At 42.1% G+C, this 72,089-nt stretch overlaps 1 protein-coding gene across 2 annotated transcripts; it reads right to left on the minus strand.

Moving 5' to 3' along the window:
* Positions 1-2,369: 2,369 nt before the first annotated feature.
* LOC308101285 (uncharacterized protein) lies at positions 2,370-41,961 on the minus strand. 2 transcript variants are annotated; one of them, XM_080450702.1, is made up of 9 exons: positions 41,885-41,961; positions 41,246-41,330; positions 31,400-31,513; positions 14,865-14,978; positions 14,642-14,752; positions 8,253-8,354; positions 6,587-6,641; positions 6,065-6,214; positions 2,370-5,657 (listed from the first exon to the last, which is right to left on the minus strand). In XM_080450702.1, exons 2-9 carry the CDS (start codon positions 41,314-41,316, stop codon positions 4,989-4,991), a joined length of 1,386 nt encoding a protein of 461 aa, XP_080306828.1. In that variant the 5' UTR covers positions 41,317-41,330; positions 41,885-41,961; the 3' UTR covers positions 2,370-4,988. The 2 variants fall into 2 exon arrangements, with proteins under 2 accessions (XP_080306828.1, XP_080306827.1); XM_080450701.1 differs by having other exon boundaries at positions 8,253-8,357.
* Between the last annotated feature and the right edge of the window lie 30,128 nt (positions 41,962-72,089).

Raw genomic sequence — 72,089 nt, forward strand, 5'->3', positions numbered from 1 at the left:
ATCGTGGTAAAATCCACAATTTCTACCCGATCGTTCTGAAAGGTATCGCTAGTCTGTTGGCTTGTGTCTAATGAGAATGTCAAAAAAAGATGTATAAACAATAATATTTAGGTAAAACTGTTGTGAAAAGGTATCTTAGTTAAGTCCTCCTGGTCACTGGAACCAGCCGGTTCCAGCAGGGGGCAGTGGCAAACACTTGGTCTCAGAGAGCATACATAACAAAGAGAGCCTAACCCTAAACCTGTTAACAAAGGATATGTAAATCCCGCTATGCATGATGGGATTGATAGCACTATACCTGCACCCAGTGATCTTGGTACATAGAAATTGATCTATTGAAGATTCTGACTTTCAAATGTACATATTTTTTGTTTCGATTGTTATTGCTGTATTGTTGTATTGTGCTTTCTGCTTTGGCAATGTAAACGTATGTTTTCTCATGCCAATAAAGCCCTTTGAATTGAATTGAATTGAATTGAATTGATAGCCCTGTTTACTATCTTTGAAAGAGATCCATTCAACTGGTCTTTTCTCTACTGAAGAGTTTTAACTTGACTTCAGTTCTATAAGCTGTAGTTTCAAAACTATTCAGTCAATCTTATTAACCAATACATCATTATTTTGCTATGATTCCCTGCTTTCATATGACATGAAAACATGACAATGAAAAAATGCTAGATGACTGTCTCCCAGTCAAATTTGGTCACAAATGTGAGTGCATGTATGTGTTAGGGGCAGATGAATAATTGTCATAAAACTGCAATATTCATTGGCTCATAAAAGCTTAATGTTTTCATTTATGGAAAATCCGCCACTAACGTTTTGTCGGCATAGGTCCAAAGTACATGTGTAGAAAGTTTTGTGCAGATTGCTCAAAAATCCCCGGTGTATATATTTTTTGCTGCTTTTCATATAATTCAAAATGGTGGGAGAGTGTGAAAGTTGTTAGGCATGAGGAGACGCATGTGCGTATCGAAGTTTCATGTCTGTTGGTCAAACAGGGCATTTTTCAATTGATTGCTACAGCGCCACCCTTTGGCCAATGGATTTGAGTTTCGGGCCTTGGCCGAGATGCATAGCCCTCTACCATATTGCCGAGTTTCGTAAAAAGTGACCACACGGATAGGCTGTGACAGAAAAAACGGCGGAAGAATAATGAAAGCCAACAGTTTCAAAGAGGTTTCAAGCCTTATAGGCCTCGAACCCTCAAAAACTCATTTTTTGAGGGTTCGAGGGTTTGAAAGACACTTAAACCAGTTTTTCTGCCCGGAGTTTTGAGCAATTTGTGTGACGTTCTACACACACTCTATGGACCATTATCTGAAAATCTCAGTTGAAGAGAAGTTTGTACGTACATTTTTTTTGTGAAATATCACTCTATCACTGACTATTCTGATGGTTTAGGCTGACCTAGGATCAGGTTAGTGCAGCGCCAAAAAAAATGAATGCGTACCATACTGCAAGGCAAGTCAGCTGCTATCATGGATTCCTCTGACACTGTTGTCCTCAACGAGGTAAAAGCAAAACTTTAATCATAAAATGGTCATTGGTCAATAGGTCTGTTATTATTTCATAAAGTCCACATTTATTTACAAAGAAAATATTTTGTCGCGCATATTCAATGAATACCTCTGGGCATATTTATTTATATACTTTTGCATTTGTTTCATATGCGCTTTTTTGAAGGGGTGCCTGGGTCGGGTCTGTAAAATCTCTGAACTAATCAGATCTCGGAACAAATTTCACAGGTCCAATTAGGGTCCGGGTCCATTAAAAAAACGGCTTGGAATCGGACCAAATTGTCACGGGTCCACCCGCGTTCGGTGCCGTTATTTGAAAAAAATCTCGGAACGGCTCAGAATCGGACCAAATATTTTGGACCCATGAAGAGCTCTACAAGGAAGAACCTCCAACTCACATTTTTCACATCGACCTCATGGTGGTCCTACAACAGCCCACTTAACGTTTTGGCCAATAACTCTTGAGCGGTAGCTCGCACAATACAAATCTTGGTAGCACTTTAAACGAACGTCCTATTAACAAACATTAATTAACAGTTAATAGACAACTTATTAAATACTTATTACCAGTTAATAAACTACTTATAACAAGATTCAATGGATGTGCGATAAAACCATGCAGTGGAGAACCATATGTTTTAGCAGTTGATGAGGAGTCTTTGGACCATCTGGAGACCATGAAGCGTCCATATGACCATCATATGGACAATGTTCACATGGACTGGTTAAACCACTGTCGTATCTGGCCATAACAACCGGCAGAACATAGGGCCGCTTCCGGGGTGGGGAATAACAAGTCGCAGTTCAGTCCGGAGTAGTTTTTCTCAAAAAATTACTTTATTGTCAGAGTCTTTAGCAATCAATACATTTGGGATCAGATCGGTATAGAGCAATAGTTCATAGGATGCGTTTTATTCCATACAAACGTGGCCAGTGGTGGCTTATCCAACGGGCTTGAGGTGCTGAAGCACAGGGCACCAACCGTGAGGGGGAACCATCCCCCCCCCCCCCCCCCCGTTGACGAAACGCTCCCGGGGGGCACCAAACCGGGCCCAAGCACCGGGCACCACAAAGGGTTAATCCGCCCCTGAACATGGCGTCTGTGTGTGGCCAGACTTGCAGAGCCCCGTTTCTCACTAAAGCACATCAATATATACTAGAACATTAAGTACAAATAGAAACAACTTCTTTCTCTTTCAGTCAATCACATGCAGGCTTTTTCAGAACAAAGACTTGGGCCAGCCCTGAACACACACAATGGAAACACCTATCTACCTTCTTACAGAAGATTAACACATGACATTATTATATGACGAATCGCTAGCTTCCAAATATATCCAAACATTTTACATATCCGCCGTTGTAGGAATGATCTAGACAATTAAGGTTATTAGGGGCGGGGGGTCGCACAACAGTTTATTACGTTTATTGAGAATTAACGAGCCATTCCGGGTGGAAAACGGAACGCTCGTCCCAAAACACAATGCACTTTTTTTCGCGGACCAAGGCCGCCGGTTTAGACGCGGGGCAGGGTGTTTCAGGACGACGCTTCTTCTTCTATTACATTTCTGAAATGGAGAGGTGCGCGTCCCTGCGCAATGGGGAACCGGTTTGACGGCGAAACTGGTTTCTAATGGCCACTCATTAACAATTCGGCCGAATGCAAATGAGCCCCATTTGAAAACAAAGGCGACTTAAAGGGTGAGGGGCTGCTAATGTTGTTATGTAGGGTTTACACAGACGGGGCCATGGCCTCGTTGGCCTCAATGACCGTACGCCTCTGTGCTCCTCCCTTTAGGAAGAAGTGTCACAACCAGTTTTATCAATGATGTTGCCATAGACCTCGGACTTTAAACACATAATTTTCATGTTATCCCACTAAAGGCTTTCTCCTTCAGCTATATTTTACTAATGCTCATTCCCATTTACCTATAACATAAGTTATTCCTAATACACAATAATAACAGTATAAATTCCAACTGAGTCTACATTGCTTTACCGGAGGTCTTTGGGGAGAGAGAGAGAGATAGAGAGAGAGAATTAGCATCTGCATAAACTACAACCAACCCCCCTGCCCAAAGTAAAATAGTTCTGTAGTGAAGCTTCTTGTGAACAAAGGTTCAGCTCTGGGAACTGTTTGAATTCACACCCAGACATGGACTCTCCCATAGGGCCCGGACGTCTAGTACAATACAATACAAAACATATTGTAATAAAGTTCAGTAGAATCATAAGGTATATTTACAGAGAAAGGAGGGGTGGTAAAAAAGGAACAATTTTGGACATACAAGGTTTCTAACCGACAGCAACGACTTACTGCATGCTTACGCACACACACACACACACACACACACACACACACACACACACACACACACACACACACACACACACACACACACACACACACACACACACACTTGCTTGCGGTTGTCCATCGTGTCAGATGATGACCATCTTCTCCTATTTAATCCTGGATCCACAGTTGCAGACCGGGTACAGAAGGGAACAGGGGGGGCTTTGCGGGCATGCCTCTTTGCACGCTTTGCTGCACGGTGTTGTGTGCGCTGACTTTCCATATACTCCACTCCCTGTGTGGAGTGAGAACGCCAGAGGTTGCGACAGGAAGCAAGTTCCTCCAGTTAAGAGGGGTTGATCCTTCAGTTGGTCTTTGAACCGCTTCTTCTGCCCACCAGCATTGCGTTGACAAAGGTGTAACTGGCCATAGAGGACTTTGTGCGGTCTATGGCTGGGCATACGAATGACATGCCCCAGCCACCTGAGTTGATGTTGAATGAACATCAACTCAGGATAGACTCTATACTGCAGCTGCCTGCCCGTTCCAGCACCTCTGTGTGTGGCACTCTGTCCTTCCAAGTGATGCCAAGGATCTTCTGGAGACATCTGACATGGAAGGACTCCAGGCTTCTGAGATGGTGGCTGTAGATGGTCCATGCCTCACATCCATACAGTAGCGTGGAGATGCATACTGCTTTGTACACAAGCACTTTGGTATGGACATTGATGTTGCTGTTCAGAAAAACCCTTCTCCGTAGACGACCAAATAATGTTGAAGCTTGTTTAAGGCGGTTTTGGATCTCGTCCTCCATTGTGCAGGTGTCAGATATTATGCTTCCCAGGTATTTGAAGGTGGGAACTGTGAGCAGCTGTTGCCCTCCTGCTGTGAAGGTTGTTGGGTGGCCAGCACTCAGCTGTCAGATTATCTCTGTTTTCTGGGTGTTGATCGTCAGACCCATTCTGCTGTATGCAGTTACAGCTGCCGAGAGAGTGCTTTGTAGGGCCTCTCACACACTGTTTTCCCAACACATGTGCATGTTGGGAAGCCAGTGTATGTTTATACAATATGTGTATGATGTTACTGATATGATCTGTGGTGTCATAAAAACTAAAATAATAAAAGAAAATAAACAATCATATAAAATATCATTAGCCCAAACAATTGTGATATCAAATTATGATCAGAGGAGCATAGTTTGTACCATCATTAAGCTCAGGACTGAATAATGGATAGAGTTTCTCAGTGAAGGTGCAGCCAGTGAAAGAGTAGAGATGAACTCTGGCCTCCACATCATAAAAGGAGACCAGACCCTCCTCATAATCCACAAACACTCCCACTTTCTGGACCTCCTCTCTTACAGGGAGGAGGACAGGAGGGTCAGCAGCAGCCCAGTACTCATTTCTATTCCTCAACATTATAGACCAGCAACCATTATTGGGGTTCAGATATATTTGTCCCTTCCTCTTGATGGACTCTCTGGCCACTCCTAGGTCCCACTCAGTCTTCCCTTTAACTTGAACCTCATAGTTAAACCTTCCTGAGAAGAAGCTTTGTTTTCCTAAGACACTGATACATGGAGAGAATCTCTCTTTGTTGTCTGGAAGATTCTTCTTTATGTCTCCATGTCTCACTTGTTTTCCATCCTCAGACAGGATGAGTTTGGGATGTGCTGTATCAGGGTCCAGAGTCACATCCACTGCATATTGCTGGATCCTCCTCAGATCAACATCACTCAGCTTCTTCTTCATCTCTTGACTGAGTGTCTTCTTCATCTCTTGACTGAGTGTCTTCTCCAGCTGAGCCACAGCTCTTTCTTCCTCCAGTTCATTAATACGAGCCTTTCAAATCAATGATATTATAGGTTAACGTGTGATAACCATTTACTCTTACTTATTACTCTTACTCAGTGATTCTCAACATTGTGCATTTCAAGGACCCCCAGTTGGATATACATTATACCATGGACCCCCATTTGATATGCTTTATTTAAATCTCTGCGACCACAATCTGTTAAGTCTTCAGTTTCATTTAACTCTGAGAGTGTAAAAATGGAACCAAGTGGACGCATAATGGTCCATTTGGTTCCATTTGTACACTCTGAGAGCAGAGCTGTAAGGGTTCATGTGTAACCCTGGTGGTCCCCAGTACCAATGTTAGGAACCAGTGAATTAGATAAACAGTAAAATTATAGTTTACTCTTACTTTTTATTAATGACTTTATATAAAGACTTTAATATAAAAATACCTGCAGCTCTTTGATCTTCTGGTCAGACTGCTGCTTGTCATTCTTTAGGTCCATGATGGATTCCTGGGATCGTTTCAGATCCCCCTCCAGCTTTCTGTTGACTCTCTCCAGGTCCATGTGGAGCTTCTTCTCTTCCTCCAGAGAACCCTCCTAATGCACGATAATACATTTGTATCATTAGTCAGTTCAAAACATCACATTCACTTCATTTTTACAATTAAAATGTAGGCATTTAGCAGACACTCATCCAGAGTGACTGTGTGTGTGTGTGTGTGTGTGTGTATATGTGTGTGTGTGTGTGTGTGTGTGTGTGTGTGTGTATGCGCGCGCGCGCGCGTGCGTGCGTGCGTGCGTGTTAGGAGGAAAGCTCAAGATGAAAATCAGTGTACCTTTACAATGGAAAATGATGGTGGAACAGGAGCATGGGCGGATTAAAGTGAAAATGGGCACTGTGCACAAAATCACCACGGGCCCCTCCAGCCCAACCGATATGTTTTGTATTAAGAAAATAAACTGACTCACCAGATATGTTTGATGATCCTGATCTGACTGAGCGAAATCCTTCATCTGGCGGTCTCTGTAGAGGAATCACACACACACACGCACGCACGCACGCACGCACGCACGCACGCGCACACACACACACACACACACACACACACACACACACACACGCATACACACACACGCACACACACACGCACACACACACGTCTTCTGTATATACGCGTGCCTTCTTTTTCACATTTGATTTGACATTGCTGCTATAGGATAAGATTTGTATCTGTCTAAGACAAGACCCTAACCCTAACTCTTATCTCTATTACAATCATTCATCCAGTATGTTTTATTTTATTATTATCATTATTATTATTATTATTATTATTATTAGTGTCTACTATTTTTGTCTCCGCCAGGCCGAAAGGCGAGAGAGTATGCTTTGCACCCTGTCTGTCCGTCCGTCCGTCCGTCCGTCCGTCCGTCTCTGTTGGCTTGATCGCAGCGAAACTGTGCACACACACTCCCTGGATGACAATTCATAGCCTCTGCCCCAGATTTTTCACATGGGCCTGTTATAGCGCCACCAGGAGGCCGCTTTTTGCAAAACACATTTTTTGACAGTACTTCTATAGATTTTGTCCAAACGTCACGCGAATCACAGTATCTCTATAGTCATTAAACAAAACAGTTTTTTCAGATTTTTCATATTCCATCCTGATTGGCTAAAAATGGCTTCCAAAGTTTGCAGGAGTGCTCCGTTTTGAACAAAATGCCTCAAATTATGAACACAGCATGCAATTTCCATGACATTTTGCACGCACATTTTCACTAGGCAGGGGAATAAATGCCACTTGACATTTTTTAAATCAGCCTCATGGTGGCGCTATAACAGGCTGATTCGTGTTTTTACCTATAACTGCACCGATCTGTATAAAACTCTGTATGCGCACTCCCTAGAGGCCAAGGAAAAACCTTTGCCCTGCATTTTTCAGATCTGCCTTTTATAGCGCCACCAGGAGGCCGACTTATATAAAACATCTATTTTGATATTACTCCTTCGGATTTTATCCAAATTTCACGCAAATTGGTACACATGATCTCTATAGTCATGTGATCAAGACAGATCTGTTCGATTTTTCATATTCTATCCTCATTGGCTAAGATTGACATCTAAAGTTTGCAAGAGTGGCCCGTTTTGAACAAAATGTTGCAAATCATGAGCGCAGCGTCCGATTGCGGTGAAACTTTGCACGCACATTCGCACTACGTTGAGGAACAAATGTCACCCTTTCAACATTGCCCTATTATAGCGCCGATTATTATATATTTTTTAATATGACTCCAACAAATGTTGTCCAAACATCACGCAAATCAGTACAAAAGATCTCTTTAGTTAAGTGATCAAGAAGACGGATCCGTCTGATCCGCCTGATTTTTCACATTCCGGCCTGATTGGCAAATTCCGAACATTGCTGGACCACACTAACCTACCTGACCTGGCGGAGGAGACCTGTGCTCCGAGGAACACTTTTTCTAGTTATTATTCTTATTCTTATTAATATTAATATTAGTATTACTTTTTAAAATTGTGTTATAATGTTAGCACATATATTACTGTGCTAACACAATAATACTAACATAGTTAGTGAAAAATAAAACCCTTCTTCATTCTGTTTTACAGTCTGACCTCTGGTCAGTAGAGTGGTGTCCATCTTTGAAGTCATGAAGATGATCCATGGACCAGTCACTCTTCATGGAGTTACAGCTGGGTACAGGAGACTCATGAACCCTGCTAGAAAGAGATGATGAAGGTTATTTCGTTTATTAGGATTACGGTTACCATTTATAATTCATATTGTACCTCATGACCTCTGCTCAATAGAGTTTGATAACAGTGATAGTAGTGTGTAGTCGTTATCATTTGTGTGTGTGTGTGTGCTTACATGCAGGGCTGTGTGATGCGTAGTGCAGTAGATCTGTGTTAGCAGTGCTTGTAGTTAGTGCATGCTGCTTCTGCTTGCTACTCTGCTTTCAGCTACTGCCGCCAGCTAGCCCTCCTCGTGGAGGGTGAAAAGAGGAGCCGAGTGCGTAAGTCTCCTTCTGCTGGTACAAAGCCACTCCACCACCAAGACTTCTGCAGTGCCTCCTCGTGGCCACACACGGTAACTGGGTACCGCGAGGTCCCAGGCTAAACTGTAGGGGATCTCAGAGCAACAGTGGGCCCCAGAGGCAAGGCGCGCAGACCCACCGGTGTGGGGACACACCCTAGCGCCTGCCAAAGACTGTCCCAGTGAGGGGCAAATAGCATTGGAAGATGGGGCTCATAGCCATGGAAGGCAACCCATCTAGGAGAAGGACACTCTGAACTAAAACCAGGACTGCGAGGAGTTGCGCCCCACAGTCCTTAATCAACTTAGTAAAGCCAACCATGAAAAACAAAGTCATCTCAAATCCTATACTTCCAGCGGTGGGAGTCCGCAGGAACATCGCAGCGGATGGTGGTGCAGGTCCTCCTCCCGGAGGACAACATGACGATAGGACCCCGAACCCGCAAGGGAGGGTCCTGGCCTGCATATTATTCACTTAAATGTGAACTCCCTTGTAGGACCCAAACTAGCCCTAATCAACAGTGTTGGGACTAACGTGTTACGTAACGTAGCGTGTTACGTAACGCAACTAATTTTTGTGGTAACTAAAAACGTAACTAGTTACCTTTTCCCATTCAATATCGCCGTTATAGTTACTGTGATTTAAATGGGTACTTTACTGCGTTACATTATGTGATCCAACTGAACTGATAGACAGCGCAGCTTTAGTTTGCAGCTTGGAAAGATGACCAGTATTTTGAATTTTTGGGGATAAAGGACGCTACAAATATTGCAGTGAAATGTAAACTATGTGCAGGACAGAAAACATTGTCCACATCGAGTAACAGCAATGCTAATCTCCTGAAGCACCAACTCAAGTACATGCGGTTATAAAAATAGTCGCCAAAGACCCCTCCGTCTCTACCACCGGCAGTGATCCAGATGGAGCTACTCCATCTGAACAGCCCAAAAACGTTTTTTGTTTTTTTGCCAGAACATGTCACCCAGGCTCAACGAAACAGTTTGCCAGGTATGTTGTTGAGGAGGACATGCTTCCCATCGCAACGGTTGAGTCTGTTGCCTTCAGAGAACTAATAAGCAACATCCCAGTGAAAGCAGCAGGGCCACTACAGTACAGAAAGACGTTTAATTGTTCCACTACATTTTATAATGACAATTGCATTGCTACAATGGTCTTTTCTCTCACTGTGCCACAGAGCAACACTAAAACTGTGTGTGTGTGTGTGTGTGTGTGTGTGTGTGTGTGTGTGTGTGTGTGTGTGTGTGTGTGTCTGTAATACAGGGGTAGGCAACTTTCGGCACGGGTGCCAACATTGGCACAGGGGAGGTGATCACTGGCACACTGCTGGCATAAGTGTGAGAGGTTTGTCTTTTAAAATAAAATAAAAAGTTTAGTCAGTTAACTTAAGTCCACTCACATCTATATGCTAATGACATCAAATTAATTCAAACTGATAACTCTGACTGGGGAGGGAGTGTGGGAGATATGGTGTGTTATTGAGTCTAATGATCATTACATCCTGATGTGAAAGAACATATTTCTAAAGAAGAAGAAATAAATAAACATTGTGTATAGGCTATCAGCATCATTTGGAAATAATATATATATTTTTTATTTGATTAAGGGGCCATGGCCAAAGGGCCGTGGACCCTTATTGCATCTCTACACTTTCGCTATTCTTCCGCCGTTTTTTCTGTCACAGCCTAACCGTGTGGTAACTTTTTACGAAAATCGGCAATATGGTAGAGGGCTATGCCAAACGGCCAAGGCACGAAACTCACAACCATTGGCCAAAGGGTGGCGTTGTAGCACTCTATTAAACTTTGAACAGGTACAACTCATGCCCTGTTTGACCTACAGCCATGACACTTCAATACACACACGCGTCTCCTCATGCCTGACAACTTTCGTGGTCTGACTTTTGACCTCTGACCTTTAGATCTCCCATCATTTTGAATTATATGAAAAACTGTTCAAATCCTCCTGGGATTTCTGAGCAATCTGCACACAACTTTTTACACAAACTTTGGACCTATGCCGACAAAACTGTAGTGGCAGATTTTCCATAAGCGAAACCATTAAGCTTTTATGAGCCAATGAATATTGCAGTTTTTTGACAATTATTCATCTGCGCCTAACACATACATGCAGACTCACATTTCTTTGAAACTTTGCAGTAATGTAGAGGGTCATTCCAAATATCACTGAAACCAATCTTACTCCAGTTGGCCAAAGGGGGGCGCTATAGCATTTTTTTAAATGCTAATTTTAAACAGGCATAAGTCGTTTGGCCAACAGCCATGAACTTGCTTACACAATGTGCCTTAACTCATGAGGAACACATCTATCGCTTTGACCAGTAAGCTCTGCCCTTAGATAGTCCGCAATTTTGAGCAGTTTGAAAAACACTTAAACCCAGGATTTCTGAGCAATTTGCGTGATCTGTGTCATCTGTGTGAGCTCCTTTATTACCAGATCACGTCTGTTGGTCCAATGGCTTGATTGCTAAAGCATCTGCCTTGCAACCACAGGGTCGTCAGTTCAAGTCTCACCTCATGCAGACTTCATTCCAATTGCATTGCACACAAATGTGCAATTGTTAAAGATAACATGAAATGCTTATTTGAGAGTAATTATTTTCAATGTATGACGTACTTCATTGTGAAAATAGCCGATCTACAATCTCACAACTTTTTGGATAGCAACGCTTTGTGAGCTTGTAGATCGTCTACTTTCACTAGTAGTACCGAGGAGACATCACATTTCTCTATTGGTACATGCTTTGCGAACCACTGATCTTAGTGTTAGTGATACAGGGGCTCGGTTTATGGCAGAAGGCAAGAGTCTATGATCTTCAACAGACACCATCAGGCTTGATGAAGCCTTGTGAAGCTTGTGTCCATGAGTAAGATCCTTAACCCTGGATTGCTAGCCACCAGCACTCAGCACTCTGCTCAGCTATTGAGAATGCTCATTTGTTAGTTGCATGGGCTGCTTTGTCTCAAGTTCAATCTATTCTGTTTCTATGTGCTATTGTTGCATATCGCTTTTTGCCTTTCATGCCATGGCCCTGCTTATCGATGCTTGCAGCTTTAATTGTATAATGTTTTTCTTCTTTAAAAAATAAAGTAAAGTAACTAGTTACTAGTTACTTTAATAATTTTGTAACTAGTAAAGTAACTAGTTACGTTTTTGGAGGAGTAACTAGTAACAATAACTAGTTACTTTTTAAAAGTAACTTGCCCAACACTGCAAATCAAGCACATGTTTCACTATGGTACGGTTGACATTTTAACTTTCTCTGAACCAAAACTTGATGATTCAGTAAAGGACTCTGAGATTGAGATAGAGAACTACAAAATTGTCAGAAATGATAGGGACAAACATGGGGGTGGTGTATGCATGTATGTACATAATAACAATAGTTTATCGTTCGTGATGACCTGAAACATGAAACTGTGTGGGTTCAGATCGTTATTGAAAATGCTAAATCTGTGCTAGTCGGTACCATATAAAGACCTCCTTACCAGAGTTATTTCTATGATGTACTTAAGGAGTGCTTGGCTAAGGTGGACCATGCAGAGAAAATCCTTATTGGCGACTGGAACACGGACATGCTTCGGAAAGAAGCATCCGTGTTCAGGTCCTTCAATAGTTTTTGCGATCTGCACTCCCTCCACCAGCTAATCACTCTACCCACAAGCGTATGTGTTTCCACTCAAACTATCATAGATGTCATTCTAACGGAGGAGGACAACATCCTCAATAGTGGTGTTACTACCTGTGGTATAAGTGATCATAACATGATCTTTTGTACCCGGAAAACACATGGACCTACCACAAAACAGTCATGATCAGAGACCTCAAAAACTACAAGAGTGAGGACTTAAATCACAGGCTAGAGGAACAGGACTGGTCCGACGTATTAAACAGCACACAGGTAAACAAATCTTTGCTTGGTTTCAAAACCAAATTCACTTCAATTTTGAATAGCGTGGCTCCCATGAAAACCGTCAGGGTCAAAACCCGCTCGGAACCAAGGATGAAATTGTACATACTTACTGCCATGAAAGTCAGAAACAAAAAGTGTTCTGAACTTCATAAACATAGGATCAAACTCGCCAAACGCTTCAACAAAGGTCTAAAAACCCACCTAGCTAAACTCAGAAGAGAGAGAAATAAGCTAAGAAACAAGGTAACTGCCATGATCAGATCATCACAAAAAAACTACCTCAATGATAAGATTGAAGAAAACCAAAACAAACCTTGTGAGCTTTGGAAGTTACTCAACAACTAACTAGGCTGCAGCAACAATTTGAAAACCAGCTTTTCAAACATCAACATCAAGGTGAAAGACTTTCTCATTACAGCAAATCGGGAAGTGGGTAAAATCTTTAACATCTTTACACATAGCTACAACACTGGTTAACAATCTGCCCACCTTCTCTGGGCGCTTTGGTAAAGAGTGCTTCCAAGCATTCTACAAAAATGTAGGTGTACGCAAAGAAGATTTTAAACTCACCATGGTGAAAACAGATGAGGTGTTTAAAAAAATTTGCTCAATACAACAACACAGCGCCACAGGCCTCGACAATATTCCCTCCAAATTTCTAAAAGACGCCTCCATTGCTCCAATCATCACTCACATAATAAACCTCTCTATCAAACAGGGATGGGTCCCTAGTGACTTCAAAATAGCAAGAATGAAAAAGGAAGCAAATTAGACCCCGGCAACTACCGCCCTATTTCTATTCTTAGCTCCATCTTGAAAGTCATGGAAAAAATAGTTTATGAACAGGTTGATAAGTATCTTGCGGATAAAAATCTAATTTACAAATTCCAATCTGGCTTCAGAAAATCCCACTCCACTGACACATGCCTTCTCTACTTGAACGACTATATCAAACAAGAGGTTGACACGGGCAAATATTGCGGCATGGTCATGCTGGACCTCCAGAAGGCCTTTGACACCGTTGATCACCAAATTATGAACGATAAGCTAAAAGCAATAGGTTTTGATGATAGGTCGGCAAGCTGGATGAGATCCTATCTGGAGGGGAGGGAACAGGTGGTCGAAGTGAACGGAACCCTGCCCCCCCTACCAATGAGCTGTGGCGTTCCACAAGGAAGTATACTAGGACCTTTACTGTTCCTGATATAATATATCAGGACATATTATATATTATGTGAACGATATGTCATCAGCTTGTGACTGCAACCTGTTCCTGTTCGCAGATGACTCGGCTCTGCTGGTCTCAGACAGGTTGAAAAACTCAGCTCTGAACTCAACAAACTATCATTACACCTGGGTAAAACCGAATCCATTCTTTTTGGGTCTAGTGTTAACCTTAACAAGGCTGAGAGCTTCACAATCAAAGCGGGTGACGATGTAATCATAAGAAAGGAGGAAATTACCTACCTGGGTTCCATCTTGGAGGCAAACCTCTCCGGTGATAAAACGGCAGAAAGAGTCACTAAAAAGGTCAATCAACGAACACGTTTTCTACCAAAGGGAGTAAAGGAGTGTAAAACCCTACTCACTTTCAAAACTGCCCTAAAAAAACACCCCCCCCTCCCCCCCGCTCGAGCTGTTTATTGTACATATTTATTGTTTTTCATACCAGTAATCTGTAAACTTATTTTCACTATGCATTTGAAGCAGTTTCCTCACATTTGATCTCATGGCATTGGATTCCCCATATATGAAAAGCTAAATTCAACCAAGTGTCTATACCTTGTTTAGTCAAAAATATATGTGTTTTAATATGTCAGCATAGTGGTGGCCGCCATCTTTAAAATGTCCATGTTGAAGTATTAGCACTCATTTCTGAGCTGGACATTGAGCAGATTTAGATTCAGCACCCCAGAAAACATGTATGTTATAAATTAACACGATATCCCTCAGGGTTAAGATTTCTGGAAATCTGAGTCTAAATGTGGTGTTTACTGTCTGTTTTACACTCTGACCTGTGGTCGGTAGAGTGGTGTCCACCTTTGAAGTTATAAGGTAGATCTATGGATGAGTCACTCCTCATGTAGTTATAACTGGTTGCAGGAGATGGGCTCTGCTCATGAACCCTGGTAGAAAGAGATGATGAAGGATATTTAGTTTATTAGGATTATGGTTTTACCTCATGACCTCTGCTCAATAGAGTTTGATAACAACTAAATGTGGTGTTTTCATTCTGACCTCTGGTCAGTAGAGTGGTGTCCATCTTTGAAGTTATGAGGATGACCCATGGACCAGTTACTCATCATGCAGTTACAGCTGGGTACAGGAGACTCTGGTCTCTGCTCATGAACTCTGGTAGAAAGAGATGATGAAGGATATTTAGTTTATTAGGGTTAGGGATCGTTCGTTATTTATCAAAGGATGGGTATGGTGTAAAATGGCGGGAGGTGGGGTCGGGGGGGTCATCAAAATAGCCTAATCTAAATACAGATAACCTTGTGCCCGTGCTCAAAGCACCCTGCATTGCAGTAGTTTTCTTTGTAACTTCTCAAATGATTTAAGCACATCAAAGACAGCTGCTCCCACAGGCTGACCCGTGGGTAAAATTTTCTTGGCCACTAAAATTTAAAACAGCTGAGGGCAGGTTGACTGACCTCTACTTTTTGGATACAATGTGTGGAAAAAGGTAAGAATCATACATAGTTGCAATATTTGTCACCTGCCGGCACCCTATGTAGGAAACTGGAACTTAATCTCGGAACTATACAGCGGAGGGAGAGGTTCCGATTAGAGCTATGTATATATTAACTTGTTAGCCAATGAGAGTGTGTGTGTGGGGGGGGGGGGGGGTTAGGCTGAGCACCACCTGCCTGCCGTGCCTACCTGAACTATAACTATGCTCGAATCTAAGAACGAGATGTTGTTCTTTCAGTTTATAAGCTATGATGCTCACAGTCACTGTTTTTTTGTTCTTGTACAAAGTGGATCAAAGCGTTAAAAATATCCAGAGTTGACACAATGTTTGATCTGCTAAATCAAATCAAACTGTATTTATATACCACATTTAAAAACGACCATAGTCGACCAAAGTGCTGCACAGGTTAAAAGCAATACAACAAAACAATACGATCAAATACAATCAAGTTGATCAAACAGGGTGCGATCAACTTAAAAGGTCAGCTGACCTTAAAGCTCTGACTCGGTTATGGCGCTGAATATGTTCAGTCAGATGAAGGGGAGGCCAGCCCATCGAGGGATATAAAAGCAGTTAACAACATTTTCATGTCAATTCTAAATTTGACAGGGAGCCAATGGAATGAGGCCGGGACAGATGAGAGATGTGATCACGCTTTTTGGTGCCTTTGAGGCAGTGTTGATTTCATCAGCTATTTTGTTAGTCTCAGTCTTAGTCCAGTTTCAATGACGGTTGTTAGTTTTTATCACATTTAGTCAAACTCATCCTTTTTTAATTTAGTCTAGTTTTAGTCGACTAAAAGTCGAGCATTTTAGTCTTTATCTTAGTCCAAGAAAACATATTTTTATTTGTCTAGTTTTAGTCGACAAACTGTTGACATTTTATTCAAGTTTTTGTCATGGCAATTATATTAGCCCTTTACTTTTTTTTGTCAGCAGATATAGAACATTTCCATCTAATCTAAAAATATTTCACATAGCATTTCCTCTCATCCTTTTGATGAAAAACACAATTTTAAGGAATACATCCAGACATGGAACATGTTCTGACTGAACTTGTATATCTCTGCTGTCCGGCAGGAACCAGCTAAATCCAAAATGGTAATTGTTCAGGAAATGAAAAACAAAATATCAATTTTTCAGAAAATTAAGAAAACCTTATATTTTTAAAACAAAGCAAACTGCCTCATCAAACTTGGTATTGTGACTTTATATATTATCAGATACTTGCATGTGTATTATCACCACTTTACCCAAATCCAGCTCAAGTGGAGGTAGGAGTTTTGTCCGAACACAAATTCAGCGCAAGTGGAGTTAGGAGGTTTTGTCCATCATTGTTAACAGCTGGCAATGGATCTCAAAGCTCACAACACATCACAACGCATTGTGAGCTTGGAGATCAGCTATTTATGGTGAGCGCCATCCTCATATACTTATATACTAAGTATAGATCAAGCTGAATACTGTACTTAAACAACTTTTATTTGAACAGGCATTGTAAACAACCATGGATCTAACTGTTACCACTATTGTTCTTCTACAGTTGAGTGCAACAAACAATTCTGCCTCAATACTCAATCATGTATTTAACAAAAGCAATCATGGCACACCAACAATACATAAATGGCATATTAAAAAAACTACATTCATGAAAAATAGAATCTGTAGCACACTGCACTAACAATAACAACCACAGTTGCATTTACCTATCCATCAACATTTTATTATCACACTGTTGTGTGTTGTGTGTTGCATGTGTTTCTTAGTGCTTTAGATTGTCATAAAAGCTGTGAATGTCAGGGTGCGTAACGGGTAGGCCCCAAAAGCAGACGAGGTAGGCAAGAATGTTCAAATCAAAAGGTTTATTTAACAAACAGGGTTTCCAATAACCAGCAGATAAACTGAAGTAGGCATCAAGCAACAACTCAGACACACGTGACATGGGTCTACGGACCAACAAGGACAAATTGCAAACACAGGGTTTAAATAGACAGGGGATTAACAGGACGCAGGTGAACACAAACTACAATCAACACTGTGATTGGCTGGGGCACAACAGGACACAGGTGGAGAACATAACTAATCAAGGGTAAGAGAGACAAGACAGGAAACAGTAAACAAGGCAGACAGGAAACAATACTACAAAGCAAAAGCACAGAACACCAATGCAAAAGGCAGCAACAGAATGACAGATACAATTATACAAATGCAGAACATACAAAATGCACTTTAGGCCTAACCGGCCTAAAGTGTCCGTAACCATATAAGGGCATCTTCAAGGTATAAATAATAAGTCGGCCTAACCGGCCCAAAGTGTCCATGACCATATAAGGGCATTCAAGGTCTAAATAATAAAGTCAAAGTCCACGGCCCGAGGAGCGGACCGTGACAGTGAAAGTGTTTTGGCATGATCTCCTTGAGCTCTTGAACCTCTTCTCCCTTCCTCTTGCTAATGTAGGACTGTCCCATCATTCTTCTCCTTTTCTGAACAATCTTCTTTCCTTCTTTCTTGCGCTTTCTTCCTCCAGCTGTGTCTTCCTCAGCCACATGATGGGAATCTAAAAACACAACAAAAACAGTGTGTGTGTGTGTGTGTGTGTGTGTGTGTGTGTGTGTGTGTGTGTGTGTGTGTGTGTGTGTGTGTGTGTGTGTGTGTACATCTATTCACTCAACACTCATACATTGTGATGTCAATGTCAATACAACTCATCAATCCTGAACCCATTATTCAGTATTATACCTGGGACCACTTTAAGTTCCTCTCCCTCTACACTTCTAGAGAGAAACAGTTCTGTCTCCTCATCCTCTGAGCTTGCCCAGTCCATTCCCCATGCCTTCCCATACACCACCTGGACCATTGCACAGCCACACATTTCCTCCAGCAGGGACATACTGTAAAAAAAAAAAAAAAAAAAAAATACAAACTGCTGATGAACAACTTATTGAATGATAGGCAATAACAGTCTGATAAGTTATTGTTATATAGCTTGTTAACTAAGACTCCTCAGTCAGCTAACAGCTATATTACTATTACAATAATGGTCAACATTTGCATGACTTATTAATTAATGCCCTGATACTTCATGACACTGCTTATATAGGACTACAATAATGAGCAGGACTTTAAAATATTACAATATTTTTTTCAAAGAGGGGCTCACGGAGTTGGAGTTTTAGTAGAACTAGCTAGAACAGAGAGAAATGCTGTGAACTAATTTGTTGTTGCATTGCTTTCCTCAGAAAACAGTAGCCTACTATAGATTTTAGAAATATAATTAATTGTTTTCATAACATTAGCGTCAGTGCTATATGTTACTTTTAACAGACTTAATTATAAACATTGAGCTTACCTTAGACAGGGGAGAATCCTGCCTTTGTTTATCTTCCGTCGCGCAGCAGACAGAGCAGAGCTTCTCTGTGTGTGCACTAGGCTAGCTGCGTCATGCAGCAGTGGAGAGCTTGAGAGGAGGGGGGAGTTGTTTGTTTTTGACGGACAGTTTGAGGGTCCAATGGATTTGGGAGTTTTCGTCAGAGGCGCTTTTTAATACTTTTCATAGGTTATTATTAAAAACATTTTTACACAGATGTAAAGGGGGTTCGATAGCAATAAAAATGAAAATGGATTTAGCTGGTCCCTGCTGGACACCGACGATATTTATTTTAAACCATAACAATTCACAGACACACCAATACTTGCATTAAAATAAATAAAATACATCTCAGATAAAAAAAATAAAATATAATTAAATAAAGTGCCTCATGGACTTGAACCCCAGCATCTATATTCTAAGGGGAAAACATAAGCCGTACAGCTTGTAGATCGGCTATTTCTGGCAAAGAGATTTGGAGTAGAAGGAAAAATCAGTCCAACTAAGTACAATTCAGGTCAAGTTTACCAGTAAGTGGTTGTCATAGAGAATGAAAAAGGTGACAGATACCAGGGTAAATATAAAGTACTCACAAATCATTCACTACTAGTAGTGTGATTGATTGATTGATTGATTGATTGATTGATTGATTGATTGATTGATTGATTGATTGATTGCATACTGTATTTAGAAGTTTGCAGAAACAAAGCACATGATACAGTTCCAATACAAGGTCAGCTAAAAAGGATTACAAAAAACAAGAAACCCAAATGGCTTGTTTGTGTATGTTATTTTGGAAACGGTGAATGTGTCACCTAAAGATTACTTGTTTGCATCCATGTATAGCTGCCCAGGTGTTTTGTGCACAGTCTGCACACTGGGTTGTTTACAAGTTACTATAGTTTGCTTGCTGCTACTAGATTTATAGCAGCAAGCTACATATGACATGACGGTCATGCAAAACTTTAACCAGTTTTTTGCACTTTCTCCATTTACAGCCTGTACATCTACATAAACGTTCGGATTTCAAATATAAAGTGCTTACCCCATGGCCACGGATGTTACAATTCACTTCGGGTGGGTATAAGTACCCGTATCTTCTGTATTGTTCAATAAAAAGCATTTTAATCCGATCGGTGGCCATTTTCTCATATAGTTATAATGTATCAGAGTGCAATACACCTCCCAACCGATAGTGTCACGTAGTTGAAAGCATGGAGAAAATACGGAAGAAAAAATGGCCACCGATCGGATTAAAATTTTAAATTTTATTGAACAATACGGAAAATATGGGTTACCCGAACAGACTTGTAACATCCGTGGGCCATGAGGTAAGCACTTTATATTTGAAATCTGAACATTTGTGTAGCTGTAAATGGACCTGCAGAAAAAAACAGCTTAGACCAGTCGAGGCTGGTTTAAGCTGGTAACTGGTATTTATGTGTATTCACGTGTATTCTGGTATGCAGTGAACAACTTTGCTGGAGAGGATGCATGCTCATGGTGAATTTCAGCCAGGTGCCCACAGCACATGATATATTTAAAAAAAACTGTAGCCTACAGTAGCCTATATAAAAGTGAACAAAATCCACGAAGGAATAAATAATCATGTATCAATTTCATACATAACAATAATTTATTATTATTATTATTATTAAACAATCAACAAACATTGTTAATTAGGCTAATTAAAATTCCAGTTAATGTAAGGAATGTTAAGAAGTATATTACTAATAGCATCCAGGAGTAATGTACTTCTTAAAATTATACTTGTAATATACTTGTTTTAAAGTGCATTCAAAATGTATTTTCTACAAAGCACATTAGTAAACTTTTTTTTTTTAAATGCTAAATTACAAATTAATTTATGTTAGTATTTAATGTGCTTTGTATAAATACATATTGAATGCACTTTAAAACAAGTATATTACAAGTATAATGTTAAGAAGTATATTACTAATAGCATCCGGGAACATATTCATAAATAGTATACTTATAAAGTATACTAAAGCAAACTTAAGTATAATACCTTTTTCAGTATATTTTTTCAGCCTTATACTATAAATACACTGATGAAAATTGTACTTTTACAAAGTAGTACTTAAGTGAAACTTCAATAAAATAGGCATTAACATACTTACAAAAATATATACTTGAACATATTTTAAATATTTTTTGTGAAAAGTATACTTTTATTAAGCATATTATAGTATATCTTAAATTAAGTGCATATTGAGGATAATTTGCTATGAATATACTATAAAAGCTCTTAAAATATAATAATTTTAAATATATTTAACATTAAATGTACTTAAGTTAAACAAAAATTAAACATTATATGAATAGACTTTTGAAAAGTAAATTTTTATTTAATTAAATATATATTTTTTGTTTAGTACACTTTTAACAAATGTGCTAAATGACAAATTAATTAATGTTGACATTTAAGTGCATTGTAGAAATATATTTTTGAATGCACTCTGATTATATTTGCTAAATATATTTTGGCAAAAAATGCACTGTTAGTATGCTTTGACAAAAGTTCAAATTGACAATTAACATACTTATTGTGCTAAAAGTATACTTTAGCACAAAAAAATTCATTATTTTTTCACTTGGGATAATAAGCATATATGGCAGCACTACTCACAGCCCAGAATGCACTGCTTCTAAAAAAAAAACCAAAAAACAGATCTACAAGCTCACACCATGTCGAATTGCGACAAGATGTAGATCTGTAGATCTGTTCATTGTGGTAACCATAGCACTATGGTCTGTTTTGGTTTCATTCAGGAAGTAAAGTGTTATTTAGAATCAATCTAGCATATCATTTGCCAATTGCCATATTAAGTAAATAAGTTAGTGGATGCATGTTGTAATAATAATAATAATAATAATAATAATAATAATAATAATAATAATAATAATAATAATAATTGTAACTCCTCACAGTCTAATGTTGGCAGGTATGACGATCTGCAAGCTCACAACGCGTCCCAGGCTTGTAGATTGTCACTGCGTTTTTTTTTTAAAATGAATTGATGGAATTTCTTAGATTTTTTTATTTATTAATGAAATTATTTTGAGAAATCTTTGATTTTAGTTTTTTTATTGATGAAGATTTTAGATTTTTGGGTGGGAACTCTTTTTAAATAATAATATAATAACATATTGTAGGAAACAGAAAAAATGGATCTTTCCTTGTGACGCGTAAAAATGTGTCCATGACCCACAAATCACTGTTTAGGAAACAGTGATCTAACCCAGTGGTTCTCAACCCTTTCAGGCTGCGATCTCCCAAAATAATCATATTTGAACTCGGGACCCCCCACCCTGATAAGCACTTGGAATGTAGGAGTTGATGCATTACGTTTAGTTTCACTCTATTGTGAAAATAGCAGATTTTCAATTATCAATATGATCGTGACGTCACTGATGCATCCTTGGTATTTTAGCAGTGACGTCACAGACTAATCCTTGGTATATTTATCCTTATATACACGTTCGCTACACATGTGTTTTTTGTTTATGTTTTTCCAGCTCGCGCTACTCAAACGCTAGCGGGATTATTTTTTCTTGTCAACATTCAAGTAGAACTATGAGAAGGTATAACCCAGCTAAAATAATGTGTCATTATAAAAATGTGACCCACCGTGACAAACAAGCAGGATAGGAACATTAAGCCGACACGCAACACCACGTTTAATGTTACGTTGTTAACAACCACCAGTCCAAACCTTTTGTTACCTCGATTTATTTGTGGTGAACCGAACACTTGTGTCTCTTCAAGTTTGTTGTGCTTTTCCCAGCTATCCTTGTGACCACATTGCTTCCCTTCGGCTAAAATCAAGCATTGTGTTTTTTCTCCGCATCGATGTAGCAAAAATGTGTCCATATAGACAGGGCAAAAGCTATAACAACCTGATTAACGGGTGTATCTAACTTCTCTCAGTTGTTCCTAATATGATTTTTCACGTAGAATCTAATTCTGCTTGGGACATTTTTGAATCGTGCATAGTTAATGAGATAATTTGCATATTTGATTAAACTAGCAGAAATAACGAGTATAGGTCATCCAACTACTTTTGAGAGCGCAATCCAAAACAAGCAGCGCTGTGATTCTGAATTTTGTTATGATTATGGTGATTAGTATTATTGACACCACCTGACCGAGTGAGTCGTGTAACTTTCCCGACGTTAAGCTGTGTATGTGTTCAACAACACAGCCATGCAACCTTGCAGTTTAAGCGCAGATTTCAGCTTGGGAAAAGCACCCTCCAACGGTTTTTGGTACGTGGAATCTATGGGTTACTTCCGTAACCCCGGTTTTGTAAATTGCGAACGAGTTGTTCACATATGGGAAACAGCGCCCCCTGGCGCGATGACAGAAGCTTCGCATTCACTCCCTCAGGGTCGTAACCCCGGTTTTGTAAATTGCGAACGAGTTGTTCACATATGGGAAACAGCGCCCCCTGGCGCGATGACAGAAGCTTCGCATTCACTCCCTCAGGGTCAAACCCTATTGGCCCGGTGGGCCTTCAGTCGCTGTCCGGAAGTCCCTCCCCCGAGGGCATAAAAGGACCCGGCAAGTGGAAGTCATTCTCTTACACACCAGCTTCCTTTTGCCAAGCAAAAAGAAGGGTGTTTTTTGTGAACAACTCGTTCGCAATTTACAAAACCGGGGTTACGGAAGTAACCCATAGTTTTGTTTCATTGCTCTCTCGTTGTTCACATATGGGAGATATAAACCCCCGGAATGTATCTACAATCGAGATACCACAACCAGCTGCCCCAGCCCCCGGGCGCCAGGCCCCCCCCCCCACCCCGCCATCATACCCACCGGGTCTGAGGCAAGGAATAGGAGAAAAGTGGGGCCCTGACAGACCGAAGTCTGCCTTATAAACTAAAAAGCAGGCACAGCCTGTCTAATATAGTGGGGGGCCCTGACAGACCGAAGTCCGCCTTATTAATCTAAGGCCCAGACGTTGGCCTATCATACACTAAGATACAGGGGCATGAACAGATCCTACAGCCGTTCTATGCACCCACCCACCTTTGGGTGGAAGCTACACCCAAGACTGCGTGCGCCATGGAAGACGCCGCCACATCCAGGCTGTAGAAAGCCGCGAAAGTCGATGGAGACGCCCAACTCGCTGCTGTACAGACGTCCTGAATAGACACACCTCTGAAGAGGGCCCAGGACGTCGATACACCCCTAGTAGAGTGTGCTCTCAGGCCGTCAGGCACTGGAGCTCCCCTACTAGTGTACGCCAGGCGAATAGCCTCCACAATCTAACGGGAAAGCGTAGACTTAGTCACTGCCTTCCCCCCTGGTCCGGGGCCCAAAGAAACGAACAACTGGCTGGGTCGGTCCTGGGCTGCAGTCCGCCGGACATACAGCCGCAGGACATACAGCCGCAGGGCTCAGCCTCCGATCCTCCTCTGAGGCAAACAGAGGCGGGTGAAAAGCCATCAACTCAGTTGGCGTAAGATTAGATTTGAGAACAACCCTACTGTCATCACCAGCGAACCTCATGCACTCCGGAACCACCGAGAGGGCATGTATATCGCTGACCCGTTTCGTTGTTGTCAGCGCAACCAAGAGTACCGTCTTGAGCGCGAGGAACTTTGGTTCCACCGTCTCCAATGGTTCAAAAGGAGGACGAGAGAGTGAGTCAAGCACCAGGACCAAGTCCCACGTGGGAAACAAGGACCTCGAGACAGGATGTTCACGCAACGCGCCCTTCATGAACTGGCACACAAGGGGCTGTTTTCCTGCGGTTTTCCCATCGAAGCCGACATGGCTGGCTGAGATGGCCGCCAGATACACTTTGATCGTGGAGAAAGCATTTCCCAGATCAAACCTATCCTGTAGGAAAATCAGGATGTCTGCTACTGATGCCTGGAACGGGACCACAACCGGAGACCGTCCCAGATACCACTCCTCGAACACACCCCACTTTGCCCCATAAGCGGTCCTAGTGGAGTGTGCCCTAGCGGCCTGAATAGTAGCTACCACTCTAGGTGGAAGTCCAGTCGCAGTCAAATTTTCCCTCTCACGGGCCAGACTGACATTTTTAGGTCTGCGGGTCTGGGATGGACGATCTCGCCCCCCGCCTGCTGTAGCAGATCGGCGCGCAGCGGGAGGGGCCAAGGCTGCTCGTAGAGGAGAGGAGCTATTTCCGACCTCCACGAGCCCCACGCTGGGGCCACCAGCAGCACTGTCAGACCTCGGAGCCTGATCCGTTCCAGAGTGGGGTGGATCAGCTCCAGTGGCGGGAACGCATAAAGCAGCCCCCCCGGCCACTCGTGCGCCAGAGCGTCCAGGCCGAGTGGGGGCTGTCCCTTCATTGAGAAGAATAGTGAGCATTTCGCGTTCTCTTCTGAGGCAAAGAGGTCTACCTGGGGCCGTCCGAACCTGGCCCAGATCTGGGCCGCGACCCCGGGATGCAGAGACCAATCCGAATAATGAGTCCTGCCCCTGGACAGAAGATCGGCTCCCCTGTTCAGATGTCCAGGTACATGCGAGGCGCTTATTGATTCCAGGTGCGTGTCGCACCACAGTATCGACCACAGTACCAACCGCGCCAGACCATCCAAAGTAGGAGATCGCAGACCTCCTTGTTTGTTGATGTAGGCCATGGTCGTGGTATTGTCCGTCCTGACCAGAACGTGACATCCACTGATGTAGGACCTGAAGTGCTTCACTGCCAGAAAAACCGCCATCAACTCCAAGTAGTTAATGTGGGCCTTCCTCATACTGCGGTCCCACAGACCCCTGGCCATCCGGCCCTGGAAGGTGGCGCCCCAACCTGTCAGACTGGCATCGGTGGTAATCATCTTCCTTGAAATGATCCTCCCCATTGGGACGCCCTCCGACAGGAAAGACGCTACTTTCCATTGTTGAAGGGACTGCATGCACGCCGCGGACACCGTCACACGACGAAAATCCCGAGGGAGCCCATCCATCTCTGAAAAGGCTGCATGTGTAGCCTGCCCAGGCGTACTAAGAAAATGGCCGATGCCATGAGCCCCGCTGCCCTCATGCAGGTTTTGTACTGGACCTTGCGTCCCAGTTGAAACATGGCCAGACATTTCAGGAAGGAATCTATCCTCTCCTGAGACAGACGAGCCCTGAGCGCGACCGCGTCCAGCGCGATACCTATAAAAGTAGCGTGATGGGAGGGGGTGAGCACGCACTTCTCGAAGTTCAGCGTGAAAAACAGGGAGGTTAGGTAGGCCACCACCAAATTGGTGTGATGACATGCCTCCTGACGTGAATCCGCAGTCAACAGCCAATCGTCTATGTAACTCGCGATGCGAATGCCCCTCTGCCTCAGAGGAGCTATCGCTGCCTGAGTGCATTTCACGAACACCCTGGGACTCAACGACATTCCGAACGGGAGGACCAGGTACTCGTACACCCGACCCTCGAACTCGAAACGCAGGAATTTCCTGTGCGGCGGGTAAATAGGGACGTGGAAATAGGCGTCCTTGAGATCTATCGAGCTCCACCAGTCGCCCTGGCGGACTGAGCGTAGCAACGCCGCTGCCGTCAACATTTTGAACTGAAAAGTTTTAACCCCCCTCCTTTCTTCTTGACCAGGAAGTATCTCGAGTAGAAACCGAGTCGGCTTTCTCCTGGTAACACTTCCCGCATGGCGTTCTTGCGTAATAGGGAGGCTATCTCCTCCCGCAACGTCACCGCCGCTTGACCACTCGCTCGTGACAACAGTACTTTGTTGGACATGGGTGGTTTGGTGGAAAATTGCAGTCTGTACCCCCGTGCTATCGTACGAAGCACCCAGGGGTTGGGGTTGCATTCTTTGCATCGCTCGACAACGGACAGCATTGACAACAGATTGTGTCTGCAAGCAGCGGCAGCCATTTTGATTGGCGACACGTGTCGCCGAGTGGAGGCGGCCATTTTGGCTGCCCCCCCGTCCCCACAACACTTTGGCTTATTTTTACCTTGTGGCGCCTCCCGGTGGACCAAGGAACATTTTGGCGTGACCCATGTAGAAAGTGACGGTTTTGGCCCGCCACAAAGCCCACGTTCTGTCCAGCGACCACCATGGGCCCCCCGAAGGGGGTCCGTAGTGGTCGCTGGCTCATTTTCATTTCGGCTGTCTGTTGCAATTTTTTGTTGTTTTTTATTGCACACGCATTTATTGTCATATAAGAAACATTGGCAACAATAACAGCACGGGACACAACTGCATGCACATTCAAGTAATCGTGTACTTTGATCTGTGTATGTGTTTTGTGAAACTCGGGGCCTGGGGCGCAATTCTCTGTCGCCACCGTAAGCTCCGGAGAGGATCTCCTCCTCTTCCTCGTCGTCCTGGGACTGAGGCCCGAGGCCACTAGATCCAGATGCAAATCCCCCATCTGGGGGGAGAGGGAACCGGGGGAGAAAACGTCCCTGCTCTCCTGGCAGGGATTGACAGTGTCATTTACCCCACTTGGAGCTGCGAGCACCCCTGTAGGCGCCTCTCTGGTGGGGTTTGTTGGGTGGGGGGCGTGGGCGGTCGTCCTCCCTCCGGTCTCGCTGTTCGCCTCTGGAGGCGGGCGGGGCGGAGAAAGAATGGGTCTGGCGAGACGGAGCGTCCTGTCGGGTCGGTGGCCTGCCTCTCTCCGGCCGCGCAGGACAGGTCTGGGGTTTGGGGGGAGGGGGTTTGGCTGGAGCCTGAATGCAGGACAGGGCAGCCTCGTCCTGAGCCTTACGCACCGCGTGGCTGTCCTGTAAGTAGCCCATGCCCCCCTGGAAAAGATTACCGGCAGTCACTTTGAGGTTCAGCAGGTTCTTTTTATCATCCGCACCCTTGAAACTGACGTGGTCGAGCCATCGAGCTCTCTCATGGGTCACACACAGTCCCAGACCCCTACCAGTCCACTCTGTGGAGTATTTGTTAAGCAGGATAATCTCCTGTGTGAGACGTCTCATTTCTGCTAACTGCTGAGGTGTGGCGGCGTCTCCTGCCTCGCTCAGGAGCACTTTCAGGGACCCTTGCAGTAGAACAGCGGCGTTGAGAGCCCTAGCGCCCGACGCAAACGCCTTGTAAACCGTTCTGGTGGCTGTGGAGCCGGCGACGTCCTTCTCGTTAGTTAAACAAGGAGGCTCCTTCGCCGTGGAGGGAGCCTTCTGGCCGCGTGGCTGGCTGTGGAGAAGCGAAAGGGCCAAGGTGCGATCCATGGGTGGGACGACAACGAGGCCGAGTTCGCTCGCTCCCGCACAGTCGATGTTGAAACTCAGTCTTTTCGGGTCAGCGTCGGGGGCCAGGGGAGAGTCCCACGACGAGGAGAGGGCTGCACTGAAACCCTTAGCCAGGGGAAGCTTGGATTTCTTGGCGACCTTTTCGTCCACCGACTCGACTCCCTGCCACTCCGAAGGGTTAGCGGGGGTCTCCTCGGCGTCGTCGGCCAACCACTTGGGGCCGCATCTAACGGTAGCTGTTTTGTAGAGCTCCAGTAGTGGGGTCTCACCCTTTTCAGCCGGTGGAGGAGCGCTGCCAGGCTGGGCCGCAGTAGCCTCCGCAGGTACAGTGGCAGGGAGGGGGGTCCCTTGAGGTGGGCCGAGGGCCACGGTCCATGGCGTCGTTTGCGTCGTGCAGGACGACCTCCCCGTCCCCCTCGACTTCGTCAACGACGTGGTAGTTACCTCCCTCGTCGTCGTAGTGACGGGTCTGGTACTAGGTGACAACCTCGTTGTCGGCCTCGTCATCGCCAGCAGAGGCAACACTCTCCGGTGGAGAAGAGTAGCGAGAGGCTGCTTGCTGCCTGGCGCAGCTGCTGCGGCCCCCAGGTGGGATGGAAGGGGGATCTACGCGGGGCTCGGTGCTCTCGTAGGGTCTCCTCGTTGTAGGAGAGCGAGAGCGGGGGACCTGTAGGGTAGGCCTTGACCCACCCTCTCTGTACGATGAACGGAGCTGCTCCGGTGGTTCCAGAGCTCGTGCAGAGCCGGCTGCTGCCGACGCGCGGGGCCGTCGAGTGCGTCTTCCCATCTGGCGGCTAGGCCAGCTGGCCCGCGGTCCACTGATCGTCGGGAGGAAAAGTAGCGGCGGTCCCCGTCGAACTCGTCCTCGTAGTTATCGTACAGGGCCCGAGGTGGTAGGAAGGACCTTTGGGCCCTGGTGAAACGGTTCCTGAGCTCGAAGGTGTGGAGGCCGGCACTGTCGAAGCACCGCGGGTGCTGATCGTAGACGGCGTCCTCAGCATGCGCGAGGCCCAGGCAGGTGACGCTCGTGCGTGTCCCAGTCGTCCAGAAACTGGTGACAGGAACGGGAGCCGCATCGTCGCGGGGGAAGCTCCATGCTGGTCTCCCGGTGTCGGCTGGACGGTCTCGTCCAGCCATGGGGAAGAAAAGGTGGCTAGCTAGGCTAAAGGCCACCGAGGTAGAGGAGCTAACTAGGCCGCTAGCTGCTAGCTGGGCTAACAGTGGAAGCTAGCGTGGCTGGGTTAGCGTTCGTAGTTCAGTGTTGGTGTTTTCCGCGCCGGGAAAACACAGCAGAGGGAGAAAGAGGTCGGGGAACTCAGTGGATAGGGATCCGACCCGTCGCTGTTGAGCTTGTAGACACCCGCAAACCTCGATTCGTATAGTGTGGAGCTCCTTCACACGCTTGGCAGAAGGAACAAATATAATGACTTCCACTTGCCTCGGGGGAGGGACTTCCGGAAAGCAACTTAAGGCCCACCGGGCCAATAGGGTTTGACCCTGAGGGAGTGAATGTGAAGCTTCTGTCATCGCGCCAGGGGGCGCTGTTTCCCATATGTGAACAACGAGAGAGCAATGAAACAAAACTGTTGCTGGTTCATAGTCACCATTGCGTTATTGTGGTATTCCTATTCTTGCTATTATGTTGCAAATGATTGTGTGTGTGCGGAAGAAATAACATTGACAGCTATGACAGGTGACGAAAGCTTGCCAGACATAGGCCAGCTTAGCAACGGTTGCTAAGCTAGCATTGGAGAATAGCTTTTGGGGTGGGGTTTAGCAAAGGGTCCATTACACCCAAAAAAAACTGAACTTTGAACATTCAGTGGATTTTTGTGGTCTGGTTTTTTTTTTTTACAATTAGGCTGAAAAGTTATCTGGGATTGGCCCCTTGATCCTTTAACAGCGACACCCGCAGGCAAAGATTACTTTTGACATTGCAGTTGAAAAGGCTTTAGAAATGTGAGAGAAAAACACCTGCAATGGCCCCATGGAGTGGAATTTTCAGTTAAAACTTTTTAAACACATTTGAAGGACCATGACAAAGACTTTTAATGTGTTGTAAAACTGAATGTCATGAAACCTTTAAAGGTTTATCTTATTACGTGTAACCCCTTGGTGGCTGATGTCAAAATTATAATTGCACACAGTGGACAATGCATGCTGAGGCAGCACTGAGGGGCGAGACACAGCCAATAGTTTTGGTATTTGGGGATACATTTCTGGGGAGCGTGGAATTAATTATTTTTAGTGACAGGAGTAGTAGTGTCATCCCTCTCTGTCTCGTCTTCGTCGGACATTGTAGGCTACGGTATGCAACAGGGGCTCGCTGAAATAATAGAATTATTTGCTACGTTAGTTGTTTATCACACACCGTGGAAGGTCTCATAGAGGCCAATCAATCAAACAATGCACAAAACTACGTTAACGTTACCGAACATATTTGGCATACATATTTGAGAAGCAGCAGCTCTATACTCCTCCATACGACGGTGTGTTACCGAGAGAGACGCAACTGATGGCTACTTGTCCCTACAACGGTGTTTTACCGATCGGATTGTGCTGTTTGTGTATGACTTCTAAACGCCTTGTTTGAACGGCTTTTAGCACGTCTAGGAACCGATATGCAAAACTAAAACCAAAATTAGATATTTTTGATGGGTACCCGGTACCTGCCATTTCTGGGTCCGCGTCTATATGCCGACGGCTCATTATTCCGACGGTTACTAACCCTATACCAAACCCTAACTCTAACCCTAACCGCACGCGGAAGCCACGTAGTCGGAATAATAGCCGTCGGACTTATGAGCAGTCCCCCCATTTCTTATGCGGTTCCTACTTGGAACCGAATTTCGGTATCCAATGTTAACCAGCACTCAGCTTAACTCCTTTGGCAAGTTGGGTTTAATAGGAGGAGTAAATGCCGAATGTAGCATATTTTTGGTTGAATTGTTATACCGCGCCCATCCCCCAAAATTGCGTAGTTGTCATTGGGCATTTTTTACCTTTGTACCGAGACCTAGAATTGCTTAGTTTGTATGCAGAATGTGTGCAGGTTGGCAGGTATGTTAGCCTCGTAAACCATCCCACCAGGCTATTAACTTAGTCTGGTAAACCATCCTCGTTAACCACTTAGCCTGGTAAATATGACCAGGATGGTTTACCAGAATATTAACCACTTGCAACAGAATCCCAAAACTGCACCAACCTAGCCTCACGTGGCCAGACTATATCACTGCGTGGATATGAGTCTGGTGCTTTTGTGAGGATATTTTTCCCCAAGGGGCGGGATCAAAAGAATGGCTCTGGACGCAATTGGTTAGACCTACAACCAACTACTAATTACAGTCTCCCATATTTGAATACTGGGCCCTGATTGGTCACCCCAGACTTTGGGAACAGGAAATGGATTCACAACAGAGTGGTGCCAGACCCAAATCACAGAGGGCATTTTTTTTTGCACTGGCAGATTCGGCTGGTCCCAGGCTAGCACCAACCTGCAATGGGTCAAGTCAGACAGCTGCAACTGGTTGCAAGTTTTAACGAGTTGATCCAAGGACCTGCATCTCCTCAGGGAGTCACTGCTGGATGCTCTCTGCTGATGGACTGGCCTTCAACACAACAGAGATGATGATGATGATGATAATGATGTTCAGTGGTGGACAAAGAAATCCAGTACTTGAGTCAAAGTATACAGCTTACTCCTGGTCAAATATTTCTCAACTACAGTGAAGCACTGAGTTAAAGGAATAAAACAAATGTTACATATTGAAAAGTACAAGCATTTAAAAAACATTCAATATTCAAATGTGCATTTTCTTTTCATTTATCATAATGTTTTTGCTGTATAAAAAATTTTGACATAAAAAAAAAGATGTTCGCTATATTTGAAATAGGGCTTAAGTGGTTAATTCATAATGGGCTCTATGAAGGGCCGAACTGGCTAAACCCACCAATTTAGGATTTAGGACTGGGCAAAGGGCTTTCCCCCGCAAAAGTTGTTTTTTTGGGACACCTGCCTTACCCGCAAAACACCTGCACTACCCGTTACATTATGCATCGGTGGGATGTGGGCGTTACAATAATAAAACCAATCACTGTGCCAGATGCCATTGCCTTTAAGAGAAGACTGCGCAAGCCATTATCCCCTATAGACCCCTTAACAGACGACGTCACACTGATAAGAACCAGTATGCGCGCAACCAGTATGTGTGCAATGAAACCCATTCTGTCAGGTCTCGCTAAGACGCGCCTCACTAGCCAACACACAAGAGGGGGTTGGGGTGTGCACAACAGGTAATAGCCAACATATATAAATATGCACATTGTTTAATGGCCGACATATATAGGTTTGAAGTGATCATGTGGCCTATTATAGTTGCTTCTTTTGGACTTGTTTTCATAGATTTAGCTTAGTTTAGGCCGTGGGCCGAGTGCCTCTATCTGCTTTAGTTTTTGAGTTGGTTGATCCCCATCAAGGAACTGGCTAATTTTTTAGTATTGTGTAGATTCATTGTTTATGAACACATTATCAAATGTTTCCAACCTGAAAAGTTGCTCCAGAATAATATAACTTGGATATAATATCACTATCTAAACATTACTTATTTTCAAAAACCTGCCTACTGTATTGTGCAATTCAGTTGGCCAATCACATTTTTCGTACCACTTGAAAAGCAGAACCAGGAAATACAGCTCAGATGGAATCAAGAAAACAACAGAGGTAGAGGTAATATTGGTTTTGGGAAGATTGTTGGACTTATTCTTATGAAAATGTATACAATGGATGCAGACAATAGAATGAGCCGTGTTGATGACGGCACATTATGATATTAAGCATCAATATTATATCATTATAACAAAAGTGTTGCCAACAGCACGATGGTTTGCAGATGCAAATTTTGTTTCAACAACTGCTGCAAATGCTTCAGATACTATTAAGCAGTGACCAATCAATATGTACCCCTTTATAAATGTCTCGCTATCATAAATTGGCTCTGCTACACTATTTTGCCTCATTATTTTATTGATTCCATCTGGTGTAATTTCTGTTAAGATCTCATCACTGTGCATCTGTTGTCAAAGTTGGTGTTTAGATTATAGTTACGGTTGGTAACTGATTTGTTCTTTCTCTCTTGACAAGTTCTAAGCTAAAGTTACCAGTTGTTAATGTATTTAGTTGGGTTAAATTACGTTTGTCTGTCAAGTAAGTGTGTGTGCACTCATGCACATTCGTTATTTTGTACAGTGTTTGTTATCTCTATTTTATGTTTGTGTGCAATAACCACAAACAGAAGCAAATCCTGCTTCATACACGTCCTGACTGTAGGTACCATTTCATAAGACCTTCAAAACAGCAGACAAAAAATATACATAATCAGATGCTATCTAATGAATCAACACTAGACAAAATCACTTGAATAATATGAATCAGTGTTGTGAAGCTACATTTAGGCAGAATTATGCTCATCACAGAATCTGACTGGTTCTTCTAAACATGTTAATGGGACACAATGTATTGATACAGTATTGAATCTAGATATCACAGTTTTGACTTAAAATCTACAAAGCCCAAGTATTTGTGCAGAACACCTGAGATTAAATTCTATAAATCTAATTAGATGTGGTAATGTTTCCTCTTTAGTGACCTTTGATGTTTGTGTGTTGCAGGCCGTATGGAGTGGCTCAATTGCAGAGGTGCAAGAGGTGACAAACAACTGGATCTGGGAAATTATTGTGACATGTTTGAAGAAGAGTGGATTGTGTGTCACGTTTGCAGTCTATGATAGATGGGTCGACATGATTATGAAGATCTATGTGTTAATGATTGTTAGAAATTATAAAAATATATTCATATGTAGCCAGGTGGAAAATAGGGTTCCTACAAATGACCACTAGATGGCATTTTACCGTTGTGGGTTTTCTCAGAATCAGGGTTCCTCCAGGGGAGTAGTAGTAGAAGAAACAGGAAGTGAAGCATCTGCCATCTTACTATCACTGTCCATGCTGCACACATAAGCTGATAGAAACTGCTCTCGACTTCAATGCATTCGAGTGAACTTGTGGTGCCAGTTTTCCTCACAGTGGCCCTCATTTATCAACGCGGTGCAGACCAAATAATGGGCGTACGGCGAGATCACTGCAACTTTCGGCATTTATCAATATATCCTGACGTTGGCTTCATCCTACCGTACGCTGAAATCTCACGTCTGGTAGAGAGCAGTTGTTGACTTTGGCTGCGCCCGTTTATTCCATTGTAGACCTGCGGAGCAGCATTGTCTGACTGTCTGACAGGCATCTGGACACATAATCCACTCCTAAATGTATATTTACACTAATAAATAATCCCTGTGAAAATATAACATTTTATAAAGTAATTTAAACAAACTGCTTTAACAGTCATTCGGTTAAGCTTGCAAATCTGGCTGCATTGGCTATTTTAAAATAGTAGATCTGCAAGCTCACAACGGGTCGTATCGCGACGCGTTGTGAGCTTGTAGATCTGCTATTTTCAAAATATACGAATGCTTCTGCGAGCGCATTTTCGGGACTCCCGAACATCTTCTCATGGACAGTGAGGTGTACAAACTTACAGTAGCTTGTCCTATGGTATGGAGTTATGTCATAGAGAGTTATGAAGGCTACAACCTGGCTGCGTTAAGGATATAAACCCGACGCTCCCATCTCTTATTAACGTGGCAGCACGGAATCACTGCAGCCTGCCCGAGTCTGACTGCTTTATTTTAGTGTAACTTGAACGTGCACTGCTCGGTATGGGGTAATTAAATTAATATGCAAACGGTTCTTCATGTCGTAAAATCGGGGTGTTTCCAGAATATTTAAGGGCGTGTTATTTAAATGACGCTCGTTTTCAGACGTGAGATTTATCAAAGCTTTGACCTGATATACGCTAGGATCGGCTGTATAGGATCCTTTGATAAATGTGACTTCGACGTGTATGGCCGAATATATGGAAAAATGATAAATGAGGGCCAGTGTGTCTATGACACATGCTATGTTATAGAACATCTGTCCTAGTGGTTATAGGGGAAGTTCAAGGCTGATCTGATATCCACTCAAATGCAGAAAATGTACGTATATGAAGTAATGTAGCTGGGCCACAGACAAGGACCTCATGGCATGTCATCCATCAATGCCACAGTTTGCTGCTGCAATGTGATACTATGTAATATCTTAACTTTGAATAAATCACTCTAAAAAAGTAACTTTTTGTACTACCTCTACTGGTTACCATACCCTACTGAATATATGTTTTTTGATGCAGTTCAATTACTTCTTTTTAGTACAAATGTTGAGATGCAAAGTATTCAGAATATATCCATGAAATTTGCAATGTCAAATTCAGGGTTTCTGGTAGTGAGTAGGTTTATTGAACCTCAGTGTAATAGACTGCATTTGATACAAACCATTTATTTGGCTACCTTTTCTAGTCTTGCATGCTCTTGAAATGTGCTCTTTATTTGTCAAGAGAATTTAACTGGTTATGAATTAACTATTAGTAGCCTATGGTATAGCTGTTGCAAGTTCGTTATGAAAATCTATATTTTAAGCTCATTTTAGTCTCTTTTTGGACCAGAAGTTTCGGTTTTGCAGAATGTTTTCTTCCTGGTTGCCATGGAGATTCTTAGTAGCCCTGCATATTTGCCTGTTTAAAATTGCATTTTTTTTAAATCGGTCTCTTTCATTCTGGTGCACAAATCGAAGCTGGAAACATTCTTCACAGTACTTTTATATGACTACCCTGAAAAAAGAATGCAGTTCCTGAGTGGGGATCAATGAAAGTCAGAATTGGAGCACTCGGCCCACGGCCTAGTTATTCCTCTTGCAAATTCTGGCAACACCTCTTAAGCTCTGAAGCCGCACCGTGGGGATTTAACATGGAAAACATACACCCATCGTTTGGTTTCTAAGCTTTAGCCTTTGATTGCCTTTCAATAAAACCACATTTGATAGACATACGTATCACCTACATGTTATTGATTAGAGAGAATTTTATATTTTTGTAATCAGTTCATTATTTCCTGCATAATCGATGAATAAAACTTACGTGTGTAATTTGGAGAGCATTGCATTGTGCGCCGCACAATAGTCTATTTCAAAAGTCCATTTGAATAGACTATCATCTTTTATAAATAAATTGACACAAGGAATTGACACTCTCACTTCTGCTGATTATAGGAAAATTATAATCACAGAGATTTGTTGAGAATGAGGAGAGAGGGAGACCTCAAATGTTGTGACACATGTGCGCCCTGGCCGTCTGTCCTTTGCAGGCGCGCCCTACCAAACCAAGTTGGCATTACGGGTGGTTTTAGATTCCACTATGTGCTGTCCCAAACGTGTGTGGTAAAAATAGCAATTTTGGGGATAATGCAACAACACGCCCGGCCACACCTCCAGGCGCAAATAGTGGAGTCAGCATTATGAATAGCGGGGTATAGTGGCCGCAAAATAGCTTTTAGGGACAGTGCCAGCTCCCTTACCCCTAATTCATGGGTAGTGGGCAGTAAATCACGGGTAGTGGACAGCGGGTGCGGGTTTAGCCTTGGCAAAAATAGGGCACAATGTATGTTTCCCTTCCTGGATAATTATGCAGAGTAATAAGTCATAGTAATGAGTACCATATTTGTCTTTGAAAGGTAGTGGATTGAAATGAATATCTAAAATACAAATACTCAAGTAAAGGACAGAAAAAAAGTACAGTACTCCTGGATGTGTATCTTTAAGTACAGTAATCAAGTAAATGTACTTAGTTACTGTCCACTATGTATTTTTATCTTCAAGTACAGTACTCAACTGTCCACTATAGATGTGTATCTTAAAGGGATATTTCACTTTCAAAAAAACTTTGGGTCATTATATCGTCTACTCAGGTTTTGTTAGCCCCCCAGACCGTTTTTAAGTTGCTTGATTCAGTATTTAGATATTTGATATTCACTTTATCAGACACGCCCCCTTCCTATACAAACCCATTGTAACTTCAAACCCCATTTTTAACATATTAGATTCATCAAAAACACCCGTCCTTGGTTCTGGTGACTCACCCTGCCCTCCTAATACGTGAGGGGGCCGTGTTTTTTCAATATCATTTTTTTTCTTAACTTTGAATAAATCACTCTAAAAAAGTAACTTTTTGTACTACCTCTACTGGTTACCATACCCTACTGAATATATGTTTTTTGATGCAGTTCAATTACTTCTTTTTAGTACAAATGTTGAGATGCAAAGTATTCAGAATATATCCATGAAATTTGCAATGTCAAATTCAGGGTTTCTGGTAGTGAGTAGGTTTATTGAACCTCAGTGTAATAGACTGCATTTGATACAAACCATTTATTTGGCTACCTTTTCTAGTCTTGCATGCTCTTGAAATGTGCTCTTTATTTGTCAAGAGAATTTAACTGGTTATGAATTAACTATTAGTAGCCTATGGTATAGCTGTTGCAAGTTCGTTATGAAAATCTATATTTTAAGCTCATTTTAGTCTCTTTTTGGACCAGAAGTTTCGGTTTTGCAGAATGTTTTCTTCCTGGTTGCCATGGAGATTCTTAGTAGCCCTGCATATTTGCCTGTTTAAAATTGCATTTTTTTTAAATCGGTCTCTTTCATTCTGGTGCACAAATCGAAGCTGGAAACATTCTTCACAGTACTTTTATATGACTACCCTGAAAAAAGAATGCAGTTCCTGAGTGGGGATCAATGAAAGTCAGAATTGGAGCACTCGGCCCACGGCCTAGTTATTCCTCTTGCAAATTCTGGCAACACCTCTTAAGCTCTGAAGCCGCACCGTGGGGATTTAACATGGAAAACATACACCCATCGTTTGGTTTCTAAGCTTTAGCCTTTGATTGCCTTTCAATAAAACCACATTTGATAGACATACGTATCACCTACATGTTATTGATTAGAGAGAATTTTATATTTTTGTAATCAGTTCATTATTTCCTGCATAATCGATGAATAAAACTTACGTGTGTAATTTGGAGAGCATTGCATTGTGCGCCGCACAATAGTCTATTTCAAAAGTCCATTTGAATAGACTATCATCTTTTATAAATAAATTGACACAAGGAATTGACACTCTCACTTCTGCTGATTATAGGAAAATTATAATCACAGAGATTTGTTGAGAATGAGGAGAGAGGGAGACCTCAAATGTTGTGACACATGTGCGCCCTGGCCGTCTGTCCTTTGCAGGCGCGCCCTACCAAACCAAGTTGGCATTACGGGTGGTTTTAGATTCCACTATGTGCTGTCCCAAACGTGTGTGGTAAAAATAGCAATTTTGGGGATAATGCAACAACACGCCCGGCCACACCTCCAGGCGCAAATAGTGGAGTCAGCATTATGAATAGCGGGGTATAGTGGCCGCAAAATAGCTTTTAGGGACAGTGCCAGCTCCCTTACCCCTAATTCATGGGTAGTGGGCAGTAAATCACGGGTAGTGGACAGCGGGTGCGGGTTTAGCCTTGGCAAAAATAGGGCACAATGTATGTTTCCCTTCCTGGATAATTATGCAGAGTAATAAGTCATAGTAATGAGTACCATATTTGTCTTTGAAAGGTAGTGGATTGAAATGAATATCTAAAATACAAATACTCAAGTAAAGGACAGAAAAAAAGTACAGTACTCCTGGATGTGTATCTTTAAGTACAGTAATCAAGTAAATGTACTTAGTTACTGTCCACTATGTATTTTTATCTTCAAGTACAGTACTCAACTGTCCACTATAGATGTGTATCTTAAAGGGATATTTCACTTTCAAAAAAACTTTGGGTCATTATATCGTCTACTCAGGTTTTGTTAGCCCCCCAGACCGTTTTTAAGTTGCTTGATTCAGTATTTAGATATTTGATATTCACTTTATCAGACACGCCCCCTTCCTATACAAACCCATTGTAACTTCAAACCCCATTTTTAACATATTAGATTCATCAAAAACACCCGTCCTTGGTTCTGGTGACTCACCCTGCCCTCCTAATACGTGAGGGGGCCGTGTTTTTTCAATATCATTTTTTTTCTTAACTTTGAATAAATCACTCTAAAAAAGTAACTTTTTGTACTACCTCTACTGGTTACCATACCCTACTGAATATATGTTTTTTGATGCAGTTCAATTACTTCTTTTTAGTACAAATGTTGAGATGCAAAGTATTCAGAATATATCCATGAAATTTGCAATGTCAAATTCAGGGTTTCTGGTAGTGAGTAGGTTTATTGAACCTCAGTGTAATAGACTGCATTTGATACAAACCATTTATTTGGCTACCTTTTCTAGTCTTGCATGCTCTTGAAATGTGCTCTTTATTTGTCAAGAGAATTTAACTGGTTATGAATTAACTATTAGTAGCCTATGGTATAGCTGTTGCAAGTTCGTTATGAAAATCTATATTTTAAGCTCATTTTAGTCTCTTTTTGGACCAGAAGTTTCGGTTTTGCAGAATGTTTTCTTCCTGGTTGCCATGGAGATTCTTAGTAGCCCTGCATATTTGCCTGTTTAAAATTGCATTTTTTTTAAATCGGTCTCTTTCATTCTGGTGCACAAATCGAAGCTGGAAACATTCTTCACAGTACTTTTATATGACTACCCTGAAAAAAGAATGCAGTTCCTGAGTGGGGATCAATGAAAGTCAGAATTGGAGCACTCGGCCCACGGCCTAGTTATTCCTCTTGCAAATTCTGGCAACACCTCTTAAGCTCTGAAGCCGCACCGTGGGGATTTAACATGGAAAACATACACCCATCGTTTGGTTTCTAAGCTTTAGCCTTTGATTGCCTTTCAATAAAACCACATTTGATAGACATACGTATCACCTACATGTTATTGATTAGAGAGAATTTTATATTTTTGTAATCAGTTCATTATTTCCTGCATAATCGATGAATAAAACTTACGTGTGTAATTTGGAGAGCATTGCATTGTGCGCCGCACAATAGTCTATTTCAAAAGTCCATTTGAATAGACTATCATCTTTTATAAATAAATTGACACAAGGAATTGACACTCTCACTTCTGCTGATTATAGGAAAATTATAATCACAGAGATTTGTTGAGAATGAGGAGAGAGGGAGACCTCAAATGTTGTGACACATGTGCGCCCTGGCCGTCTGTCCTTTGCAGGCGCGCCCTACCAAACCAAGTTGGCATTACGGGTGGTTTTAGATTCCACTATGTGCTGTCCCAAACGTGTGTGGTAAAAATAGCAATTTTGGGGATAATGCAACAACACGCCCGGCCACACCTCCAGGCGCAAATAGTGGAGTCAGCATTATGAATAGCGGGGTATAGTGGCCGCAAAATAGCTTTTAGGGACAGTGCCAGCTCCCTTACCCCTAATTCATGGGTAGTGGGCAGTAAATCACGGGTAGTGGACAGCGGGTGCGGGTTTAGCCTTGGCAAAAATAGGGCACAATGTATGTTTCCCTTCCTGGATAATTATGCAGAGTAATAAGTCATAGTAATGAGTACCATATTTGTCTTTGAAAGGTAGTGGATTGAAATGAATATCTAAAATACAAATACTCAAGTAAAGGACAGAAAAAAAGTACAGTACTCCTGGATGTGTATCTTTAAGTACAGTAATCAAGTAAATGTACTTAGTTACTGTCCACTATGTATTTTTATCTTCAAGTACAGTACTCAACTGTCCACTATAGATGTGTATCTTAAAGGGATATTTCACTTTCAAAAAAACTTTGGGTCATTATATCGTCTACTCAGGTTTTGTTAGCCCCCCAGACCGTTTTTAAGTTGCTTGATTCAGTATTTAGATATTTGATATTCACTTTATCAGACACGCCCCCTTCCTATACAAACCCATTGTAACTTCAAACCCCATTTTTAACATATTAGATTCATCAAAAACACCCGTCCTTGGTTCTGGTGACTCACCCTGCCCTCCTAATACGTGAGGGGGCCGTGTTTTTTCAATATCATTTTTTTTTTTTGGAAAATGAAAAAAATTAAATACAAAAAAAAAAAAAAATCAATGAAAAAAGTAATCGAAAAAACACGGTCCCCTCACGTATTAGGAGGGCAGGGTGAGTCACCAGAACCAAGGACGGGTGTTTTTGATGAATCTAACATGTTAAAAATTGAGTTTGAAGTTATAATGGGTTTGTATAGGAAGGGGGCGTGTCTGATAAAATGAATATCAAATATCTAAATACTGAATCAAGAAACTTAAAAACGGTCTGGGGGGCTCACAAAAGCCTGAGTAGACGATAAAATGACCCAAATTTTTTTGGAAAGTGAAATCACCCTTTAAGTACGGTAATCAAGTAAATGTACTTAGTTTGTCCATTATAGATGTGTATCTTACCTCTCATGTTGTTCAGACAGGCTGCTTTTAGAGGCCACGCCCCCCTCCTCTCTCTCCAGAGACTCACTCATGGTAGAGCAGAGACCTTTTTACACACACACACACACGCACGCGCACGCGCACACACACACACACACACACACACACACACACACACACACACACACACACACACACACACACACACACACACACACACACACACACACACACACACACACACACTTCAATCACTGGATATGCTAAAATTGGGTTTATCTTCTATCACTGGGTGGGCAAATGCAATACAATGCAATGCAATGCAATAAACACACATTGAACTGTAACTAAACTAAGAGAATAAAAACGGTATATAACTTTAAGATAAACCTGATTAAAGCTTCTCTCAGACTGTCTGGTGCTAAACAGAAGCTCATGGTTCAACCAAAATGTCAAATGGATTCTGAATGGCTGATAAGATATAGCCTTCTACCCCCAAGTAGAAAACCGGCTTAGATTGACTAATACATGCAGGAAGCTGAATTACAACCTCCCTACTAGTTCTGGAAGTTTATGTCAACAATATAAAATAACCATGCTTAACTAAAGCAAAACATTGTCCAATGTTGTACACATCTCAATAAAATAGAGCATACTGACCTTAACAGTTAGCCAAAAATATATATTTTCACTCCTGTCCGCCCGTCTGTGTGTGTCCGTCCGTGAGTCCGTCTGTGAGTCAACTCTATAGACACATTACAGAACAGTAAGAAACACCAACATTGTGGCGCTGCCTCTTTAAACGACCTTGACTTCCTTCAGGCTGGTTTAGATATGATCTAATCTGCTTCTATAATCAGCTGTTAACGTCATACATTCTTTTATTGTTCTTTTTACTAGGTGTGTTTGTGTTCCGTCAGTTAGACTGATGCAGCTACAAAGATACAGACGAACATTTTTTAAAGGGGAAACACCAGGGAGCTTTCCTTTCAAAAGTAATGACGCATATCTCTCAAAGACCCCCTAAGGATGTCCAAATTATTTTTTGAAGGGGAAAAAAATAAAGAAAAGACATATAGGTACATTTGAAGTTATACATAGAGCTCCCTCTAGTGGCTTCACTTCGGGAAACTGGCGATTGTGCAACTTCCGTGACTCCGTGACAGCTGGAATGACTATAGGCCTACATAGTGGCAATCATATAGTAGCAATCATATACAACATGTTTATGATTGTAGCTGTAGCCTAGTTCACTAGTATATATATATAAGGTTTAGAAAAGCTGTTAATTATGTTTGACAACAATCAGCTGCTTAGATGTCATCAGCAGGTCAAATGTGCATTGATGTAGACACTATAGGCATCATAAGAGACGTTTGTGAAGGATCTTATAACTTTTGAGATTTAATTCCAGTGGAAAACAAGGCATAATTGTATTGTGATTCTATTTGTGTCCACCGGCCTGGCTAAATTTACACTCTTTATAATAACGTTTAAAAAAATACATTTACAGCCAAGGACGACTTCTGACGAGATGTCGTCCAAACGTCCACACTGCCAAGGTCGACTTCTGACGACTTTTAGTTTTTTGGTGGGAGGGGGGCGCTGCTCCGCAGCCTGTGAATGATCCAAGCACCACCGAAGAAGAGTACACCCAGAGCTCACATGATCATAACAAAAACAATCTATGCATCTTCCATGTTAAAGGATTTGTAAAAGTATTTTTTCTCGTATTTCTGATGAACAAGCCACATTCAAACGGCCATAGCCAACCATATTACTTTTAACATGTACACATTGGTTCTGCCTGTTTCTTTTTCATGTAAACAAAAATAAAGAGAGAATATAGCTGCAAGCAACGATAAACGGGGCCAAGGCATGAAAGGCAAAAGGCAATATGCAACAATAGCACAAGAAGACTTGTGTAACCCAGTTCATATAGACTGGTTACCAGATTAATTAATAAATGAGGATATTCTGTCAAGTAATGTCACTATTGAAGAAACAGAGCAAGTCTACCTAACTTGACTGGCCTGTGAACAACAACCCCGCTGCTGACAGAAAGCCAGCCAAGGATATGAAGACTGACAGATGAATTCCACCAAACACATGACACCTCTCTACTATTTGTCCCGCCCCTCTCTGTCTCTGTCCAATTCTCTGCTGTGAATCCCTATACCCAAGAACCAACCTGGCAACCTGCACTGCAGGAGAGATCCCTGAGAGAGACAGAGTCACAGAGCCACAGAGCCCTAATTAAGAACAAAATAATACTTTAACTAAGTAATAAGTTGAATCTAAGTAAATATAGAAGCCACACCAGACAGCACACATCTTGCCCATCATCACAGTGTTGCCAGAGGGCTAAGAGTTTGTTTCTGATAACATTGGTGAGTTGCTATAAACTTTGTGTTAGCTACCTTAGCAGCTAAAGCAGCCATGCTGTTAGCCATGAAGCAGCTAATAGGCTAAGTTACCATAGCCTGGTAAACCCTCCCTCCGGAAATCCCATTTCTATTTGATTCCAGGAGTGAGTCTGGCCTGAAGGCTTGTATGGGCGTTTCTACCGCATTACCAAAAAAACGAGCCTATCAGCGTCGTCGCTCATCGTTCTGTGATTGACAGCAAAAGTTGGCCAATCAGGTGGCGAGTTCGAGTGAGCCCGAATGGACCCGAGTGCAGCCTGAGTGCAGCCGACCAAACACGAACAGCAGCCATTGTTTCTGTGGGCAGTTTTCTTCGCTGTTTTAGAACTTCAAAAAGCTCTCAAACTTCTTTTTTGAGGCACGGAATTTACTTATAAGATATCGTTTTGATAGAATTTAGTTGTTTAACTTCATATATGTGGTCAATTAATCATGACAGAGCCTATTTAAAAATGAAAATTCAGAGAACCGGCAGGGGCGGGCAGTGACACGCATGTATCCGAATAAGGCAACCTATTTTGGGCATGGCCATCTCAAAAGTCCCGTTGCGTCACATTAGTCGCGGAGGTGGTAAAAATGCACTGCAATTGGCTGAAGGGGAAAAACGATCATTGGCTGAAGGGGTTGTCAGTCAACGGTATTACTCCCGCCCAACTCCAGCCCACAGCCACTATTGCAGAATGGGCGATCAGGCCAGACTCACTCCTGGAATCAAATGGAAATGAGATTTCCGGAGGGAGGGTTTACCAGGCTAAAGTTACCATGCAATGCCAATGCAGAGTTAGCAGAAATGTTTGGCTAGTTGCTAGCATTGTGGTTCCAAGCTAACCTACCTGGTTAATTATGTGAGATATATTTTGCACTCTAAATGGAACAGAGTTATTTCATGTCACCACTGTAGATGGCTGTGTGTTTCATTTTTGTACATTTTGTCATATTTTAGCTTTTGATAAAATGGGTTTCTAAGTAAGGTTATTTTCCACACCTTTCATTCCTAGCTGAGTGTGTGCTGGGTGTAGCTGCCCTCTGTCTGCACCACCATTCCTGGTGGTTAGAGGAGCACTTTATTTGGATGTCATTGGTGAGAAAAGTACTACTAAAAACTAAAGCGAAAGCAAAGTGCAAGATGCAAACAAATTGTGTGTGTGCATTGCTTGTTAGTCGCACGATACCTGGAAACCTGGCAACCCTGTGGCTGCGTGGCTCCTCCGTTGCAGACAAGCAGAGGCACAGGCACGGTTTTAACTCGACAGTACAGCGTTTACACGTTCATTGCAACAGCAGTGTGTGTTTCGACACGCAAACCAAAAGCAAAAGAGGGCTCGCCTCTTTTTTTTTTTGGAGATGGACACATTTCAATGGCCGCCGATTCATTTTTGCTCGGCTGTAGTCGGCAGCACTCGGCTCGGTAGAACACAGACACACGGCGAACAGCCACTTATGCGTGCGACTCGCAAAAGATAGGATTGTATTTCAGCAATATTTCGGCTCAGTAGCGAACCACACCGGAAAGGAACGCCGTTAGCGAGAGTTAGCCAAAATGGCTAATAGTAATTAAACATTTGCCACTTACTATGTCTTTGCAGGCACTCGCGGTAATATCCGTATTTATACTTAGCCACCCCAGTCACGTTAATATTTCCGTAATTTTCGTGTCATGTACATACCAAAGAAAAAAAGTATTAACCATTATAACCCTGTTATCGTCTTTCTAAACAACAGTCCCGAGTGACAGGGTTTACAGGGTTGCCAGGTGTCAAGCAAACAAGCAACCAGGTATATGAAAAACAAGCCCATCTTATAATAATATTAATCAAATAAATATAATGAATCATCATATATTTCATTAATAATCATAATAAAATAATAATAATCCTTAAATCCTTAAAAAAAAAATTATATGATATTTTTGCCATATTGCACCCTATGAATAGTTATATCAGCATGCCCATGGGCTATTGGGCATATACTGATGACATCACAGATCTTCATATATGGGAATAAAAGGGACTGAAAAATACAGAGATCTCCATATATGGGCATAAAAGGAACAAGGACTGGCAAACACGCAGATTTCTATAAATACTATATGGGGAAATCAGTCACATGGGCGGTGGCACGCCCACGAAAATGGGCCCTGTGCACAAAATCACCATAGGCTAGTGGTGATTACTGCATTAACCAATGAGCCACAAAGAAATATAAGTTTAAACCAAAAAGCCAATCTACAAGCTCACAACACATTACATCATGACATGTTGAGAGCTTGTAGATCCGGTATTTTCAAAACATTTCTGAAATTGTTCTAATTATTTATTTATATATTTATATGTCATATATAATGACATGCCCAAAATCAGGATGCCAGGTGTTAAAGAGGTGACCTATTCTGAAGAAAACCTTAAAGGTCGTTTCAGAAGGGAGGTGGCCGACGCGCCTATGCAATTCATTTTCAATGAGAGGCGGGCGATTATTTGGGACACGCTGAGAAGTTGAGGGGCGGTGAGGCAGGCGGGCGCGGTCCCCTGAAATTCTCGCACGCTTATGTTTATGCACACGCGCACGGGCGGCAAGAGCTGGATTGTGGTGAGCTTTTCTTTTCCCCGCACCACACAGGAGGACAAAACAACAATGATTGCGGTGCGATCACCGCTGATCTGAGCGGTAATGGCCACGTGGACCGCTTCCCATCTGTCACAACCTTAAGACTGCCAGGAGGCTAATACAGGCATTAAATATTGCATGATGGAAGTCTATTCCGTATGTGGGATTACAATAATTGGGTCTTATCAGTACAGTTAGTGCTTCCATTGCACATTACATGAGCAAAGGGCCATATAGGTGCAGAGGTGAGTGGGTGTCTATGGTTATTATGGAGATTGCTGGCTTTTCAGAGGACAGTGTTACTTGAGGTCAGAGGAGATCAAGTTCTACCAGTTCTACCTTACCAAACCAAACTAAGGAGCTTCGATAGTTGTGGTTCCCATTACGGTTATATCTTGATGAGACATCTTCTATCATAATGAGAAAGTTTTAGACCTTGCATAGTTGTGATGTAAGGCATGCCGATGGAACAATGGAGAAAGAAAGATTAGAGTCAAAGCCATCATGTACTGTAATTATGTACATTATGTGGGTGGTACACCCACATAGCGTACAGGTTACAAATGTGTGTGGGTGCTTGTATATGTTTATACAGATTGCTGCCTTTGCAGAGGACAGTGTTACTTGAGGACAGGAGGAGGTCAAGTTCAACCAACTGAACTAGTTTTTTGTTTGGCAAGGTAATGCGAGCCGGGGAAAAGCCGGGGAACATTAGATGCCATGTGTAGGTGTGTTGTAAAGTCTGCCAATGGCAAAACAAACTTGAGATTAGTGCATGATGAGTGATTTGATCATTATGGGCATAGCAGCTTTAAAAGGAATGCAGAGAGAGAGAGAGAGAGAGAGAGAGAGAGAGGGAGAGACTAGGTTATACTATTATCATCGTTGATTCAGTTTTTCATGTTAATTACAGTAGGTTTATAATGCATGACAGGTGTCATAGAACATATAATTTAACTAATTAATTAATTGATAAAATAATAATGATAATAATAATAATGATAATAAAAAAATTTATAGCACTTTTCAAAAAAGGTTTACAAATGCTTCACAACACAAACTATAAACAAAGTGTGGGGAACAAGGCAAAAAAAACAGGCATTTCAATTAAAGCAAAAAAAAGAGCAAGAACAAAAAAAAAGACGCCATATAATCCTCTAGTTAAAAGCCATTCTGTAGAAGTGAGTCTTTAAACGAGTTTTAAAAGTGGCCAGTGAGATAGCCTGTCTAACTTCCAAAGGCAATCTATTCCACAAATGTGGAGATAGGCTAACAGCACAGCGGCTGGATGCCCTAATCATACCATATCTACATGCAAATGCATCTGAACGCAACAATCATTGTCAAGTACTGTACTATGTGCAATTTTTTACAGATTATAACTGACTCCCACCCCTCAACCCCATATGCAACTCACAGTGCTGTTTTAAGATGTATTAATACAAATGTATGTATTTGTTGTAAATAAATTCATATTTTTTCATTAAATAAATTCAAAAGCAGAAGGTTTTTTTTGCCTCAACTCCTACAATTTCAAGTCCTTGTCAGGGTGGGGGTCCCCAGTTCAAATTATGGTTATTTTGGGTTGTCTCTAGCTCAAATATGATTATTTTGGGGGGTCCCTTGATCAAATATGATACCATACAGATTGGACACAAGTAAATTGTATTCATTTTAGAAAAAAGTACAGTACTTGGGTTAACGTACTTAGTTACTTTCACCACCAAGCATTTCCTGATAGATGGGGATTCCCCTTCACCCTCCCTGCAGGAGTTTGTTGTCAGGTGACAGCTCTGGCTCTGCTTATATAAAGGCCTTTACCCCTCCATCCTCTGTCTCATTGTACCCAGTGCTACACAACAGGTGCATCAAGGGTAAGTGATAAATATATATATATATTTTTTTTTTTGTTAAAAAGGTTAAAGTAGCCTATTATATTCTGATAGTAATCATTGCTACAGAGCATTTGTTCGGTTACAGGCATCTCTCCAGCTCTTTAGTAAACAGAATATATGTACATTTTCAGGTAGGTGACAACATTTAAACCAATCAGGGGAGAGCACTGAATATGCATTTTCTGTTAGTTAACGAGCTGGAGAGACATGGGAGACTCCTTTTACTGAACAAACACTCAATGAGTACTATCAGAATATAGAGCTATTTAACACTTATTTTAACCAAAGTAAATCACTTACCCTAGAACTAAGAACTATTATACAACAGGTAGTTCCGACCAAGCAATCTGATTGGTTGAAATAGCTTTCTAGCCGTGATTCAAACCAGCATCATATCACGGGCCTAATCACATTAAATAAATCACTCCGCACTGCAGTCCGCACCTGATTAGACCATATATCGCACAGCTGTGCTGTGAAGTCACGCTGTCCCACGGTAGGAAAACAAACAGACAGTACCCACCGCCGCCACCGGGGAACAAAATGAAAATGGACTATGTTGTTAATTTTGACTTATTTGGTGGACTTACGGTTGATCAATGGTTAGAAGAGAGCACACTAAATCGCCTAAAATCCTATAATAAAAGGAATAACTGGGGAAAAGTGTGCTTTATTTCAATGGTAACATCCATACTGTATAAATATCCTCCTGTGTTAAAGTAAAATTACTCCCATTTCCTTAACAGTCCAGTGTATGTTATACTCTATCGTACGAAGGTATCGCACGGCAAAAATAGCCGATCTACAAGTTCACAACGCATCGCCATCTTGACGCGTTGTGAGCTTGTAGATCAGTTATTTTGGCCACGTAACACGATCGTACGACGGAGCATATAGCCTACTGGAATCAGCTGTGTTGATGAGACGATGACTCGGAGTGCTGCGCTGTCAGGGACTATTTTGTCTCAGTCAAACAAACTCTTCTCTTTACAGGGAAACGGATAAGCGAAATGTTTTTTATTATGAATTGCCCCACAATATGAATACATTTGGATGTGTTTTGTTGGTAACTGTTGTATAATCGCAATATTACACTCGAGGGTGTGCTTTACCTTACATTATTAGCACTTCTGTGATCGCGGCGGAACTCGACTTCGTCTCGTTCCTGACCGCATCACAGGCGTGCTAATAATGACGGTAAAGCACACCCTCTCGTGTAATATTGCTTAAATAACAACTAAGGGTGGTGAGTGATGTTTCAGTTGAGTCACACGCGCGGAGAACAAGATGTCACCAGGAAGTATCACACAAGCTCAGAAGTTTAATACACACATAGAGCATATATAGTATTGGACACATGATGTGACCAGGAGATATGAGACAAGGATAAGGACAGAATGGATAGAATAGAACATGCATCTTGTATCATTGTGCATAGACGTCAGTCTCTCTGATAAAGTAGTTGATGGTCATCGTATCACGGACATCAATATGCTTACGTAGATGAGATTCACCACATGTGTGTACTGTCAAGGTCAAGCAGATAAAGGGCATAGTGATGTTTGGACAAAAACATCACTGCGTTCATGATGAGACATTTTATTAAAAACAGGCCACTCCTGCAAACTTTGGAAGCTAATCTTAGCCAATCAGGACGGATTATGAAAGATCTGACAAAATCTTTTTTATTTTTTGCAAAAATAATATGCCTCCTGGTGGCGCTATAACAGGTCAATGTGGAAAAATGCAGACAGCAGACACGCTAGTGAGTGTTTTACATTCCCGATACTTGCTACTATATATGTGCTGCACCCAGAATGTATAATTGTTTCCTTGTTCAATTTGCAAGTATGTGCTGCACCGAGAAACTACCTTGTTTAAGATGACGATGACGATGATGATGATGTTTTGAACCCGGTTTCCTGCTTAAGTGCTGACATTTTTACCATTGAGATAATAGAGCCTGCCTACTTGCTCAGGGGATACATTGAATCTTGACCATCAGGTCACAATTTGTGTTGGATATTGTGTTTGGATTATTTGAATGCTATTGATTGATTGAACTGATTCATGGATTAACCAAAATTGTCAAAGAAAATGGAGTGAAATGATGAGAAATTGTAATGTTTTCTCCCTGCTCTCTTTCTCTTTTGTTCTCGGTTGTTCCGAAAGTGGGCTTTTCAGCATCGTTGGCAGATAGGGCTAATGTGCATGTTGGTGGATCCCAAACCATCGTGTTCAAGAATGTCTTCATCAACAACGGCAAAGCCTACGACCCTGCAACAGGTACTGAGAGCCAGCTGAAAATTCACAGCCTCAGAAAACTGGTCTTTAACGTTTTTCAGGACAAGGACCCCTTAGCTGAGAGAGAGAGATGGACCCCCAATGTAAAATTGTGTTACAGATTAAACTTTTTAATAGATTTCATAGATGGCTTCATAGACTTGTTTTGACAGCACTATCATTTCTAATGGATTCATGTTAATGTGTATTTTCAGACATTTAACCACTTAAACCGTCAATACTTAGTAAACTTCACCTTTGGCTCTGTACTTGATTCGCTCTTTATTCCCTTCACACCAGACCTTTTCGTCGTACAATTGGCGATCTACAAGCTCAAATTCGCTTGTGAGCTTGTAGATCTGCCATTCCAGTCAAGATTAGGGATGCAAGGGTTCAAGTGATTAATGTAAAAGAATAATTAAAAAAAACACAGAAATTGGTGCTCAAGTGGTTAATGTAAATTCACTTGACTGTAGTACATACGTACAGTCAAAAGTTATGCTAAAAGGATATAACATAAAAAGGGGAGGGGGCTTGTTTCCATTGTGGACCATTATTACACTCAATTCATCAGTAATACATAGAACGGACACGGCCCCTAATGATTCCATATTAATGGTGATGTGTCTATCAGGTGTCTTCACTGCTCCACTGAAGGGACAACCCGATCTCCAGAGATTACCGTAACATTGCACGGAACGAGTGCACTTCATTCCGTGGATAGCCGCCTCGAAACCCCCAAATTGCGTGCATATGTACGGCGCTCCCTTTGTGACAAAACCATTTCGGAGGCGCGCAGTCACAGGCGAACTGTCACCCCGTGAAGGACCACCGAGGGAGCTAAGGCGACCGAGTTGCCGTCCTGAACGGTGTGACGTTCGCCTGTGCCTACTCAGCGCCGTTTGAGTTATGTACCGATAGGCACAGAATCGTAAATTTTGTTGTGGGGACTGCTCTGCTTCCGGGTTTTTCCGGGTTGCGACTGGTTACGCCCACCGTGGGACTCGCCGTACATATGCACGCAATTTCGGGGTTTCTAGGCGACTATCCACGGAATGAAGTGCACTCGTTCCGTGCAATGTTACGGTAATCTCTGGAGATCAGGCTGGAAGGGAGCGTTCCAGTTCACCTTCACAACGTTCGGCTTCAGTGCTTATTACTCCGGGGCCAAGCTGGTGAAGAACGGCCATCAGCAAGTCACCACCTGGCAATCCAGTGGAAAACATCACAGCGACAGCACCAGCGGAGCAGTGATTCTGTCACTCAATGCCGGAGACAAAGTTAATTTGATCACTTGGGGGAAAAAATGTCAAGTATTTGACAATGTGAACCACCACTCTACTTTCAGTGGCTTCCTGCTCTTCCCACTGTAGACTGTACTGTCTGTAGACCAAGTGTTCTCAACCTTTTCAGGCCATGACCCCCCCCCCCCCCAATTTTCAACTGGGGACCCCCACCCTGACAAGCACTTGGAATTAATTGTAAGCATTACATTTAGTTTGACTCGGTTCCACAGATAAATATTGTAAAATATTGTGTGGCGTTGTGAGCTTGTAGATCGGGTATTTTTGCAATGTTTACCTCTTTCTTTCGTAATATTTGACAATTTGGCCAATGTGGTCCTAATAAGGTCTTAAAGGTCATTTAATTGTAACTTTACTCTTATACTGTATGTTGGTTTGTTTACTGTTGAGTTGAAACAATGTTGCACATTAAGCTAATCATCTGGGGACCCCCCGAAATAATTTGGGGGACTCCCCTGGGGGTCACGTCCCACAGTTTGGGAACAACTGCTGTAGCCTACTATAGGCCAGTGGTTCTCAAAGTGGTGTCCGGGGACCCCCAAGGGGTCCTTGGGGGGGCTCCAGGGGGTCCCCAAGCAAAATGAGTTAAAGGAGAGATCCGCCCATTTTAAGTGTTATCTTTGATGTGTCGCTAATCACTCACCATCATTGAAATGGACGTTGAGTTATTCCAGAGAGTCCCCTGTCGTGCAGTCTGGCGACCCCCTCCGTGGCATAATGGGAGCCTGTGTAAGAGTGAAAATCGTCTATTATAACCGATGCAAAGTTAGTTTTTTCTCCACTACTGCTCATCGTGGAGTCTCATGATACTCAAACATGCACTGAAAGTCGCGCACGAGCTATCGTTCGTGCAGAACGAGATGACACAGGTTGCTTATTTCTTCCACAGACGCCAGGTTCTGTGAGAGAAACAAGCAACCAGCGTCATCTCGTTCTGCATTGTATAACTTTAAACTGGTCTGGGGTGAAACACAAAAGCCAGAGTAGACATTAAAATGACCCCAGCAGTTTTTTGAAGTGAAATATCCCTTTAATTGACCTTGCCTAATAGTATCTTCTTGATTTCATCCTATAGTTCATGTCCTACTGGTTTTTTGGGTCTTACATTAAAGTACATTATTCTGGTGTATTTTCCTTCTAAATAAATAATCCACTGTGCCTTTAAGTTGTGTGGCCTGCCTCCCTTCAATCAAGTACACCATTTTGTTTTTTTAGCACAAGGACCCCTTAGCTGAGAGAGATAGATGAAGCAGGGACCCCCAATACATATTGTATCACATTGTGTTGCAGATTAAACTTTTTCATAGATCTTGTTTGACAGCAAAATCATCAATGTTGTATAAATGAATGTTTAATGTTTGTGTTTGTTTACACATTTTATGTTCTATTGATATGTTGGCAATGGTGGAAAAAGTATTCACAATTTTTTTCACAAGTAAAAGTATCAATACTGCAGTGTTGAAAAACTCATGTGCCATTCCACGCATATGATAGGCATTCCATGCATATGATAGGCATGTTTGCTGTGTAGCTGTGTGTGAATCCACGGAGACGATTGGTAGGGTAACTTCACATTTCAGAGAAGTTCCTCTTCTTGGCCGTATTCCGCTTTTTCATGTTGAAAAACAGGTGGGATGAAGCTCCGCCACATTTATCAACAGCCGGCAATTTGTACGCTGTAATTCACATGGTACACCTGCTTGATAAATCACACGTGGACGTGGTCGTAAACTGATTCCTGGGCTCTAATTTAAACTGGATTGTACGAAAATAGGGCTTCAGAAGTGCATTGCCACAGGACTAGAGATTACCGCTACTCCGACAATTAGAAGTCAATGTCGGAGTTGGGGGATGTCGAAATGGAAGGCTGTTCCCCCCTCGATCAGTTCCCATTGAGGATGAAAAAGATTTGTCTGAAACACAACACTCCCACTTAGGCATGTAACGATTTATCGTAATTCGATTTAAATCGATTCAAACGGGTGACAATTTAAATCGATTTAATAAAAAAGTGAATCGTGATGTGAAAAATAGCCAGAAGATTTGGACAGGTGGAAAACTTTAGTTAAACTTGCAAAGTGACGCATTACTTTACCAGGTTTACATCTTCTGATAGTCCTTTATTTTGTGTCGTCCGCTTGTGCATGTCTGTGCGGGCATGTTGTTTTAGGTGGTTTTGTCCTCCATGACCGATTGAAAACTCCCTTTGACACAAGGTGCAGAAGGCTCTAGAGTCTGGACACATCTCCACTCACCGACTTAACACAATTTTTCTTCCCACTGTTTTAAGAGCAAATACTTTTCTTTTTAGGAGGACCGGTGCCTGGGCCCGCATCTTACTCTCTATCTCCTCTTTCACGCTCACGGCCACCAGCGCAAATTTTTCCACACACACACGTCACACAATGATGTCCGTCCGTTAGCAGCTAATCTCTGGCACCGTTGGCCCGGCCGCTGCGAAACTGTGCACGCACACTTCCCGGATGCCAATTCAGAACCTCTGGCCCAAATTTTTCAGATTGGCCGGTTATAGCGCCACCAGGAGGCCGATATGTGCAAAACACATTTATTGATACTACTCCTACAGATTTTGTCCAAACATCACACAAATCGGTACATAGTATCTCTATAGTCATCTGATCAACACGGATTTATCCGATTTCCCATATTTCATCCTGATTGCCTTAGATTGGCTTCCAAAGCTTGCAGGATTGGTCCGTTTTGAACAAAATGCCTCAAATCATGAACGAAGCTTGGGATTTCGGTGACATTTCACACGCACATTTCTATTAGGCCGAGGAAGAAATGCCACCCTTTTCACATTTGCCTGTTATAGCGCCACCAACAGGTCTAATTTTGCAAAACATATTTTTGGAACAAAATGCCTCAAATCATGAATGCAGTGTTCGATTGCAGTGAAAAGCCATTGAACAAATGGCACCCTTATCACATTGGCCTATTATAGCGCCACCAGGAGGCCACAATAACGTACCTGACCTGGCGGAGACCTGTGCTCCGAGGAGCACTTTTTCTAGTTATTATTCATATTATTATTCATATTATTATTATAATGACAAACAGTGAATGACTGACGGACAGAAAGCCTTCTCGAATGATGCCCCGTTGAAATAATATCAAAACGAAATCATAATGCTTGTATAACGTCCCATGTGTATTGTATTATAATCATTATCATCAAAATAATCATAATATTAATCAAACAGACATGTGTGGCACGCATGTGTCATGCGCAATTACACGTGACTGCAACCATCATATAACAAATAACATAGCCGGCACATTGACAACTGGATCAACTGGATCAAGCTCGCGGTGCACTTGCGCACCTGTTATTTTTACCTAATCAGATGAGAGAGAGGTGTGCACTTCTTATGGTATAATAACTATACAGCGACTGGACTGACATGACCTTTTAACACTGCCAACTTTCCTACTCATTCCTGTGTGCGTCTTTGACCAACCAACCACACCCCATTTACAGAAGGAATATGCTATATGTCTGTTATTGAGCTGGCCAGTAAACTCCACTTGTCTTGGACTTGGTGACGGTGTTGTGATCATTCTGTATGACAACCCAGGACGAATGCCATTGAAATAGCCTATACACAGCGGCACGGTGGCGCAGTCGGTAGCGCTGTCGCCTCACAGCTAGAAGGTCCTGGGTTCGATTCCTGCCGGGGGACGCTGTGGGCGCTGGGGGCGTGTCTTCTCCTCCGCGTCATCAGCGCCCATACCCTAGGTGGGGTTGGCGAAAGGGCCTACTCTGTGTGGAGTTTGCATGTTCTACCCGTGTCTCCTAGGGTAGTTAATACCCTCACAAAAAAACATGTAGTAATCCTGGTCACTATACCGCCTCCCCCATGACAGCCGGGGCGCCTGATGGAGGGGAAGGGAACTGGTTGGAATAACGTGTTCCTTCCACGCGCGCTACGTCCAACCAGGGAAACTCCCCCCTGACAGGTGACAAGAAGGTCAGTTGGCTCTCATGCCTGAAGGAAGCATGAGCTCGGCCCTGGCCTCCCTACTGTGGGGGACTGGTGCAATGCTGGTGTAGGGCTGGTGTAGCGCCCAGGATCACTTAGGAAATTGGCACCGGGTGAAAAAAATGGGTTACAAAAATCGCGGGATAAAGATTTAGTAAAAAAAAAAGAAATAGCCTAAACACTAGCCACCTTCATCAGATAAATACTAATGTTACTGGCCTGAATGAAGAATTGGCTGCTGTGCGTAAAAATTTATTGTTTAGCTATTTTATGACAATAATAATAATAATAATAATAATAATAATAATAATAATTATTATTATTATTGCTATTATTAGTGTGCTTATATTATTAAGTTCTGCAAGCACTTAAGTTGCTCTTACATATACGTTGCAAAGTAGCCTGTCTATTAACAATAATAATAATACTGGCACCGGTGATAAAAACACAATGTATTGACACAAGGAATTAACAGTCACACTTTTGTGGATTACAGTAAAATTTAAATGACAAATTCCAAGATGAACTCTGTGGCCGCACTGAGGCCCTCCAAGCCGTCGGACTTTCCCCGAAGGTTGGTTTCCAAGCTCTAACCTTGGATTGCCTTTCAATAAAACCATATTTGATGGACATATGTATCACCTACCTGTTACTGATTTGAGAGAATTGTATATTATTGTAATCAGTTCATTATTTCCTGTGTAAACCATGAATAAAACTGTGTCATTTGGAGCGAATGGCATCGTGCGACACAAATTGTCTTTTTTGAATAGACTATCATCTTATATAAACACAATTGACACAAGGAATTGACACTCTCACATCTGCTGATAATAGGAAAATTATAATCACAGACATTCCTGGAGAATTAGAATGTTGTGTGCCAGGCTGTGGGTGTGTTTAGATATGCGCACCAGCGCATTGGTTTGTATTGTATTGGACCAGTGCACAACGAATAATGATAATATTATTATAATAATAATAATCCTTGAATAGTATACATTTCTCCACCATAATAAAGAATATGATGAATGCACATAGGCTATTATGTTGCATAATCCAAGTCAAAATGTCTCTAAACATGGCCTGAGTACATTTACTCAAGTACTGTACTTAAGTACAAATAAAGTAACTATCTTCTGGCCTCAAATTACTAATGCGTTCCCTCGTATTACTAATTCGTTCCCACGCTTTAGTAATGCATTCCCACGCATTAGTAATTCATTCCCTCAAATTAGTTTATTTGAGGGAATGAATTAGGTAACTTGTTCCCTCGAATAAGGTAATGCGTTCCCACGAATAAGGTAATGCATTCCCATGCATTAGTAACTTGTTCCCTCAATTTAGCAAGATACTAATGCGTCGGAACGCATTACTAAAGCGTTCCCACGCATAAGTAAAGCATTCCCACGCATTAATTTTTTTTTCCCCTCAATGGCCACAATGAAAACTGTGGGAGGTTGGCCCATTACATGGTTTAATAGTCAACACTTTGATCTTTTAAAATATATTTTCTCTGCAAAAATAAATACATATGTGTATAAATACATATAAATACATCTGGTTCAGGTGTATATGCATCTACACATTTAAAAAAAAAAAAAATCTTACCTGGAATTAAAATGTATGTTCTTCTGTATTCAGCTCTTCAAGAGTTTCTTGAGTTCCTTTTAATATGACACAAATGCCAGAAATATATATGTAGGGAGATTGAAGAACCAGGGAGACTGCAGTCTTCAAAATTGTAAATGCAGATGTGCCCGAAATGCCCCCTATACCCGCATATCTGTATAAATACCTCGAAAAAGTTTGTGACACCCACAGCCACGAAACTAGAGGGAGCGTAAACAACAATCTGGTACCACCCACCCATAAAACAAACACATAGTGGTATTTTTGAACTGTTTGGTTGCTACTATATATGTCTATGAAATTAATTCAAGGACCCCAACGGAAACAAGTCCGCAAGGACTTTTTTGGCCGGACCTTTTAGACAAAAGCATTATAAATGTAACTGTGTTGTTTTACATTATTTTGCCTAATAAAAATTTCAATCAATCAATCAAAAAGCGCGCTCGTTTTTACCACCTAACCAGCAATTCTGTAGAAAAAGCACTAGAGGGAGCCACGAGCCAGGCTTTCCAACTAAAGTGCACACACATATATGGCCGCAACCACACACACACACACACACGCACACGCGCGCGCGCGCGAATGCACACGCACGAATGCACACGCGCACGCGCTCATGCTTTCAATTTAGAAACAACACTAGAGGGAGCCACGAGCCAGGCGTCCCAACTAAAGTGCACACACACACACACACACACACACACACACACACAAACACACACACACGCACGCGCAAGCCAGGATTTTTTCTTCAATTTGGTTTATTGAAAGCATGACTGTTAAGATACTTTTATTGTGTTCTGGCATTTGTTTTAGTTTCTCCCTGACACGCACGCACGCACGCACGCACGCACGCACGCACGCACGCACGCACGCACGCACGCACGCACGCACACACACACACACACAGTGATCCATGAAAAGAACTATTCTGTCCCTATCGGTTCACAACTCGGCACTGATTCGACTCAGCAGAGCATCGGCCGGTCAGCGCGGGCACTCGCGCCTCCTCGGCCTCAAGCTCTGCTGAGTCGGCGCGGTTCACAACTCGGACGGCGCTGATTCGACTCAACAGAGCATCGGCCGGTCAGCGCGGGCAGGGCGCGCCTCCTCGGCCTCAAGCTCTGCTGAGTCGGCGTGCCTCCGTCATGGACAATAACTATTATCACGTGTGCGTGTGAACGTGTGTTCAGCGTTCCCCTAGCGTAGCTTCCTGGTTGCTACGTGGGGGGGAACAACAAGAGACAGGTCCGCGTCGCATCAAAGCCCCGCCTCACCCCGAAGCCCCGTGCCTAAAAACGAGCGCTCTGTCTTCAATCTCCCTGGTTCTTCAATCTCCCTGTGACATATACACTAAGAGCATGGGGGCAGGACTTTGTCATCATAGAGCATGGGGGCAGGGCTTTGTCATCATAGATCATGGGGGCAGGGCTTTGTCATCATAGAGCATGGGGGCAGGGCTTTGTCATCACAGAGCATGGGGGCCGGGCTTTGTCATCATATAGACCCCTCCCTGTTAATGGAAAAAAGTTAAGCCTGATAAAAGTATCAGACTCATGTTAAAATGCAGCAGAATACAGAAAATTACATCTCCTCTGTTAAAAAGTAAAACAAAAAAAGTCAAAAGGGAGGGCCCCCAGACCATTGGTCATCAACATATCCGTATTATGGACAAACGTGTTCAATTATAGCCTATATATTTTCTTCATTATAATGTAAAAACATAAAAAAATTGTTTGAATGGATTGATGGAGTGTATGTGGTGTGGTCAGACAATGAAATAATTAAAGTCAACAGCATGCGAGGGACCACAGTGAAAAAATTGTGCAGAAAAAGAGCAAAAACAGAAGGCATGTCATCTGTTCAGAAGGAGCTATTTGCTACCTAGGCAAAGGAGGGCAGAACTGGACAAGTAAAGCTGGTTGGCGTTAGTTGAGAGACAGTGTTTCAAAGTGTCCACTAATGACAATAACAACTATAAATATAGCTGCAAGCAGCGATAAGCGGGGCCAGGGAAGAGAGAGAGAGAGAGAGAGAGAGAGAGAGAGAGAGAGAGAGAGAGAGGGGGAGAGAGAGAGAGAGAGAGAAAGAGAAAGAGAAAGAGAGAGAGAGACGGAATAGATTGAAGAGAGAGAGAGAGACGGAATAGATTGAAGAGAGAGAGAGAGATAAACAGAATAGATTGAAGAGAAAGAGAGAGAGAGAGAAACGGAATAGATTGAAGAGAAAGAGAGAGAGAGAAACGGAATAGATTGAAGAGAAAGAGAGAGAGAGAGAGAAAAACAGAATAGATTGAAGAGAAAGAGAGAGAGAGAGAGAGAATCGGAATAGATTGAAGAGAGAGAGAGAGAGAGAGAAACGGAATAGATTGAAGAGAAAGAGAGAGAGAGACTTGGAAAAAGAATAGATTGAAGAGAGAGAGAGAGACATGGAAACAGAATAGATTGAAGAGAGAGAGAGCGAGAGAGACATGGAAATGGAATAGATTGAAGAGAGAGAGAGAGACATGGAAACATAATAGACTGAAGAGAGAGAGAGATGGAAGCAGAACGGATTGAATGGACATCTCAACCTATTGCCATTAACAGGAATGGAACCCTCAACCTTTGGATTAACAGGCTGCAACACTACCTATAGTGCTATAGCTTTGTACAGATTGAGGTTGTCTGTTGAAGATAAAAGTGAACCAGTGAAAGCAGCCGACCTACAAGCTCAGAAACACGTTGCTATCTGAAAAATTGTGAGATTGTAGATCGGAGAGAGAGAGAGAGAGACATGGAAACAGAATAGATAAGGATAATTCCTTTAACAGGTCCGTTCATGAAAGTCCTTGCGGACTTGTTTCCAATGAGGGCCTGTGAGCAATTAGGGGTTAAGAGTCTTGCTCAGGGACAAATTTCATTTGCTGGCCTGGCCTGGAATCGTACCTGGGGCAACTAGGGCCTCTGGCTCCCTAGGCTGGCTCACTAACCACTCAGCTATGGCCGCCCCTCAAAAGAGAGAGAGAGAGAGAGAGAGACATGGAAACGGAATAGATTGAAGAGGGAGACATGGAAACGGAATAGATTGAAGAGAGAGAGAGAGAGAGAGACATGGAAACAGAAAAGATTGAAGAGAGAGAGAGACATGGAAACATAATAGATTGAAGAGAGAGAGAGAGAGAGATGGAAGCAGAATGGATTGATTGGACATCTCAACCTATTGCCATTAACAGGAATCGAACCCTCAACCTTCGGATTGACAGGCTGCAACACTACCTATAGTGCTATAGCTTTGTACAGGCTAAGGTTGTCTGTTGAATATAAAAGTGAACCAGTGAAAGCAGTCGATCTACAAGCTCAGAAACACGTTGCTATCTGAAAAGTTTTGAGATTGTAGATCGGCTATTTTCAGAATGAAGTATGTCATACATTGCAAAAACATACCTTCTCAGATAAGCATTTCATGTTATCTTTATCAATTGCATATGTATTCATTAATACAGTCTTGTTGTTTGCAATGCACTTTAAATGAAGTCTCCACCAAGTGAGGCTTGAACCGGCAACCTTGCTGTTGTGAAACATTCACTTAAGCGGGAAGCCATTGGACCAACAGACCTGATCCAGTGAAAACGGAGCTCAAACAGATGATACCATTTCACGCAAATAACTGAAAAATCCTGGGTTTAAGTGTTTTTCAAACTGCTCAAAATTGCGGACAATCTAAGGGCGGAGAGAGAGACATGGAAACAGAAAAGATTGAAGAGAGAGAGAGACATGGAAACATAATAGATTGAAGAGAGAGAGAGAGAGAGATGGAAGCAGAATGGATTGATTGGACATCTCAACCTATTGCCATTAACAGGAATCGAACCCTCAACCTTCGGATTGACAGGCTGCAACACTACCTATAGTGCTATAGCTTTGTACAGGGTAAGGTTGTCTGTTGAATATAAAAGTGAACCAGTGAAAGCAGTCGATCTACAAGCTCAGAAACACGTTGCTATCTGAAAAGTTTTGAGATTGTAGATCGGCTATTTTCAGAATGAAGTATGTCATACATTGCAAAAACATACCTTCTCAGATAAGCATTTCATGTTATCTTTATCAATTGCATATGTATTCATTAATACAGTCTTGTTGTTTGCAATGCACTTTAAATGAAGTCTCCACCAAGTGAGGCTTGAACCGGCAACCTTGCTGTTGTGAAACATTCACTTAAGCGGGAAGCCATTGGACCAACAGACCTGATCCAGTGAAAACGGAGCTCAAACAGATGATACCATTTCACGCAAATAACTGAAAAATCCTGGGTTTAAGTGTTTTTCAAACTGCTCAAAATTGCGGACAATCTAAGGGCGGAGAGAGAGACATGGAAAAGGAATAGATTGAAGAGAGAGAGACATGGAAACATAATAGATTGAAGAGAGAGAAAGATGGAAGCAGAATGGATTGATTGGACGTCTCAACCTTTTGTCATTAACAGGAATCGATCCCTCAACCTTCGGATTGACAGGCTGCAACACTACCTATAGTGCTATAGCTTTGTCTAGGCTGAGGTTGTCTGTTGAAGATAAAATTGAACCAGTGAAAGCAGCCGATCTACAAGCTCAGAAACACGTTGCTATCTGAAAAGTTTTGAGATTGTAGATCAGCTATTTTCAGAATGAAGTATGTCATACATTGAAAAGACATACTCTCAAATAAGCATTTCAGGTTATCTTTAACAATTGCACTTGCATTAATTGACACAAGTAAGACGCGCGAACGCTGGAAGCGAACGCAGATTGACTGAGGCTGCTATATTTCAACCACACTGTAGTAGTGCACTCTGCCGCACTCTGCCGGCTGTATACAGGCAGTGCAGCTGCTGGCATTTCAGCACGGAGTTTCGAGTCACATGGGGGCGCGAGCCAATGAGAGCGTGAACACACGCTGTATACAGGCAGTGCAGCTGCTGGCATTTCAGCACGGAGTTTCGAGTCACATGGGGGCGCGAGCCAATGAGAGCGTGAACACACACGGAAAGACCATAAATAAGGGACAGACACACACACACACACAACCCAAGCACGGTGATATAGTAAGCTCCACTTGGTCGGAGGCCTCCTTCCGCAACAATCATGTTGTGTGCAATGCAACTTAAATGAAGTCTGCATCAAGTGAGGCTTGAACTGGCAACCTTGAGGTTTTAAGGCACACACTTAAGCGAGAAGCCATTGGAACAACAGACCTGACCTGGTGAATGAGAGAGAGAGAGAGAGAGAGAGAGAGAGAGAGAGAGAGAGAGAGAGAGAGAGAGAGAGAGAGAGAGAGAGAGAGAGAGAGAGAGAGAGAGAGAGAGAGAGAGAGACGGAATAGATTGAAGAGAGAGAGAGAGCGAGAGAGCCATGGAAACGGAATAGATTGAAGAGAGAGAGAGAGCGAGAGAGCGAGAGAGCCATGGAAACGGAATAGATTGAAGAGAGAGAGAGACATGGAAACGGAATAGATTGAAGAGAGAGAGACACGGAAACATAATAGATTGAAGAGAGAGAGAGATGGAAGCAGAATGGATTGATTGGACATCTCAACCTATTGCCATTAACAGGAATCGAACCATCAACCTTCGAATTGACAGGCTGCAACACTACCTATAGTGCTATAGCTTTGTCCAGGTTGAGGTTGTCTTTTGAAGATAAAAGTGAACCAGTGAAAGCAGCCGATCTACAAGCTCAGAAAGAACGTTGCTATCTGAAAGGTTTTGAGATTGTAGATCGGCTATTTTCAGAATGAAGTATGTCATACATACTTCATACCCTCTCAAATAAGCATTTCAGGTTATCTTTATCAATTGCATTATGTATTAATTGACACAATTACTGGTAGTGTCTGTTGATATTTATAAGTATTTCCGTCCATTATGAACCAAGCCTCTGTGTCCCGAACTACTCTAGATCACTGGTTCACAAACTATTTACCAATAAAGGCATTTTTGTGTCTCCTCGGAACGAAAACTAGTGAAAGTAGCCGATCTACAAGCTCACAAAACGTTGCTATCTGAAAAGTTGTGATATTGTAGATCGGCTATTTTCACAATGAAGTTTGTCATACATTGCAAAAACATACTCTCTCCAAGAAGCATTTCATGTTACCTTTAACAGTTGCACCTGCATTAATTGAGAGAGAGAGACATGGAAACAATAGATTGAAGAGAGAGAGAGATGGAAGCAGAATGGATTGATTGGACATCTTAACCTATTGCCATTAACAGGAATCGAACCCTCAACCTTCGGATTGACAGGCTGCAACACTACCTATAGTGCTATAGCTTTGACCAGGCTGAGGTTGTCTGTTGAAGATAAAACTGAACCAGTGAAAGCAGCCGATCTACAAGCTCAGAAACACGTTGCTATCTGAAAAGTTTTGAGATTGTAGATCGGCTATTTTCAGAATGAAGTATGTCATACATCGCAAAAACATACCTTCTCAGATAAGCATTTAATGTTATCTTTATCAATTGCATATGTATTCATTAATACAGTCTTGTTGTTTGCAATGCACTTTAAATGAAGTCTCCACCAAGTGAGGCTTGAACCGGCAACCTTGATGTTATGAAACATTCACTTAAGCGGGAAGCCATTGGACCAACAGACCTGATCTAGTGAAAACGGAGGTCAGACAGATGATACCATTTCACGCAAATAACTGAAAAATCATGGGTTTAAGTGTTTTTCAAACTGCTCAAAATTGCGGACAATCTAAGGGCGGAGAGAGAGACATGGAAACGGAATAGATTGAAGAGAGAGAGACATGGAAACAATAGATTGAAGAGAGAGAAAGATGGAAGCAGAATGGATTGATTGGACGTGTCAACCTATTGCCATTAACAGGAATCGAACCCTCAACCTTAGGATTGACAGGCTGCAACACTACCTATAGTGCTATAGCTTTGACCAGGCTGAGGTTGTCTGTTGAAGATAAAACTGAACCAGTGAAAGCAGCCGATCTACAAGCTCAGAAACACGTTGCTATCTGAAAAGTTTTGAGATTGTAGATCGGCTATTTTCAGAATGAAGTATGTCATACATTGCATAAACAGACCTTCTCAGATAAGCATTTCATGTTATCTTTATCAATTGCATATGTATTCATTAATACAGTCTTGTAGTTTGCAATGCACTTTAAATGAAGTCTCCACCAAGTGAGGCTTGAACCGGCAACCTTGATGTTGTGAAACATTCACTTAAGCGGGAAGCCATTGGACCAACAGACCTGATCCAGTGAAAACGGAGGTCAGACAGATGATACCATTTCACGCAAATAACTGAAAAATCCTGGGTTTAAGTGTTTTTCAAACTGCTCAAAATTGCGAACAATCTAAGGGCGGAGAGAGAGACATGGAAACGGAATAGATTGAAGAGAGAGAGACATGGAAACAATAGATTGAAGAGAGAGAAGGATGGAAGCAGAATGGATTGATTGGACGTGTCAACCTATTGCCATTAACAGGAATCGAACCCTCAACCTTCGGATTGACGGGCTGCAACATTACCTATAGTGCTATAGCTTTGACCAGGCTGAGGTTGTCTGTTTAAGATAAAAGTGAACCAGTGAAAGCAGCCGATCTACAAACTCAGAAACACGTTGCTATCTGAAAAGTGTTGAGATTGTAGATCGGCTATTTTCAGAATGAAGTATGTCATACATTGCAAAAACATACACTCTCAAATAAGTATTTCAGGTTATGTTTAACAAATTAATTGACACAATCATGTTGTGTGCAATGCAACTTTAATGAAGTCCGCATCACTTGAGGCTTGAACTGGCAACCTTCAGGTTGTGAGGCACACGTTTAAGGGAGAAGCCATTGGACCAACAGACAAGAACCTGTGAATACAGATGATACAGTTTCACGCAAATAGCTGAAAAATCCTGGGTTTAAGTGTTTTTCAAACTGCTCAAAATTGCGGACAATCTAAGGGGGGAGCTTACTGGTCAACGTGATACATGTGTTCCTCATGAGTCAAGGCACATGTGTAAGCAGGTTTAATGGCTGTCGGCCAAACGAGGCATGACTTTTGCCTGTTTAAAGTTTGCACTTTCAAAAAATCGCTATAGCGCCCCCCTTTGACCAATTGGAGTAAGATTGGTTTCAGTAATATTTGGAATGACCCTCAACATTAACGCAAAGTTTCAAAGAAATGTGAGTCTGCATGTATGTGTTAGGGGCAGATGAATAATTGTCATAAAACTGCAATATTCATTGGCTCATTAAAGCTTCATTTTTTCACAAAATCTTTTGCACATGTTTTTCGGCATAGGTCCAAAGTTCATGTGTAAAACGTTTCGTGCAGATTACTCAAAAATCCCAGGAGGAGCCAGAACTGCGAAAAGTGGCAGAAACAGAATACGTACAATAATAAGACAGGTCCAGAGCTGCAGAGCTCTGGCCCCGTAATAACACTCCACAATCATAATCCATGGAAACCGTCCATCCACAGCCTAGGACCTCCTCCAACCTAAAAGTTAGCTCACCTCTGATCAAAGTTAGGTGCCTTCGCATTAAACTATTTTGACACAGCATTCAATTAAAATCCTGGCATGCCCTTCATTAATCACTCATCATGTACATATCTTTTTTGTCTCTCAAGTTTCCTTGTTCTAGTGTTCCATTGGCATTTTATCCTTGACGTTTCCGTGAGAAGCATTTTACATTATTACGTCTAATACATCAAATCAAATCAAGTGTAGCTTGTAATCCGTGTCTTTTTTCGATTGTTACATTTGCATGCCTTGGACTTTCTCATCAATAGAGAATACCTCATCACCTTAATGGAAACCACAACTAGCTACTGTACCGTGCCAAACCAATGGTTTAGCTGGTAGAACTTGATCTCCCTCTGTCCTCAAGTAACCCTGTCCTTTGAAAAGCCAGCAATCTCTATAATACCGTAGACATATGATGTATAACATGCACCCACTCGGCTTTGCAGCTAAGTGTCCCTTTTGCGATGGAAGCACGGTCTGTACTGATGAGACTCAATTATTAGTATCCAAAATAATTAGGATTATTTTTGTTTGGTGGTTAAGTGGCTCAGTAGTTAATGCAGACATAATATTGTTTTAAAATGTGCAGCACATTGGAATAGACCCTATGACACATTAGTCCGTCCATTTGTATATATTTAGGGCTAGGTCAATGCGTTTTTGGTAAAATGATTATTTTGCAAGTCCGCTCTATTATTGGTAGTACCGTCCGTTAGACAGTTTACAGCTCCTCACCACACCAAACACACACACATACCTGCCATGTCCTCTTCCTGGTCTGAGGATCTGAAAAGAGTACCACATGAACATGATCACAGTGCTCCTTATATGGAGGGGTAGGGGAATTGGGACATACCATTTGACAGGGGAGTGTGGATTTTTCTGTGTAAGGTATATTATGATTGAAAAGAGTGGGGTTGCTAAAACATGTTTAATACTTACCTTTTGGGATTATTAATGATTTCTGTAAAGTTTGGAACATGTTTTCTTTGTTTGAGTTCACTAGTATTGTAGGTGAATGTGTTGAGATTACCTGTCCTTTTAAGACATGGTTGAGGCCACTAGGTAGAGGCCATGCAGGTAGATGAGTCCATAGATATATATAAAGGCTAGATGGCTCAAGGGGGCGGCGCAAGCGTAGCTCAACCGCGGCCATCTTGAAACAGTCATTCATAACATTATGTCTATGGTGCATATACTTTGAAATAACCATAGCGTGCTCAATTTTCATCCGATTTTCAAACGGTTTGGTGTGTTGTAAACACCAACGATGTAGTTATGATACTGCATACTCATAATTATAATCATGTTTTTTTTTCTACATCTTTGGTGTTTACAACACACCAAACCGTTTGAAAATCGGATGAAAATTGAGCACGCTATGGTTATTTTAAAGTATATGCACCATAGACATAATGTTATGAATGACTGTTTCAAGATGGCCGCCATGTGGCAACGTCGTACTCCATTGGCCAGCAGCGCGGGTTAGTCATCTAGCCTTTATATATATCTATGGATGAGTCAGTCTAGTCTCAGGGGTGAGTCAGTGAAGTCAGGGGCACCATGCTGCTGCTAAAGCTCTGCCCTTTCATCAGTCTGACAGAGTCAGTTTAGTCTCTGGACTGTTGCTTGTTTGAAGCATGTAATTTTATTGTTTTGTATTTTCATCTCCGCCAGGCCGAAAGGCATGGCGAGAGTATGTTTTACCCGCTGTCCGTCTGTGTGTGTGTGTGTGTGTGTGTGTGTGTGTGTGTGTGTGTGTGTGTGTGTGTGTGTGTGTGTGTGTGTGTGTGTGTGTGTGTGTGTGTGTGTGTGTGTGTGTGTGTGTGTGTGTGTGTGTCATTCTGTCATTCTGTGTACAGCTAATCTCTGCCACTGTTGGCTTGATTGCAGTGAAACTGCACACACACTCCCTGGATGCCAGATCAGAACCTCTGCCCCAAATTTTTCACATGGGCATGTTATAGCGCCACCAGGAGGCCGCTTTTTGCAAAACAAATATTTTGACAGTACTCCTACAGATTTTATCCAAACATCACGCAAATCAGTACACAGTATCTCTATAGTCATTTGATCAACACGGATCTGTCCGATTTTACATATTCCATCTTGATTGGTTAAGGTTGGCTTCCAAAGTTTGCAGGATTGGTCCGTTTTGAACAAAATGCCTCAAATCATGAACGCAGCTTGCGATTTCCGTGAGAATTCACACGCATATTCCCACTAGGCCGAGGAAGAAATGGCACTTCAAATCAGCCTCATGGTGGCGCTATAAAAGGTAGATTTGCGTTTTTAAGTATAACGGCACCAATCTGCGTGAAACTTTGCACGTACACTCCCTAGAGGGCAAGGAAAAACATCTGCCCTGAACTTTTCACATTTGCCTTCCATAGCGCCACCAGGAGGCCGACTTATGTTTTTTTATTTTATATTAAGCCTTCAGATCTTATCCAAATTTCACGCACATCGTTATGATCTCTATAGTCATGTGATCAACATGGATCTGTTTAATTTTTCATATTCCATCCTGATTGGCTAACATTGACATCTAAAGTTTGCAGGAGTGGCCCGTTTTCAACAAAATGCCACAAATCATGAACGCAGTGTCCGATTACGGTGACACTTTGCACGCACATTCGCACTACGTTGAAGAACAAATGCCACCCTTTTAACATTGCCCTATTATAGCGCCACCAGGAGGCCGATTTTTGCAACACTTTTCTTTTTTATATTACTCCTACAAATTGTGTCCAAACATGCAAATTGGTACACATTATCTCTATAGTCAAGTGATCAAGATGCTTCTGTTCGATTTTTCATATGCCATCCTGATTGGCGAATTCCGAACATTGCTGGCCCATAATAACTTACCTGACCTGGCGGAGACCTCTGCTCCGAGGAGCACTTTTTCTAGTTTTGATTTCTTTTTTTTAAAACTATTATTATATCATTTTTGTGCACCTTAAAGAAAATAAATCATTGCAACATTTGGTTTGTCATTCTGTCTACCTAGCCCTCATCAGAAAGAACTATTTTACAATGCCTCAAATGATGAACGCGTCCGACTGCCGTGAAACTTTGCACAAACATTACCACTAGGGCAAGGAAGAAATGGCAAATCTTTCATATCGGCCTCATGGTGGCGCTATAACAGGCATATTCACGTTTTGCCCTATAACTCTTAAACCTCAGGTCATACAATCAAAATTATTTTACCTTTAATTCCTTGGATTATTACGCAACTCCCCAAATAAGCTCTCGATTGCTGTGAAACTTTGCACGTACACTCAAAATAGGCCAAGGAAGTAGAGCTCTCCGATTCCGAAAGTCCCCGACAGGACCCGAGACCCGTACGGGTCCGGATCCATGTTTTATCATAATCACTCGGGCCGGGTCGGTATCGGTTCTATTACTCGGGTCTGTCTATCATTATATGTAATACCCGAGTGGATCCGAGAAGACCCGTACTGTGTGTGACTGTGTGTGCGGCGCGCTGCACTGATCAGGAGAGAAACTAAATAAAGTGCTGTTTAACTCGTGTGATGTATTAGGCTGACCTAGGATCAGGTTAGTGCAGCAGCGACGTGAATGGCTGTGTAACGTGTGTGATTATTATACTGGTTTAGGATCAAATTACTGCAGCACAAAATAAATGCATGCGTACCATACTGCAAGGCAGGCCAGCTGCCAGGCTGATTTGAAAACACTGGCGTGCAATTATGGACACTGTTGTCCTCAACGAGGTGAAAGCAAAGCTTTAATCATAAAATGGTCATTGGTCAATAGATCTGCTACTATTTAATAAAGTCCACATTTATTTACAAAGAAAATATTTTGTCACGCATATTAAATTAATACCTCTGACTCTGGGCATATTTATTTATTTATTTTTGTATTTGTTTAATATGCGCTTTTTTGAAGGGGTGCCTGGGTCGGGTCTGTAAAATCTCTGAACTAATCGGATCTCGGAACAAATTTCACGGGTCCAATTAGGGTCCGGGTCCATAAAAAGAACGGCTTGGAACCAGACCAAATTGTCATGGGTCCACCCGGGTTCGGTGCCGTTATTTAAAAATCTCAGAACACCTCGGAATCGGACCAAATTTCACGGGTCCATTTAGGTTCGGGTCCGTTGTTTTGGACCCATGAAGAGCTCTACAAAGGAAGAACCTCCACCTCACATTTTCACATTGACCTCATGGTGGTGCTTACAACAGCCCACTTAACGTTTGGACCAATAACTCTTGAACCGTAGCTCGTACAATACAAATCTGTTTTTCTTTGGATTCTCACTCGTCACCAGTGCCAGATTACAATTACCGCCATTATGTGTTTTCTTCAAAACACACTTTTTGCAAGACTCACACAAACCGGTACACATTATTTCTGGGGTCATGTGATCAGGATGTACAAGTTAGATCTTTCAGATCCCATTCCATGTGGTGGCTTCTGACTGCCTTCTAAAGTATGCGGAAGTTTGTACATTTCTGACATTCATGATACTTATCTCTCTGCTCTTGTTTCATGCATGCATGCCAGTAATAATTGTCTTCTTAAAGACAAAGCAAACATGTTGATTGACAGTGAGATGTGGATTGATGCAACTCTGTCTGGCGTGTGAACAACCTATAATGTTGAGTGATTGAGAGTGTGCGTGTTTGTGCTTGGCAAGGAGTTGGTGTGAGACTAGACGGAAGAATAGTGAAAGCCAAGAGATGCAAAGAGGCTTCGAGCCTATAGGCCTCGAACCCTCAATTATTTTAAAACACCACCACATAAATCTCTTTCTTTCTCTCCATGCATTGCCACACTTTGGTGCTGAGAAGCATGCTCTCTTGTGAGATCAAATGAATGATTAATATATCATTTCAATAAGCTTAGGCAATGTAATATGTTACTTTTTTTTAAACTTCAGAACTACTTTTAAAAGGACCAGCTCTATGGAGTTACATTTGTGTCTTTATTAACCAAACAAAAGAAAAACATTTGAGAGAGAAAAAATATAAACAGAGCAAAGAATAGTTTTGAATGAAAACGAATTAAAACAGCAAGCAAAAAATTATAATTTGTAAGCAAAGGAAATGATATAAACAGAACAACAAAATATTTTTAATTAAAACAAATTAAAAACGCAATCAAAAAAATATATTTGCAAGCAAAAAAATACAAGATTTGAAAGAAAATTAAAAATGATTTAGAACAAAACTTAAAATTCAAGAGTAAAAAAATAATGAAAAACTGTTAAAACTACATAAAACAAAATACTTAGTAAAATGTTTGGGTAATAAAATGTGTTGTGCTAAATAAAATGTTTTTAATGTTTTTTTTCCTCATTTGCGAACAAAAGTTTTTTTTTCTGATTGCAAAATGCCTTCTCTCTCATGTCTTTGGTCTCGATTTTTTTTTCTCTCTCTTGGATTTTTTTGTGTGAGGGGTTAAAGTTCAGAAGGCGGGTCCTACGCTGATAGATGTAAGGCACCTCTCCATTGGTCACTCGGAGTCTGAGTGACAGCTTGACAACTTTCCCCTCCCAGCCAACAACAACAACATTCCACTCCGGCTCCCAGTACATTTCTCCAGCTGTGGCAGATTTTTGTGCTGCGAAACTTTGACAGATAGTCAGTGCGTAAGTATTTTAACTTCCCTCCTTTTAACTTTTTCACATATTAGGCCTATGGCGACTTTATTGAATTTAATGATATAAGATGTAGTAAGTTAAAATACATTATTGTGCTGCTAGTGGCTGTCACTCGCGCATCCAATGGCTATTGCCAGCCTGCAGCATGTCGTTGCATGTATATTATGTAGCTACTCCAGTTACCAGGTCAATCATCTATAACGTTAGTTTATGCTCTTATTGTGATGTGCTGCAATTATTTTTGCGTCATGTGATGCAAATGTTATCATTGAGTAAATTAAAAGTGCAGCTCAGTGTGCTAGGCTCTCAACTACGACGCATCCAAACAGGTACATTCTGACGTTTGCGTAACTATTTATATATTGACATAATTGTTGTTCTGGGAACCCAAATGAGTATGAAACTTAAGCCAGGGGTCTTCAGCGCTTTTCAGGCCAAGGACCCCCTAGCTCAGAGAAAGATAAGCAGGGCCCCCAATACATACTGTATAAAATTAAGATTAAACTTTTTCATATATTTCATAGATAGCTTCATAGACTTGTTTGACAGACACTGTCATGTTGGATTCATGT

The sequence above is a fragment of the Gymnoscopelus braueri genome (assembly GCF_963280865.1).
Source record: "Gymnoscopelus braueri genome assembly, chromosome: 15".
NCBI classification, from domain to species: Eukaryota; Metazoa; Chordata; class Actinopteri; order Myctophiformes; family Myctophidae; genus Gymnoscopelus; species Gymnoscopelus braueri.

Coding starts and splice junctions, on each gene's coding strand:
- LOC308101285 (XM_080450701.1), bottom strand. CDS start 41,316: ATGAGTGAGTCTCTGGAGAGAGAGGAGGGGGGCGTGGCCTCTAAAAGC. Junction 31,514..41,245: donor CTGTCTGAACAACATGAGAG/GTAAGATACACA, acceptor GTTGTGTTGAAG/GCCAGTCCATCAGCAGAGAG. Junction 14,753..14,864: donor CACCACTCTACTGACCAGAG/GTCAGAATGAAA, acceptor TCTTTCTACCAG/GGTTCATGAGCAGAGCCCAT.